This window comes from Colossoma macropomum, unplaced genomic scaffold, assembly GCF_904425465.1.
Source record: "Colossoma macropomum unplaced genomic scaffold, Colossoma_macropomum, whole genome shotgun sequence".
NCBI lineage: Eukaryota > Metazoa > Chordata > Actinopteri > Characiformes > Serrasalmidae > Colossoma > Colossoma macropomum.
Window position 1 is genome coordinate 2,610,521 of NW_023494800.1, and position 65,307 is coordinate 2,675,827.

The window sequence follows — 65,307 nt, forward strand, 5'->3', positions numbered from 1 at the left end:
GATGTTTATTTTTTTTAACAGCGCATCTCCAGCAGGAAACCTTTCTGCAAAAGTGGAACAGTTTCCTGTAAAATGTCTCTCAACCTTTGACTTTTCATGAGGCTGAAGTCGTTTCTCATTCGCCAGCTTCTTGTTCAAATTTTCTCGTTCCACCTTAAATGGTCCCTGAGGCGCCAGAATGTAACACCATCACACCATTTAAGGTGGAACGGGAGAACCAGAACGAGACGCTGGCGAATGAGAAGCGACTTCAGCCTCGCGACTTTTCAGTGTTTGACAGTTTCTCATTGCAGATTAAGGAAACCAGCTGGAGTGATTAGAAAAGTCAGTTCATCTCCAAATTATCGATGTTCGTCTTAAATCTCTCTCTTTGCTGCTTCGTTAGCTACTAGCTAGACGAGACTGTTGTCTGCATGGCTTCGGTGCCACATGTTGCTGACCTCTGGTTTAGGAGCTAGCAGTTTAGAATATGTTCACACTAATGTCGGATGTAGATCACATTAAAAGATATTGTGAACAGCCTAAAAAAGGAATCAGATTTGGTGAGAAAATCAGATTTGGGACACTTGTTACCTGCCTAAGTGGCTCAGATCTGACTTGAAAAGATCCACTTTTTCTGTTCACACAGCTCTGAAAAATTCACTTCTGTGTCACATTAAGGCAAAAATTCAGATTTGTACCACAGTGTGAGCACAACAATTTTGATTTAGTTCAAATTAGGTTATGTTATCTTTATTGTTCACTATACACACTTAAAAAGAACATGAACACTTAAAGAACCCTTTGCATGATTAAAGCGTTCTTTGCATCGAAAAATGGTTCTTCAGATTGATGAAACCGGCTGAAACGGCTGAGCAGGAAACTGTGTTTATCTAGAATAAAGAGCCAGACGGACTCAGAGGAAACTGTGGTTATCTAGAATAAAGAGCCAGACAGACTCGGAGGACACTGTGTTTATCTAGAATAAAGAGCCAGACGGACTCAGAGGAAACTGTGGTTATCTAGAATAAAGAGCCAGACAGACTCGGAGGACACTGTGTTTATCTAGAATAAAGAGCCAGACGGACTCAGAGGAAACTGTGGTTATCTAGAATAAAGAGCCAGACAGACTCGGAGGACACTGTGTTTATCTAGAATAAAGAGCCAGACAGACTCGGAGGACACTGTGTTTATCTAGAATAAAGAGCCAGACAGACTCGGAGGAAACTGTGTTTATCTAGAATAAAGAGCCAGCTGAGTGCCGTGACTGTTATAGAGTCTGACAGCGGCTGGGAGGAAGGACCTGCGGTATCTCTCCTTCACGCACCGCGGGTGCTGCAGCCGGGCACTGAAGGAGCTGCTCAGTGCTGTCAGAGAGCGGTGCATGGGGTGGGACAGGTTCTTCAGCATGTTTGTTAGCTTAGTCCTCATTCTCCTGTCCCCCACCACCTCCACTCAAGAGGACATCCCAGGACAGAGCTGGACTTCCTGATGATCTTATTCAGTCTCTTCCTGTCAGCAATGGAGATGCTGCTACCCCAGCACACCACTCCATAAAAAATGGCTGATGCCACCACAGCGTCGAAGAAGGTCCTGAGAAGTGCCCCCTGCACGCCAAAGGACCTGAGTCTCCTCAGGAGATGTAGCCTGCTCTGGCCTTTCCTGTAGAGGGGAGCTGTGTTGTCAGTCCAGTCCAGCTTGTTGTTGAGGTGAACACCCAGGTACTTATAGGACTTCACAATCTCAATGTCCATTCCCTGGATGTTCACAGGCACCGGAGGAGAATGTTTGGACTTGCGGAAGTCCACCACCAGCTCCTTGGTTTTTCCTGCGTTAATCTGCAGGCAGTTCCTCTGGCACCATTCCACAAAGTCCTGCGTCAGTTCTCTGTACTCCCTGTCATCTCCGTCTGTGATGAGGCCGACGATAGCAGAGTCGTCAGAGAACTTTTGCAGGTGACAACTGGCAGAGCTGTACTTGAAGTCCGCAGTGTAGAGGGTGAAGAGAAAGGGAGCGAGGACAGTTCCCTGTGGAGCCCCCGTGCTGCAGACCACCGTGTCCGACTGACAGCCCTGGGTCCTCACATATTGCGATCAGTTAGTGAGGTAGTCCAGGATCCAGGTGGTGAGGTGATGGTCCAGGCCCGTGCACTCCAGCTTGTCCTTCAGCAGTGTGGGTTTGATGGTATTGAAAGCACTGGAGAAATCAAAAAACATGATTCTCACAGTGCTCCCAGCATTCTCCAGGTGAGTGTAGTGAGTTTAAGTGCAGTGAGAATTCACCTTTGATTTCTCCTTAAATGCACATCATCACTGTCACGACAAAAACTCGAGTCTCCAATAAAGTAACTTTACAGGAGAAGAAAAACCTTCTTAGCTTTGAATCGAAGTTCATGGAACCGGATTTCTTTCCTACACTCTCGCAGATGGTTCTTCAAGGGTTCTTTAGTAAAGAAAATGGTTCTATATAGAACCATGAACACAGGTAGAACCCTTCGTATGATCGTGAAATGGTTCTTCAGATTGATGGATTGTTGTTGTATATAATTCTATATAGCACAAAAAGGCTTCTTCTATTGTTACAGTGTCGAGTTTGTAACAACAGAGGAACCCTTTCTGGTGCTATATAGAACTATATACAACACATCTCCATCAATTTGAAGAACCATTTCACCATTAAAGCATGAAATAGTTCTATATACTATATACTCATGGTTCTAAACCATTCCCTTTACTAAAGAACCCTTGAAGAACCACCTTTTTTAAGAGTGTAGTAAGTTTTGGAGTATTTCTTTTGTTCCGTTCATCATGAAATTCTGACACGGTGAAAAATGGAGTTTCAAATTCTGCAAAAAAGAGACAAAAATATATTTAAAAACACATTTAAAATTTAAAAATACATGTAAGAACACAAACACACTTAAAAACATGCAGAACAATCAGTGCAGCTCAGAAATCAGGCAGCAGCACAGAACTGATGTAGACTGAGAGTAAAACGCGCTTTAGTGATCAGAATAGAGCAAAATATAAAATTACTTCATTAATTTTCTTTTGAAAAATAAATATGTCAGTCAGGTCTCAGGCAGGTTTAAGGAGGTGCTGTATTTTTATGGAAATGTGTATGAAAATGTTGTATATTATATCAGAATAGAGATTTTCTCTGGTGAATCAGCACAGCTACAGTTACTGACATGCAAATCAGTGACTTCACAATGATTAGATTACGATTCTTTTGCAGGTGCATCAGTGTGAAATCTCACCACGATTCAGACTGATCTGATTATTCTGATACAGAATCGTGTGTAAAAATACACTGAATATACAAATATGACTGGAAGAGTAAAATAAAAACCATACATCCATCCATCATCTAAACCGCTTATCCTTCTGGGTCGCGGTGGGGTGCTGGAGCCTATCCCAGCTGTCATTGGGCAGAAGGCAGGATACACCCTGGACAGGTCGCCAGTCCATCGCAGGGCAGACAGACAGACAGACATACACATTCACTCACACCTAGGGGCAATTTAGCACGTCCAATTGGCCTGACTGCATGTTTTTGGACTGTGGGAGGAAACCAGAGTACCCAGAGGAAACCCACACAGACACGGGGAGAACAGGCAAACTCCACACAGAAATGACCCTGGTCACCCGGCCAGGAATTGAACCCAGGCCATTCTTGCTGTGAGGCGACAGCGCTACCCACTGTGCCACCGTGCCGCCCCATACATCACGTTTATTTTAAAATTCTAGACTGAAATTAGACTGAGCGCTTTATTTAGGCCGGATCACATTTTCAAAACTGTTATATGAGTCGAGGGTAAAACTTCACATTTGTTTAATTCTTATGGTGATGTTGTGTTTTATTATTAATCATATTATGGTGTTTCTTTTCCTTCTTTTTATTTTACTGTATGGTGAATGGTGACTTTAGCCTGATAATGATGCTATATAAATAATAATTACTTAATTAGTTGCATCTTTTTCTTTTTATTATTATCAGGCTGTGTATTTAGTGTACTGTAGGTCTATAGAGCACGAACAGCAGGTAAAGCATGCTTATCATTGAAGTAAACTATTTTGTGCCACCTAGTGGCCAACTGGTGTATTTTTCAGCCTGATTCACTCTGCTGTAATGTTAATCTAATCTCACTAAAGGCTGATGCATGGTGAGGGTACCGGTTGCTAGCCTTGAAGTGTTGCCAGATTGTATAAACACTTTCCAGCCAAATACTTCAACCAAACCTGCATGAATACATGAAAAAATTGTTATATCTGCATATATCTGCATTTATATCTCTGTTCCATGTTCTATCTTAAATATAATGAGTGTTATCAAAGCTTTAATTGCCTATTTCAGTCATTAAACTGTGCTGGTCTGGTTGCTCCATCTGACTGACTGGTTGCGCCGCCTGACTTTTCAGACTAATTTCAAATTAAACTGGCATCTACTTAGACACCCGTAGCAACCTTTGTCCTTTAACTTGAGTTTATACTTAATTTTTTTACATGAATAAACATTGTAATGATAATTCCACATCTTTCTGTTCTCAGGTTCTTCTTTATGACAATACCCTGGCCCTTCTTTTGTAAACGCATGTCAAAATAAAAGTCCTTTTGTTTTTGTTTGCTTGTTTGTTTGTTTTTTTTGGTTGTTTTTCAGTGAGTTGAGCTCTTTTAAAGTTATTATGCCACATCATTTTTATTTAAAGTTTTCAAACATAAAATCATGCCAAACTATTTTATTAAGAATTCTGTATGACTAAATTCCTTTGATAGTTTACCTAATCAACATATATGGTTGCACCACCTGACATTTTTAGACTTTTGAAGGCAAAAAGAAGCTAAAATGAATTTTACATGGATGCACTGAAAGTTGTTTCACATAAAAGATGGACTGAATGTACTGGGCAGTGTTTGCATATTACATCAAACTGTCTTATTCCAAAAAAATGAGAGAAATTCAGTTTTCCATGATACAGGCCCCCTTAAGACTTTCTCCTCTCTCCTCAAAATTTTGGAGATATGAGGTTTTGTTACGCTTTCAGATCAAAATATCTCTAAAATGATGAAAAAGTAGGAAACCTGGGTGTGATCTTCGACTCTGAGCTCTGTTTTATCTGCGTGTAAACACAGTCACTAAAGCAGCTTTTTATCATGTGAGAAAATCACTAAAGTTCAGCCTTTTCTATCTCAGAGCGACGCAGAGAAACCTGTTCATGCATTTATTACAGCAGAGTTGATCACCGTAATGAGCTTCTTACTGAACTTCCTGAGAAAACCATACATCCTTTACAACTCAGCATCATACAATGCATCAGCATCCTAATAAAAACAACACAGAGAGATCAGATGACTCCCACTTTAAAAGAGCTGCACTGGCTGTCTGTATCACTCAGGGTAGATTTTAAAGCTCTGCTACTAGTTTTTAGGACTCTAAATGACCTTAAAGCTCCTGAATTTCTGTCTGTTTATGATCTTAGATCTGCAGATTCTGACCTTCAGTAAAACACAGAAAACGTGGAGAGACTCTTTCAGTTATTCTGCTTCTAAACTGTGGAGCTCAGTTCAGCTTTTATTAGACAGTCGAGCTCAGAGCTCACTTTTAATAAACATCTGAAACTCAGCGCTTCATTAAAACTCTGTGTCTCGTGGTGTTTATCTTTTAATTTGATCTGTGATTTTCTTATATGATTCTAAATTAATACTTATAATTTCTTGTATTATAAGTATATTCCCACTTCCATATTCAAAGTTTACCCGAGCAAATAGAAACACTTTAATTACTTCCTTTTTCACTGGGGTATAAATATGAGGTGACACACAAACCAAAGTGTGAAATACAGGGGGTCCTGGGGGGTCTGGGACCCAAATAACCTCTTGGATCCTCTGAATGTCTCAAAATCAAAATTCTGCGGGTCCCTGAAAATAAATCTATTATGACTATATGTTGTCAATTAGAGGGAAAATAGACACTCAAATATAAATTCAGTGAAGCTCATTGTTTAGCTGCTTCCCCCACAATCAGCTTCTGTCTTTGGTTTTTCTTAACTAACTAGAGCTGCAGCACTGCTCTGCCTCAGGGTGGCACTGTAGCAAAGTGGTTCATGCAGTTCCTTCATATCCTAGAAACTGAAACTGAGCACAGAATACCTCTGAAAAACTTCTAAATATGCCGTATCTTATCTGTAAATCTGAAACCTCACCCAGTTTGGTGTAAAGAGTGACTGTTCATCATTTCTGACACAGAAGACAGAAGAGGAGATGAGGAAGATCTGTAAGAGATGGTGAGTGAGTTAGCAGCCAGCCAAGGCTAGAGTAGCCAGCCAACATGGGACCACCCGAATACTAGGTGGTATTTCACACACTGACACAAACCCAGACCCCTCAGTCAAAAGAGCAGAGAAAACAGCAGTGATGTGCAATAAAAGGCTGCTGAGCTGCACAAATCAGGAAAGAACTACAAGAAAATAGATAAACAGCCAAAATCAGGGCAATAATTAAGAAGCTTAGAACAACTGGAGATGTTAAGGATCTGCAGGGAAGAGGACGTATGTCTATACTGACCCCACACACAGTGAGGAGGATGGTTTGAGTGGACAAAGAATCTCCAAGAATCACAGACAGGGAACCGGAGACTTTAGTTAGGTCTCGGGGTCACAATGTCTCCCAAACTACAATCAGATGCCACCTACAGAACCAGAAGTTCTTTGAGAGGGTTTCCAGAAGAAATCCTCTGTTGTCAAGGACCAACAAATAATGAGACGCCCATAGTTTGATGGACATTACTGGAACTTTCAATGGGACAGTGTTCTGTGGTCAGATGAGACCAAAATAGAGCTTGTTGGCAACAAACATTAGAGATGAGTTTAGCATAGACGCAAAGACAGCCATGCAGAAAGGTTCCTCACCCCCACAGTGAAGTATGGTGGTGGATCTGTGACACTGTGGGGCTGTTTTCTCTTCTAAAAGCCCTGGATAATTTATTTTGATGCATGGTATCACAGACTCCATCAAGTACCAGCAGAAATAAAATCAATACCTAACTACCTCAGCCTGGAGGCTCAAACTGGGCCATAGTTTGGATCTTCCAGCAGGACAATGATGCAAAACACACCTTAAAATCAACACTAAAGTGGTTTGCTGACCACAGAATTAACATTTTGCCATGGCCACCCCAGCACCCTAACCTGAGCCTCTTAGAAAACCTGCGGGATGATCTGAAGAGGAGAGTCCACAGTGTGGAGCTCAGAATCTGATGGATCTGGAGAGGTTCTGTATGGAGGAACGGGCTCAGATTGAATGTCATGTGTTCTCCAGTCTCATTAAATGTTATAGGAGAGACTCAGAGCTGTTATCTTTGCAAAGGGAGGCTGCACAAAGTAATAAACGAAGGGGTGCCAATAATTGTGGCACGCACAGATTTGAGAAAAATATTTATTTCCTGAAAAGTGTTTTTTCAATCTTTGTATGTCAAATAAAACTTAGAGTTTGGTTAATATTTTTAACAAAAAATCAAAAGGGTCAGAAATAAATGTTTTTACACCCAGCTTCGCTCATGTTTACCAGGGGTGCCAGTATTTGTGGAGGGCATTGTACATGTACAGGCTGCAATGTGCCTTTTGAAAAAAAAAAAACAAAAAACCATAAAATGTAAAATATGCCCAGTGCAAAAAATATGGCACATTTTATATCACGTTTCAGAAATAAACAGAAACTGTGCACTAAAATTTGCAGCGAAATGTCAGATTGAAATGTGTCTCTGTAGAAGATGTGTCACCTATTTTCACTTAGAAAGTCAACAAAACATGCAATTTGACTGGGGGTGCTCAAACTTTTGCTTGTGACTGTATATATACACACGGTACTGGTGCAAAGGTGTTAGACACCAGAGAAAATCATATTAAAAATCTGTTGATTTGGGCAGTAAACGCTCAGAAAAACACTGACATTAGAATAAATACAAATAATATTAATATAATAAGTGGTAAATTAGGAATTCTTGTTACTTTTTATTGTATTCATGTTTATTCATTTCAAATGTGATTTCACAGGCAAAAACACACTTACTGTCCAGATAAATATCTTTACACACACACATTCGGTTCGATTCCCGGCCGGGTGACCAGGGTCATCTCTGTGTGGAGTTTGCCTGTTCTCCCCGTGTCTGTGTGGGTTTCCTCCGGGTACTCCGGTTTCCTCCCACAGTCCAAAGACATGCAGTCAGGCTGATTGGACATGCTGAATTGCCCCTAGATGTGAGTGTGTGTGTGACTGTGTATGTCTGTCTGTCTGCCCTGTGATAGACTGGTGACCTGTCCAGGGTGTACCCTGCCTTCTGCCCAATGACAGCTGGGATAGGCTCCAGCACCCCACTGTGACCCAGAAGGATAAGTGGTTTAGATGATGTATGTATGTATGTATATATATATATATATATATATATATATATATATATATATATATACAGTGGGGTCCAAAGGTCTCAGACTACATTGAACATCTTGGATATTTGTCACTAAACCTGCGAATAAACAACATGAAGAAGTAAAATAAGTAAAGTAAAAGGTTCTGCAGTATTACTAGAGCACTGTTCACGCTTGAGCAAGTTTGTGAGATTTTTTGAGGTTTACTTCGTACAAACCGGTCAGATTGCATTTTATTCTTATCTCTTCCAGTGAAGCTCGTGCTCAGGCTCCTCTCAGGAAGTTCTAATCTGCTCATCAGAAGCAGTAGAACACAAGCTAGAAAAACATGCACTTTCATTAAATAAAAAAGGGGGACACCACCAAATAATCCTAGACTCTGTTGGTATTACCCAAAATGTAACAGGGCCTACGCACTACTGTACTCACACTTTAGATCTAGTTCTGACACTTGGACTTGACATAGACAGGCTTAGTATCCTACCGCAAACCTCAGTAATCTCTGATCATTACTTAATTTCTTATGAGCTACGTCTTAGCCATAATATATGTACGTCCCCTCGCTATTCTACAAAGCGCTCAATAAAACCAGAACTTTCACTGTTACGCAGACGATACGCAATTATACATATCAGCCAAGCCTGATGACAAATACAGGTTAAAGAAAATAGAGGACTGTGTAAAAGATGTGAAAGGCTGGATGTTGTGTAACTTCCTCCTTCTAAACAGTAACAAAACAGAGGTTCTCCTTCTGGGTCCAAAAGTGGCAAGAAATAAATTATCAGATTTAACTTTAAATCTCGCTGACTTTCCAGTTATACCAGGTTCAGCAGCAAAAAATCTTGGCATCATAATTGATCCAGATTTATCATTTGATCAACACATAGGCAGCATCACTAGGACAGCTTTTTTACACCTTCACAATATCGCCAGAATAAGAAATGCCATATCGCTGCGTGATGCAGAAACATTAGTACATGCCTTTATTACTTCAAGGCTAGACTATTGTAACGCACTACTGTCAGGATGCACCAGCAGGAATTTAAGTAAACTTCAACTAGTTCAAAATGCTGCAGCCAGGGTTCTCACTAAAACTAGAAAGTTTGGTCATATCAGTCCAGTTCTATCATCACTCCATTGGCTGCCTGTTAAATTCCGTATCGATTACAAAATTCTTTTATTGTATAAAGCCCTACGTGGGCTCCTGAGTACCTGCAAGACCTTATTTCCCATTACGAGCCACACGATTACTCAGATCACAGAGTGCTGGCTTTTTAATAGTTCCCAGAATTCAGAAGGCTTCATCTGGGGGAAGAGCCTTTTCTTATAAAGCCCCCTTGGATAAAGGCAGCAGATCCAGGGGTCCATGGACACAGGGAATTATAGTAAACTGAGACGCTGGTGCTGTTGTCCCGCCGCTTGCACGCGATCACTCAGGTTTGTGGACGGTGGAGCGGAGGGATACCAGATTGTTTCAGGGTGCTCCCGTGTCTGTGTGCCCTTTTGGTTCTCTCCTTTTAGTTAAGCTGTTATAGTCAGATTTGCCGGAGTCGTTAGCCACACTCTGGAAATGTTCACATTCCCTGTTTTACATACACTCAAACAGAACAAAACTAATTCCATCTCCCTTCCTTTTTCCGAGTAAACGACTGCCCACCTGCCGGACGGACACTGATGGATGATTGTCTGTGGAGCTCTCCTGCTATCTGCTTCAGACCAGTTGCCCACGCCCCAGTCGCCGCCACTTGCCCAGCTACCGCCACTTGACTTGGACTAGCTGCCCACCCTACACTGAAGTTTTCATGGACTCCTAACTACTACTACTATTACTACTATTAATATTAGTAGTATAATAATTTTGTAGGAGGTTTGACCAGAGGAGGATGGGTCCCCCCATGTGAGCCTTGGTTCCTCCCAAGGTTTCTTCCCCAGCTCTGAGGGGGTTTTTCCTTGCCACTGTCGCCCCTGGCTTGCTCACCTGGAGGATTTACATTTCATGTTAAAACTTTGTCTTTAATGGATTTCTGTGAAGCTGCTTTGTGACATCAGTTGTAAAAAGCGCTATACAAATAAATTTGAATTTGAATTTGAATTACTAAATTCTGAAGTTTATACTAAATTTTAAAGATTCAACTTTTCACTCAAGTTTTTTATGCTGATAATTTATAATAAAATGTATTAAATAAGAGTGGAATCCAAAACAGAAGCATTTTAACTAGTGGTCTTAGACCTTTAGACCCCATTATTTATATATATATATATATATATATATATATATGTCTGTGTGTGTTCTTTCATTCATGCATTCACTCACTCATTTTATCAGTTGTTTAACAAAAGTTAAAATAAGGCTGGCTGATTAATTGAATTTTATTTTCAGTTACGATTTTGGCTCCCAACCATTATGAAGGCATAATCAAGATAAAACGATTATTGTGCCATATTATTAAAACTATATTTAAAATTCAAGGAAATCTAATGTTAAAAAGACAAGTTTTTAGAAGCTCAGTAAATGCATGACGTTTCCAAAGTCAGTGAGTAATCATGTTAAATAATCGTTATCTTAATATCAACCAAAAGAATATGATTTTTGCCACAACTGAGCAGCCCTAAGAGAAAAATAAAATGATTTTTCCCTACAACATCACCAGTTCATATAAATAAAGATGTCATATTAACACCATCTACAGACTAGTCCCCATAAAAACATCACTTTAGGTTAATTTACTGCTATTTCTGTTTTATTTCTCCTGTTGTCTGTGTGTATTTCTCAGTAGAAGCTGAGAGTGAGCGCTCCCCTACTGTGCCTGTTACTAAAGGTGTTCCACAAGGCTCAGTTTTAGGTCCACTACTCTTTATCATATACATGCTGCTACTCGGCCATATAATACGCCACCAATTTTCATCCTTACGCAGACAACACTCTGTGTCAGCGTCAGCCCTGCTCAGTCTCACCACCACCTACTTTATCTGACCATATTCACGACTTAAAGTCACGGATGAGTAAAAACGTTTTGAAACTGAACGCTTGCAAAACTCAGTTGCGTTTAATAGCCTCAAAGGCACTGATATCTAGTTAATCTGTCCTTGCATCAGCATTGCTGGGATTCTGGTAACAGCTTCTCCCCACGTCAGCAATATCAGAGTTATCTTTTTATGTATATATATATGTGTGTGTGAGTGTGTGTATATATGGACCCCATGGTCTGGCTCCTCATTACCTAGTTGAGCTTCCACATCCATATATCCCACCCCACACCTTAAGATCGCATAATTTAGGCCTTCTTTATGTTCCAAGGTTTAAATTGACCCCTATGGGTGGTCGATGATTTAGTGTAGCAGCTCCCAAATGATGGAATACTCCCCCCATCTATTCGTGATCCCTCCTCTCTGTCTTCATTTAAGTCTATGTTAAAGACTTACTTGTCTTCACTGTGTTTCATCTGTACTGCACTACTACTTCTAACTAATTAGGTACTTTCTGTTTAATGTGTTCATGTTGTTTGTAAAGCGTCCTTGAAAGGTGCTACATAAATAAGAGTGATGATGACGATGGTGCTGGTGGTGTCAGTGAACAGGGAGGGGATCAGGCTGGTGCTGGTGGTGTCAGTGAACAGGGAGGGGATCAGGCTGGTGCTGGTGGTGTCAGTGAACAGGGAGGGGCTGAGGCTGGTGCTGGTGGTGTCAGTGAACAGGGAGGGGCTGAGGCTGGTGCTGGTGGTGTCAGTGAACAGGGAGGGCATCAGGCTGGTGCTCGTGGTGTCGGTGATCAGGGAGGGGCTGAGGCTGGTGCTGGTGGTGTCAGTGAACAGGGAGGGGATCAGGCTGGTGCTCGTGGTGTCGGTGATCAGGGAGGGGCTGAGGCTGGTGCTGGTGGTGTCAGTGAACAGGGAGGGGCTGAGGCTGGTGCTGGTGGTGTCAGTGAACAGGGAGGGGATCAGGCTGGTGCTGGTGGTGTCAGTGAACAGGGAGGGGATCAGGCTGGTGCTGGTGGTGTCAGTGAACAGGGAGGGGCTGAAGGACGGTATTCTGCAGGTTTGGGCAGGTTTCTGTGCTGCACCTCTGTTATGCAATACTGAGCAGCTCACAGGCCTCTATTGTAAGAGCCTGAGTTAAAGCCATTCAGTTCACAGTACGTAAAAAAACACGACACCACCGTGCCTAAAGCACTCATGTCCTTTGGTCTGCAAGTTCTCTGAGCACAAATCTGAAGATTTTCAATCAAACCATATGACTAAAAATTGAGTTTATTTATTTAAAAATTGTTAGAAACGTATGTACATAAAAGGGGGATGGGTGGACCAGTGGTACGGGGAGGGAGGGAGGGGGTTGGAGTGGAAAAGTAGATTGTGGAGACTCAGACGTCTTTACAGTGGTGGTGATAGGAATTTCCAGTAATAACTTCTTTAGAACGGAGCATTTCACACCAATTCTGTCGTACTGCATCATGTTGTTTTGTGTTGTATCATATTATGTTAGATTATATCACATTGGATCATGTTGTTTCTCATGGTATCATTTGGTATCATATTGTATCCAAACTTATTCTAATGTATTATATTGTACTGTTTTGTATGATATTATATTGGATTGTATCATATTGTATTGTATTGTAACATATTATGTCATAATTTTTCAGATTGTTTCATATTGTATTGTAATTTATCATATTATATCATAAGGTATCATGTTGTTTTGTATCATATCATTTTGTATCATAAAGTGTAATGTATCAGATTACATATCATTATGTATAGTTTCTTATTGTATGGTATGGTATCATACTGTAGCATAATGCATTGTAATGTATAATACATTATGTATCATAACGTATCATAATGCATTGTAATGTATAATATCATATCATATTGTATGATAACATATTGTAACGTATATCAAAACATATCATAACATATTGCAAAGTATAATATTATATCATATTGTGTCATATTGTACCCTAATGTATTGTAATATATAATATTATATCATATTGTATCAAAGCATATTATAACCTATTGCAATGTATATCATATCATATTGTATCATAGTGTATCATAATGTATTATAATGTATAATATCAGATCATATTGTATCATATCGTATAGAGCTGGGCGATATGGCCAAAAACGTTATCACGATAAACAAAATTCATATCGTTCGATATCGATACATATCGCGATAAATGTCAAATCATGATTTCTTTCACGTTTGAAGGCTGATTTTGCTCCTGGGTGGTTAACTGTGGTTTTAAACTATCACTTATGGTCCGATCATGACAAACACTCGGCAAACAGTGGAACATTTCACTAATCTGTCTTGGGACAGTGGGAGAAAGTTTCTGAGCTGTTTTTATCAGCTGGAAAAGCACAGCTGCAGCTTTTGTAATAGTCATGATTTAAGAAAGAAAACAGATTATTTTTAGCTGTCTGGTGACGAGCGCTCGGCTACCCCGCTACAAACGCTAAACAAGTGGCCAACAACAGTGCTAAACTCTTTAGTTTCTCAACAACGTCAACTCGTCTCGGTAGGTCACTGCTGTCACTCCCACCACATCCATGTCAGAGCAGATCACAGTATTCAGACACCAGCTAGACGACTGGGTTTCTCTATGCTATCGTAGTAGTTTGAGGGGAGAACCGCAGTGTATCTGACGCTCGCTGTGTAAAAGCATTATCTGCAGTGTGAATCTCTCACACCAGTCACAGAGTCCTCCTTTTAGGCATGTTTAAACTAAAAGCGGTGATTTTATGTCTTGTTTGATCTACCGTATCATCAATTCACTGTGTTTTGCCGGAGCGCTGCTTCAATTAGCCAGCAGCTAAAAACAGCTAGCCTGAAAAGACAGCGCTCTCCCGCTCTCCAATGCCTCACAGCTTCCTCAGTTTACTTTCAAACATGAACCACTTCTTTCTTTCACTTTCGTTGCTCGAGAATGCACTAATACTAAAATATGGCGGTTTGGCGCTGTAACACGGCGCTGCAGACGTGATTTAACACCGCTAAAGTTGTTAGGATGCACGGAAAGAGGTGAGTTCGCTGTAGGTCAGTATAGTTACACCACTGACCTCGTCACTCACACTCGGTCACAGGAGAACAGATCGCCGGTCACTCCACTCAAACAGGGACCGTATAACTCCGTGTTTCAGCCGTTGCTAAAATATATTTGGCGACCTTTTTTTACTCGTGGCCTCCTCCCTCTCTAATCAAGTCGAAAAATTCAGAAGTGCGCCCTCTCCTGGCGACCGCGGAGTAGTGTCGCTTTCCTTGCAGTAGAAAACGCCACCAGGGCTTTCGCTAAAACATAGAAGTGTGAGAATGGTGTATTATATCGAACATTTATCAAACCTATCTTATCGCTCTATCGAGGAAAAGATATATCGCGATACTTATTGTTATCGTTTTATCGCCCAGCCCTAATATCGTATCAGAACATATTTTAATGTATAATATCATTTTGTATCATAATGTATTGTGATGTTTAATATCATATCATATTGCATCATATTGTATAATAGTTTATAATACTATATTATACTGTATCATAATGTATTGTAATGTATAATATTATATTACATTGTATCATAATGTATTGTAATGTATAATGTTATATCATATTATATAATTTTGTATCATAATGTAATGTATAATATTGTATCACATTGTCTCGTGTTGTTTTATAATGTATAACATATTATAATGGATCATATTGTGTCATATGATTGCTGTATCGTAGATAGCTTGTTAGCACCGGGCTAGCACGTTATCTCAGGGCTAGCACATTAGCTCATGGCTGCACTGACACCACTCGTCTGCAGTTCTCTGTCAGTCAGAACTGGAGTGCACAGTTAAAATAGTCAGTGCTGCGTTTGTTAAACTGAGATATTTCCTGTTTTTTTTCTCTCATCATGTTGGTTTGATTTTGATCTTGTTAGATTACAAAGTTCAGCTTTGGTTTAATGTTTACATGCTGGTAAGAAAAGCAGACGGAACAGATGAGGATAAACTCACTGAGCCGTTCTGAAGTCTCTGATATTGTACTGCCGAGCGCTCTAGTGAAGCGAAAATGGAAACATTAACTCATGAACACGTAATACATTAACATCAGGCTCATTTTCAGGCGCTCCTAATTTCTGCTGTATGAATCAAGTCATGAACTGTGTGAATCGTACAGTGTATTTGGCTGTATGTTGTATTTATCTGTGTTATTTGTTTACTGATTGTATTATCTACAGTCCATATATCAGATCGATTCCTTTTATCTGTACATGAAACTGCATTTGAGCCTAAAAAGTGACTGTGATTCTGACTGAGATGAGCTGAAGACTGAATATGAGTGATTTGTAGTTGACACTGTAAGTTAGTCGCTATCATATTTGACATATTTATTAAGTGAACGTTAGAAACCTTCACCTGTGTATGATGTGCAGCCCGTACTGGACTTTTAAACTTTGTGTTCTACACTAAACACACACACTTTAACCTCAGAACCGACTTTAAAGGAACAGTTTAGTCAAAAAAGCTGATCTTGCCAACAGTGAATGAAAGCAAACAGCCACCAAGAGGCATATTTAATATTACACTTAAAGAGAAGCATTATCTACACTCTGAAAAGGGATTTAAGGGTTCTTTAGAAAAGACAATGGTTCTATATAGAACCGTGAACACTCAAAGAACCCTTTGCATGCTTAAATGGTTCTTTGTATGGTGAAACAGTTCTTCAGACTGATGGTTCTAGCACCAAAAAGGGTTCTGCTACTGTTACAATGGCAAGCCTGTAACAGTAGAATAACTCTTTTTGGTGTTATATAGAACCATTTTCAAAAAGGTTCTAAATAGAACCGTATACAAGTGTACCTGCGCTTATATTTCACTTTGAATCAGCTCATCTGTTATTTTCACTTTTCTCTCTTTGAATTTTACTAAACGTTGAGCCGCTTCGTCGACGTCTGTGTTTTTTTTTTTATTATAATTCCTGTTATGCAAATAGCATCATGCTCATTTGGGTTACTACTAGCTTCCATTCACTGTTAGACACAACAAAAAACACAGTGAAGGGCCCATATCATGGAAAACTGAATTGTCCCCATTTGTTTAAAAAACAGAAGTATGTAAACGCTGTAAAAGTTTCAGTCCAATAATCCAGACCATATACGGAAACTATGCCCATGTTTGGAAACTATGCTGCAAAAACAGCCTGTTTACTTATTTTGTGACATCACAGAAACCAACACATTTACATATATACACCAATTCAGCCTTCAGCTGTTGGAACCCACACAAACATTGTAAGTGGGTGAAAAAATTATAATAAAATACAAAAAATGTAGTATATGGGCCCTTTAAAGGCATTCCTCTAAACTCCTCCTTCTGTGACAGCCAGGCTGATGGAGTTATAAAAGCCACCAAGAAACAAAAGCAAGCTTCAGCTTCTGCTCACATCTGGACGAAAACGCACAGAAGACACCGTAAGCCACTTACTGTTAATCTGCTAATTGTAATGTCTGTATTTTCTCAACAAATCACTGTATTATTGCTCTTCTCATTGCTCTGCAGGCTGCATGTCTTTACATGATGGCCTTGCAGGGTAAAGTGGCTGTGGTGACTGGTGCTGCTCAGGGTTTGGGGAAAGGATTTGCTGAGATTCTCTTGCAAAATGGAGCCAAAGTGAGTAAAAAACAGTGACTTTTTCTAATATTCAGCGCCCATAACTCTCATACACATCCCATGATCTCACCCAGTGACTTACAGATGTGCTCCTGATGTAGGTAGCTTTGCTGGACATCAATGAAAAGGCTGGTAAAGAGCTGGAGACGCAGCTTAATGAAGCATATGGCGCAGACAGGACCCATTTTTATGCAGCAGATGTTTCCTCAGACCAGCAGTTTAAAGGTAGGAGGTTCTTGAAGGTTTTAATCATCTCCCTAAACCCGCTTCTGACTGTAGCTGTGAACTGAAGAAGATCTGAGCTGAGGTTAGCGTCGTATTCGCCAGCTTCTCACTGGAATTATCCGTTCCACCTTAAATGGCGCAGCAGTTACGCTTTTCTCCGTTACATCACAATGTAAGTGCCGCGCCATTTAAGGTGGAACGGAAAGTTCCAATGCGAAGCTGGCGAGTAGCGTCGAAATGCAGGTTTGTTCTATGAAAGCTGGTTTAAGTCTGGATATTAAGCTGAATATGGAGCTTTTCTCCTCTATCTTATAAACTGAACATGTGAAGCACAGAAAACACGCCAAAAGTTTCTTCCAGTGAGTTTTGGTGAAGATTGTGGAATTTCCTGCGCCTCACTGAGTAAGGGAGCGTCTAAAAAGTGCAAAAAGTGGACGTTTGTTTGCTTCCCTACTGAAAAAACAGCTATGCTGGTTTATGCTGGTCTAGTGCTGATCTGGTGCTGATTTAGCCGCTCACCCAGCATGGTCATGCTGGTGGACCAGCATTTCTAAAACACGACATATGACAGTTTTGCTGGTGGCCAGCCAGGATAGCGTGTGCTGGTTTTTCTAGCAGGGTTATTACAAGCAAATACTGTGAATTTGAAAGCAAAATTTAAGCTTTCCATGCTTGAGAGAGTAAGGGAGCGTCTAAAAACGCACAACGTGAACATCTTTGTGTAGGTTTGTTTAGCAAAATGCAAGCAAACATCTCAATATGTGGACTAAAAGGTGGGTTAGGCCTACATAAATGTAGTAAGTTTGGTTTTTTACAGTTTTGCAACATAAGGCTGGGATACAGGAAATCAGAGCCCGTTTCAGTTCTCTTTTTAACTCACTCTCACCCACTTTGACTCACAACTCATATAAATTACACAACTGGCCACATGCAGAAGAGGTGACCGTAAGAAGTGGACTATTCAGTGGGAACACACACGCCTCAGTGAGCTAATCAGCTAGCCATGCAAACTTTGCAATGCAAAATGTTGTCAAGATATGTGAGCATAGCGTACATAATGTGTGGGAGTAACTGCTTTGTCTGGAACACTTTTCTTTTCGTTATTGATAGCTGTGTAGCCTTTAGTGGAGCATTTTAAAATAGTTTATTGCCATGGCTTTTAAAGGGAAATGTGTCAGGTCACAGTGATTTCCCTATACTTCAGCTAATAAAGTAATGGAAGAGGCCTTAAGATGGTGCCGGGAGAATGCTTAAACTTAAACATGGCAGTTTTCTGCAACTTTTAATGCACAATTTCTATTTATGTTCTGAACATATTGGGAAAAAAACCTTTTGCACGTTTTATGTTTTTTTGTTTTTTTTATTTATGTATGTTAAATTCAGCAAATAAACAGAAATTGTGCAGAAGTGTGTTCTCTGTAGAGGATGTATTTAGGGACATTGTCATCACGGGCTGTTGCAATAGGGAAATTTAATGACCATTAATAATAACAACAACAATAATATTCATAATAATAATGATATTACTGTTATGCATATATATATATATATATATATATATATATATATATATATATATATATATATATCTGCATACTGACGTGGTGGTGGTGTGTTAGCGTGTGTTGTGCTGGTCTGAGTGGATCAGACACAGCAGTGTTGCTGGAGTTTTTAAACACCTCAGTGTCACAGCTGGACTGAGAATAGTCCACCAACCAAAAATATCCAGCCAACAGTGTCCTGTGACCACTGATGAAGGACTAGAGCAGAGGTCACTAATTGGCGGACCGCAGTCCGACTCCGGACCCAGATGCTGTCCTATGCGGACCTGGACCATAACTGATAAACTATGGAGAATTATTTAATTTCGACAGGTGGTCCTATTTTAATCAGTGTAGCTTTTCTAGCCTTTATGGTACGGCTTTAGCGGCCCAGGAGACTCGCGGACCAATCGCTCTTTATAGTGGACAAATAACTGTAGAACTACAAAGTGCACCTATATAGTAAGTGGAGCTGATAAAATGGACAATGAGCGTAGAAACAAAGAGGTGGTCATAATGTTATACCTGATTTATATATAAAACAGTTGACTTTGTGCATTTTTAGACAGTCCCTTAATTTCCGAAGTGCTGTCCTCTATAGAGACAGATGTGTAGCTGCTGGTATGTGGTGGCGAAGGAAGTGGTGTAACTCTGCCAGGCGCTGACGCATTTCCTCTCTGCAGTTTTAAATGACAGTGTCTCAATACAGGACTAAATGTACTCTTCTGGGAAGGCTTTACACTAGATGTTGAAACATTGCTGTGAGGATTTGATTGAGCATTAGTGAGGTCAGGTACTGATGTTGGATGGTCAGTTCTGGATCACTCCAACTCATCCCAAAGGTATTGGATGGAGCTCCATCACTCCAGAGAACACAGCTCCACTGCCCAATACTGGGGGGCTTTATACCCCTCTAGCCCACACTTGAGCAGCTACTCCAAAGTGTCCCATTCTATTGCTCAGTGCGCCTCACAGCAAGAAGGGCCTGGGTTCAATTCCCAGCCGGGCGGCCAGGGTCCTTTCTGTGTGGGTTTCCTCCAGGTGCTCCGGTTTCCTCCCACAGGCCAAAGACATGCAGTCAGGCCAGAGTGTATCCTGTCCAGAGTGTATCCTGCCCTCTGCCCTACCTTCTGACAGCTAGGATAGGCTCCACCACCGGCCCCCAACGACCCAGAAGGATAAGTGGTTTAGAAAATGTGTGTGTGTGTGTGTGTGTGTGTGATATGCTAAGGTAATGGAAACACATGTATGTGCTTGTTTAACAATCCTCTTAATTTTTCTGTCTTAATCTAAATTTTTTTCCTCTTCTGTAGTGCGTTTGTTTTCCTTGCAGCCTGCAGCTTCGGAAGTTGTGTAAAGGGTGTCAGAAGCTACAGTTACATTACACCAGGCTTTATGACATGTTACTACACTCAGTTACGTAACAAGGGTTTGCCTAATAATCTAATAATAATCTAACTAATAATCACATCTGAGTCTGGCAAGTCTTGACAACTGAAGGAATTTCAAAGAGGTTGCTTTTTTAAATCTCTCCACTATGAATGGATTTAAAGACCAAAATTCGTCTCAAAACGATCATAAAACAGTGTCTCAGTCATCAGGCAGTGAATTCATAACCATTTCACGTAGTAACTTTCTGTGAGGGAGCTTTTAGAGGTGGACATCTGGTTCCTATCACCACCACTGTGAACAGTTCTGACTCAGTAAGTTTATCTAGAACGGAGCGTTTCACACCAAACCACTCTGAATGACATCGTAACCACTTAATCATGCAGACATTTTATGAAAATCAGCAGATCTCTCGTTATGAGACTGATGTTAAGTTTACTCCACCTGTTTCTAGATACAGTTTTCTCACGCTTCAAGAAATTACGCTTGAAGGAAGTAAAATTATCTGCCAATACAGGCAAATCGTTTCAGTTGATAAGATCACTACGTAAGTTAAAATGTCTGCATGTACAAAAATATCCAGACAGTCCTTCTAATGAGTGAATCCAGCTGCTCGTTGCTGTATAACCTCCATAGAAAAGCACTGATCAGCAGAATGAGACAGAGCAGCTGCCCATGACTCTAAGGTCACTGTGTCCAATGCTAAGCGTGGGCTAGAGGGGTATAAAGCCCCCCAGCATTGGGCTGGGGAGCAGTGGAACTGGGTTCTCTGGAGTGATGGAGCTCCAACCAATACCTTTGGGATGAGCTGGAGTGATCCAGAACTGACCATCCAACATCAGTACCTGACCTCCCTAATGCTGAATCAAATCCTCACAGCAATGTTCAACATCTAGAGCCTTTCCAGAAGAGTTGAGGCTGTTCCTGCAGCACAAACTCACTATTAACACACCCTCATTTCAGAAGAAACGCTGCTGCAGACGTTTCTTTTTTGATTTTTTTTTGTTGTTTTTTTTGCAGTGAGATAATGTCTTACTATAGAAGTGAGCAGATCCAGTCCGATTAGTTTTATACATCGTGCCTACAGGAGCCCGGCCCTAACTGCTGGCTCAAGTTTCCGTGGTTATTTGACTGCAGTAGAGAATGACTGAGAGGCATTAGTCAGTGTTGTTGATGGATATTAAAACTTTTGCTTTGCATGATTCAAATGTGTCAAACTGGCACACGTGAATAAAATACGCCGCAACAACACAGTTCCTGCCCAAGTAAACTGGTATCAGCAATTGTGTAGATGTAATATTGTAGTATTATTGTGCTGCCGACTGACACGTCCTGTACACTCAAAGCACTGTTCAGTGTAGCAGGTGTAACCAAGCTGGAGTTTTGTAACTGTGAGAGGAATGTATGAAATAATCTGCTTTAGATGCTGATGTATCTGATGATTATACCAGCTGCAGTAACCAGGATGTTAGTTAATCAAAGCTGAATGCAAAATGTTTGTTCCGTTTCACTGGAAAAACAAGAAGAGACCGTTGTTGTTGTGTTTCTGGGAGAGCAAGACTTTATTAATACAAACAATATTAATGACACATTATATTTGGACATTTTTCCCATCCTGGAATAGCAAAAGCAGAGCAAATTAGTTATATCACCAATGCTCTTACTTATGACTGTACTGTATATTGCTACACTGTTTTATGCTGCTACTTTTTATGTATTAAATAGTAAGATAAGATATCTTTACTGTCACTGTACAAGTCCAGTGAGATGTCATTTGGAGCAAGCCTGTGGATGCTTGAAACTGGTAAAATTGTAAAAGTGTAAAAGTATAAACACAGGCTATAATATACAAAATCTCAAATTAAAATGTAATGAAGTAAATATATACACAGAATAAAAGAATAAAGCGTCCTGTACTGAGAGCCATGTTGAAGGGATGTTGCACAGAACAGTTATTGCAATTCAAGGCATGGAAGAGTAAATAAAGCTTATGTAAGGCTGTTTATGTAATGCAACATAATACTGACCTGCAGTTTCCTTATTTGCATTGCATCGTTGTATTTCAGCACCTACGGATTTCATTTGCCTTCCATACTTTACTTATATTCTTACATAAACTGTGGCCATAAATCTAAACATATGTCAATGTTATTGACAACTCTGCCTACCTATCTAGTCAATTTTTAGGATTTGTTGTCCTTAACTGTGAAAGTTCATAGCCAGTGTGCCCAGTTTGAAATCCGGTCATAGTCCAGAAGACAAGGCCATTGATCAGGTACAGCACTAATGTAGTTAATGATTTGAAGACTACATGCATGTCACAGTGTCATGCTTGTGTGATTTATGATATATATACAGTGAAAGGCAATATTTTGTAACTCATGGTGAGTATATCTATAAAAGTGTGTGGTGTCCCACAGGGCTCTGTGTTTGGGCCACTTTTGTTCTTTTTGTGTATGTTGCGATAAAAAAGAATTTAAAACACAGTATTTTCATAATGAAGCGTGAGGTCTAATGCACTACTGTTGTCGTTCTCTCTTTTCGTTACAGATGCATTCCAGAAAGTCCTCTCAAAGTTTGGCCAAGTGGATATATTCTGCAATAATGCAGGAATCATCAATGAAAAGCACTGGGAGAAAACAGTGTCCATAAATTTAGTAAGACTGCTTCTCTAACTTATTCTATTACTGACTAATATTATAATAATATAAATATTAATATGTCTAAAGTAGGTTGTTCTTTAAACTCTGAAAAGTGATTACAGGGCCCAAATCACGGAAAACTCAATTTTTTCTTCCTTCTTATAATACAACCCTGTTTCCAAGAGAATTTAATTCAATCCAATATTTAATTGAAAATAGTACAGAAACAACATATCAAATGTTGAAACTGAGAAATTTTATTGTTTTTATTGTTGGATGGGGGCCTGTTTACCACTGTTTTTCATCACCTCTTTTAACAACACTGTAAGCGTTTGGGAACTGAGGAGAAACTGCTGTAGTTTTGAAAGTGAAATGTTTTTCTGTTCTTGCTTTATACAGGATTTCAGCTGCTCAACAGTTCAGAGTCACCTTTGTTGTGTTTTTCATTTCATAATGTGCCAAATGTTTTTAGTGGGTGTCAGGTCTGGACTGCAGGCAGTCCTGTTTAGGCCCCGGACTCTTTTAATACGGAGCAATGCTGCTGTAATACATGCAGAATGTGGTTTGACATCGTCTTACTGAAATAATCAAGGCCTTCCCTGAAAAAGACGTCGTCTGGATGGCAGCATATGTTGTTCCAAAACCTGTATATATCATTCAGCATTAATGGTGCCTTCACAGATGTGTAAGTCACCCATGCCATGTGCACTAATGCCCCCCAATACCATTACAGATGTTGGCTTTTGATCTGTACACTGATGACAAGCCAAATGGTCCCTTTCCCCTTTAGCGCGAAGGATGTGGCGTCCATGATTTCCAAAAAGAATTTTACATTTTTATTCTTTGGCCCACAGAACACTTTTCCACATCACCTCAGTCCATCTTAAATGAGCTCAGGCCCAGAGAAGGCAGCAGCGTTTCTGGATCCTGTTTATATATGGTGTCTACTTTGTATGGTAGAGTTTTAACTTGCATTTGTGGATGCAGCGACAAACTGTGTTCACAGTGGTTTTCAGAAGTGTTTCTGAGCCCATGCAGTGATTTCCACTACAGAATCATGTCTGTTTTTAATGCAGTGCTGCCTGAGGGCCCAAAGATCACAGCCAGCAAATACTGGTTTTTGGCCTTGTCCCTTACATACAGAGATTTCTCCAGATTCTCTGAGTCTTATAATGTTATTATGTACCGTAGATGATGAAAAGCAAAAGTTCTTTGCTATTTTACTTTGAGAAACGTTATTCTTGAATTGTTCCTCTATTTGCCCACACAGTCTTTCAGAGAGTGAACCTCTCCTCCTCATCTTTACTTCTGAAAGACTCCGCCTCTCTGAGATGTTCTTTTTATACTCAGTTATGTTACTGACCTGTTGCCAATCAACCTAATTAGTTGTGAGATGTTCCACCAGGTGTTTTTTTTTAAGCATTACACAACTTTACCAGTTTTTTGTTGCCCCTGTCCCAACTTTTGGAAACATGTTGCTGGTATCAAAATCAAAATGGACATCTATTTTTCAGAAAACAATAGAAATTCTCAGTTTCAGCATTTGATACTGTGGGGTGTTTGCAGAGAGGGACAGCATGAGCTCAGAGAAGTTCAGTTCAGGGCGCTTCTGGGCTGATTTTCTTAAATCTCTCAACATTGTTGTTGTTGTTGTTGTTGTTAATCAGAATGGGGTGGTGAGGGGAACGTATCTGGCTTTGGACCACATGAAGAAGGAGAACGGAGGACAGGGCGGAGTCATCGTTAACACTGCATCATTAGCAGGTACACAAATGAAGTTAAATTATTCAGGAAACTTTCGGAATCAGAGAAGGAGACAGAAAAAAGAACAAAGCCTGATTTAAAACTGAACTATAAACATTTTGTTTCATTGAAAACACTAAAACAGTTACTCTAACATAATACATCAGTAATGCATTTTATTAGCATCACTTTCCTCTGTATTTCCTAATGTGAGCAGATTTTGCATAAACTGGAACAAATGCAAATAATTAATTATTATGCATGAGTCTACAGGAGACAGATTCCATTCTGAAGCTTGAATCTAGATTTACTTTTAGATTTTTATTTGCTATTTAATTGATATCCAAAAAAATCAGTTAATGAAAGAAATTAATGTGTTTGAATAAAAGTCCCTTTGGACTGGGCTAAATCTCTCTGCTGGACTGGGCTAAATCACTGCTGGACTGGGCTAAATCTCTCTGCTGGACTGGGCTAAATCACTGCTGGACTGGGCTAAATCTCTCTGCTGGACTGGGCTAAATCTCTCTGCTGGACTGGGCTAAATCTCTCTGCACTGTAAAAAAAACACCTCCGTTTGCTTGGATCTGTTTAGCTTGCAGTGTTTTTAAAGCGAGACTGCAGGTGAGCAGAGTCCTTTTCTGAAACACTTTGTAAAACAGTCCATATCACAGCAAATCTTTAGTGAATTGACTAAACATACCGGAAAAAAAAAACATTTATTTTTGTGATTACAGTTCAAAAGAAAAATGTTTGGTATGACCAAAATTTCTGCCTGCCTTAAATTAAAAATGAATAACTAACCGTGACTGTTTGCAGTGTGATGTATTGAGATTCTGATTACATGTTGAATTGATTTTAGCTTTTAATCCTATTTTCCAATATTATAGATTTTACCCATAATTAACAATTCACACCTGTAAAAATGACATATTTACTAGTAACAATTAATTTCTTACAAGTACATTTTAATTTTTATGAATTTTTGTCAATATTTAAATTTAATCTTGGAATTTTAATTTTCATATGCGCAAATCAAATTCTTGATAACAATATGTAAATATTAACTAATTGAAATTTCATTTTCACATGTGTAAATTGAATTCCTGAACAAAAGAATAGGAAATAAATGCTAAAATATTTGCCATAGTAGTTAGAATTTCAACATTTTAATTTAATTTTTACTTAAAAAAAAACAAATGTTAAATTTTAATTTATTCTCGTAAAAATTGTTACTGTAATTATAATGAACCGGGAAATGAAATTAAATTAAAAGTTGAATTTTACATTCAATTTTAATTTAAATGTAGTAAAAACAAAAAGGTCTTGATAAAGTTTCTCCTTCTTTTAAAATCCGTAGCTCTGTTTCTGAGCATTTTGCTTTTCTTTGTTTCTGTTTTTTTTCATTTCTTTCATTGTGCCCATTTTGGCAGCCAACCAGAGCTTCACTTGGCAGGTCTTTAATATGTATGACCTCATTTGCATGTGAATTCTGATTGGCTCTTGCATTAAAGCAGCATTAAAAAGCCACAGGCTAATCACAGCCGCAGTGGCTTTAAGAGTAGCTCTTATTCACTGTGCTGCATGTTTTGCGTGACTTAGCGCTGTAACTGCTGAGGTTTATGAATCTAGTCCAGAGTGTTTTTAAAAGAACTTTAAGCACAAAATTTCTGTGTTAAGAAATTGAGAGCAAAAAGAATAGAAACCAGAATAAACCGACTACAACCTCAGGTGTCACTGTCAGTTTTATTTACTTTAATAAGACGTTCACAGTGTAGCTGCGTTCTAACCCTGTGCTCATGCTTTTCTCTTCTAGGTTTGGGTCCACTGCCCCCATCTCCGATCTACACTGCCACCAAGTACGGAGTGGTGGGCTTCAGCCGAGCTTTAGCTGTACGTCCTCTTCCCTTCTTATCTTCTGCTATTGTACTGTTGACCTGTTAGTCCCTCTGAGGATTTGTAGGACCCTGGAATTCACCTTTTTGTCCTTCTTTTGTTCTTTCTCATCTCTCATTTATTTACAAGAGCAGGTTCTCCAGTTCCCTCTTTAGTTTCAGGCTAAAAGCCTCTTTCAGATGCTTGGAAGACTGCATGACTGCATTAGTCCTTCATGTGTATGAAGCTTGTATTGCAGCTAAATTAAACAATAACTAAAAAAGACAAAATGGTAAAATGGGTTGTGTGTCTGGGGAGGCTCAACATACAGCTTCCAACTGCAAATTTAAGTGTATATATATATATATATATATATATATATATATATATATATATATATATATATAGTCTGGGGCTAATTATAACAATAACATTATCACAGTATAATAATTCTTCTGTTAAATATAAGATTACCTGATTTAACTGAACACTATAAATATTTATTAAACATTCTGTATTTTTTCTGCTAATAATCATAATTATTATTAGAAGTTGTTGTGGTTTGCTGCGGCAGAAGAATTACTAAAACATTTATTAAAATGTGCTTTAACAAGTGTATATGTTATTAAAATTTTCCTGCATTTTTTACTGCTCCCCCCCGAAGGGAAGACCACGTGGCTTGTTGCCCCCAATTAATTTATGCCTGAGACCCCTGATCTAGGACATACGTCCAAAAAACATTATTTTCCTTATGGTGTGCCACAGGGCTCTGTTCTTGGGCCAGTTTTGTTCTCAGTGTGTTTTGCTGCCATAGTTTGAATGTTCATATGTTTAACTTCATGACCTGTGTAAATGATATGCAGGGCATCATAGTTTTATTGCCTGTTATTACTGCTTCAAATCAGACTATTATCTAGAACGTGATTCTAGTCTTTCAAATCGTAGGATTTCTCCTTTTTCTCGTTACGTTTCTGACACTGGAAAGCATCCAGAGAGAGCAGTGGACTGTAGCTCACCCAGCTTTTGTGTCTGTGTGTCTCCAGGCGGCTTCAGAATGGGCGAAGTATGGCGTCAGGGTTAACGTGCTGTGTCCCACCTTCGTACGAACGCCCCTAATCGACAGCTTCAATTTGGAAGAGCAAACCGGACAGTTTATCGGATTATCGGATTTTACGCGCTCATTAATGGAGAAGTTTCCTGCGCTGGAGTGAGTTACTGTCTGATTTATAGTGTTTTCTCTCCACTTTAAAGGGATAAAAAAAAATCTAGTTTTCAGTTTTAACATCAAACACTGAACACTGACACTGTTCTAGAATGTTCTCCTCCCATTTACACTGTTCTAGAATGTTCTCCTCTCATTCATACTGTTCTAAAATGTTCTCCTCCCATTCACTCTACTCTAAAATGTTCTCCTCTCAATCACACTGTTCTAAAATGTTCTCCTTTCAATCACACTGTTCTAAAATGTTCTCCTCCCATTCACTCTATTCTAAAATGTTCTCCTCTCAATCACACTGTTCTAAAATGTTCTCCTCTCAATCACACTGTTCTAAAATGTTCTCCTCCCATTCACTCTATTCAAAAAGTTCTCCTCTCAATCACTCTATTCTAAAATGTTCTCCTCTCAATCACACTGTTCTAAAATGTTCTCCTCCCATTCACTCTATTCTAAAATGTTCTCCTCTCAATCACACTGTTCTAAAATGTTCTCCTCTCAATCACACTGTTCTAAAATGTTCTTCTCTTATTCAAACTGTTCTAAAATGTTCTCTTCACACTGTTCTAAAATATTCAGCTCTCATTCACACTGTTCTAGAATGTTCTCCTCTCATTCACACTGTTCTAAAACATTCTCCTCCCATTCAGACTGTTCTAAAATGTTCTCCTCCCCTTATTATTATTATTATTGTTGTTGTTGTTGTTGTTGTTGTTGTTGTTCTGCAGTTGAAGGTTTGGGTGTTTGTGTTAACAGAGTGGAGGAGGTGGCTAAAGCGCTGCTGCTGCTGGTGAAGGATGAGAGTCTGAACGGAGCGTGTCTGGCTGTGGCGAACGATGGAGCCGGTCTTGTTTCTTTTCCAAAAGAAATCTCCAAAACTCCAGTATCTCTCTAACACCCCCCACTAAACCCCCCACTAAACCCCCCTCAAACCCCCCTTAACCCCCCCCCCAAACCCCTCTCCACTTACTCTCGTTATAATCCCTCACCCCAGTCCTCCGCTGCCGGTGGAATGAAGCTCTGTGCCTTTCAGCATTAATCACTGAAAAACTTAACCTGTCCTCAAATTGTGTAACAATCAGAAAAATGTGTGAAATAAATATGTACCTGTTATTTTTTGTTCTGTTTATTCTCCTTTATGTGCTCTCAGCTGGGAGTCCTCACAGAAACTCTGCATACATTCACTCTTGTGCCTGTTTTTGGGCTTTTACAGGCTGCTGTGGTTCATCAGCAGCATGTATTTCATATATTAAAAGTCCAAACTCTCCCACTCTGCCTTAGTAGAGCCCACAGCATCAATAACAACATACAGATACATGAGCTGCAGTTCATTTGTTGTGAAATTTATCACTTATCAGCAAACAAATGGCTATATATATATATATATATATATATATATTAGGGTGTGTTAGTGTGTGTTGTGCTGGTATGAGTGGATCAGACACAGCAGTGCTGCTGGAGTTTTTAAACACTGTGTCCACTCACTGTCCACTCTGTTAGACACACATGCGTTGTTGGTCCACCTTGTAGATGTAAAGTCAGAGATGATAGCTCATCTGCTGCTGCACAGTTTGTGTTGGTCATCCTCTAGTCCTTCATCAGTGGTCACAGGACGCTGCCCACAGGACGCTGTTGGCTGGATATTTTTGGTTGGTGGACTATTCTCAGTCCAGCAGTGACACTGAGGTGTTTAAAAACTCCAGCAGCACTGCTGTGTCTGATCCACTCAGACCAGCACAACACACACTAACACACCACCACCATGTCAGTGTCACTGCAGTGCTGAGAATGATCCACCACCCTGCTCTGTGAGGGTCCATGGGGGTCTTGACCACTGAAGAACAGGTAAAAGGGGGCTAACAAAGTATGCAGAGAAACAGATGGACTACAGTCTGTAACTGTAGAACTACAAAGTGCACCTATATAGTAAGTGGAGCTGATAAAATGGACAATGAGTGTAGAAACAAGGAGGTGGTCATAATGTTATGCCTGATTGGTGTATGTATGTATACAGGGTTGGTCAGAATACTTTGAAACAGTAGTGATGACTGAAACCTGAATACACTGTGCTAAATGTATTGTAACATACTGTAATGTTATATATTCCATTGTTTTACATATATAGTAACATATTCAGAATGCGTTTAGAATACATCATGATGAAGCACATTGGACTGTTTACCTTAAACTGTTTCCCACTTCACACTGCTCGATGATATTACTGGTCGGCAGTTTTCTTCATGTAATTCTTCTGCTGATAAATTTGATGAGAAATTCGCTGATCATTTAAATAAAGTTCCAAAAATTCTCAACATTTTTTTTTCTCTCTCATCACCTGCATCAGTCCACGGCCGCTCCCACAATCCCCTGAGCAGGAGTCCAGTACAACACCGATGCTGAACTTTTCACCTACAAACATGTTCACTACAGCGGGGATTATTCATTTAATCATCCCTCAAAAGAGCTTAGAAACGCTGAGATTAATAACTGATCACATTGATTTATCAGTCTACTCAGGCTTTAGCAGAGCTCAGTAACACAGATTAATAACTGATCACATTGATTTATCAGTCTACTCAGGCTTTAGCAGAGCTCAGTAACACTGAGATTAATAACTGATCACATTGATTTATCAGTCTACTCAGGCTTTAGCAGAGCTCAGTAACACTGAGATTAATAACTGATCACATTGATTTATCAGTCTACTCAGGCTTTAGCAGAGCTCAGTAACACTGAGATTAATAACTGATCATCACATTGATTTATCAGTCTACTCAGGCTTTAGCAGGTGTGTCAGTGTTTGTAAAGGAGTTAATTAAGGTCCTCTTTAAAATTAATCTAGCACACATGTTTCATGCTGTGTGCTGATTTTAAAATAGCTGAGAAACAAGCATTGAAGGTGTTTCACCTGAAGATTGTATGTTGGTATGTGTTTTAAATACAGTGGGTAATTATCCTAAAAGTGTTGTCTTAAAAAATTGAATATCGCCTTTAGAAAATGGAACTAGGACTGAACACAGATATTTACAGATACACCTTCATAAAATGAAAACGGTTCGGCAGATGGCGATCCAATTTTAGAAATCAGGAAATGTTCCATGTTCCATGGCCTAACAGGTTCCCCCTTCCCCCACAGACCGCATCTAAAATTGGATCAGCGTCTGCCAAACAATTCTCATTTTATATGGGTGTTTCCTTAATTTTAAGACACCCATAAATATATATCAATCAATCAATCAGTCAATCAACTTTATTTAAACCTGGAATCCAGCGGGTGGTGAAAACTACCCATCACAGGTGCCCAGTTACCATCTGTTGAGAACATTTACCATAAGCGCTGCCTGGTCAGGAACATCATCAAGGATGTTTCTCATCCTGACCACGGACTTTTTACCCTTCTCCCATCTGGCAGGCATTACAGGAGCCTCCGCTCCCAAACCAGCAGCCTCAGGAAGAGCTATTTCCCTGAGGCTTTAACCCTGCTGACCTCCACAGCGTCACTTTAACCGCATCTTTGCACTCAGTGCGCTATTACTGTACTTTATATCCTGGTATTACTGCACTATTCATATTTGCACAGTCTATTACTGCACTATTCATATTTGCACAGTCTATTACTGCACTATTCTTATTTGCACAGTCTATTACTGCACTATTCATATTTGCACAGTCTATTACTGCACTATTCATATTGTGTCTATTACTCTACAGGTTTACTCTGCATACTTATCTTTTACATTGTGCACCTCACTGTACGCCCTCCACTCTCTCTGTATATATGAATATTATATTTATACCTGCATATCTATATATTTTTTACCACTATATACAGTCCTTCTGCACTTTATATGTGAATAATACTGTATTTTGCACTTCTGGTTAGCTGCTAACTGCATTTCATTGGCTCTTTATTTGAACTCTGCACAATGACAATACAGTTTAATCTAATCTCATCTAATCTAATCTAATCTAATCTAATACACTGAGGGAGACCCTCATTTACAATGTAGCCGAGCAATACAGAAATCAGGAACTGAGAAGTTGGATAGCAAAAATAATTCAAATGTTATAATAAAATGATAAAAAATCATAATAGTAAACTTTAATAAGAAGGTACCAATGCAACATTAAAATCAATAAACCATTAAAATTACAATATAGTAACTTAACTAGTAACAGATCAGATAAGGATAAAATAAATAAAAACATATATTAATGAAATAAAAGAAAGAGGAGACGTAAGACAGTAAATTGACAACAACAACATTTATTTGTACAGCAATTTTTACAACTAGTGTTGTCTCAAAGCAGATTAACAGAAAAGCAGTTTATGGAAGGATCAAAAGAATAAAAAATAAAATAAAAAGAAAACAATAAGGAGTCAATGTGTAATAACAGAAATAAAAAGAATACTAATAAAGGAAATAACAGGAATAAAAAGAATGATAAAAAGTAAAGAAGTAAAAAGTAAAACAATAACTAAGACACAGCTAAAACGTACCAAAAATCATATTAAAAGTTAAGTAAAATCAAATAAAGCAGTGTCAGGCTGTGTGGAGGTGGTTAGAGACTCCAGAGAGCGAAGCTGTAGAGTTTTCTGTAAGTCCAGCTCAGTAAAGCTCTCAGCACCTGAAGGGTGATCCAGTCACTAGAACGAGTCTGATAAACTGCATTACTTACACAGAGCATAGTAAGAGTGTATATATATATATATATATATATCTATATATATATATATATATATATATATATATATATATACTCACTGAGCATGTCCATTTTATCAGCTTCACTTACTATATAGACTACAGATTATTATAGACTGTAGTCTGTCTGTGTACAATGTGTACAATGATCTTTGATACATATGGAATTAATATTATTATATATTGAATGAACTTTAATAGTTATGGAATCAATATTGATATATAATGAAAAGTGACATTTCTAAAAACTGATATGTTGCTGAGGTTTCCACATGCCTCTGTCACTGCTGGGTTGAGAGTGGTGCCCCACCCAAAAATATAAAGTGTCCAGTATGCAGACACATTGATCTCTTGGATAGATGGACTTGAGAGTGGCTGATAAATGATGTGTAGCTACAGATGGACATATATATATATATATATATATATATATATATATATATATATATATATATATATATAATGGGTGTGTACATGCATATATGTATATAATGTCTATTCATGCAATGTTTAAATATGTGTGTGTGTGTGTGTGTGTGTGTGTGTGTGTGTGTGCGTGTGTGTACATGCATCTCTTTCAGTAAAGGTGGCTGAAATGTGCTCTGAATTCACGTGATTCAAATGTGCACACATTCATTTCCACATGAATAAAATATATCAACACATTTTCTTTTGGTAACAGCTGTGTTGACGTAATCCATATTTATTAATGATGTACACATTTCAACCGCGACCCAGAAGGATAACCGGTTTAGATGATGGATGGATGGATGGATGGATGTACACATTTGAATTAAGTATAGATTTAGTAACGTTACTGTGATCGGTGTGTTCAGCACCAGATCTTCCTGCAGCTGCATAAATGGCGCCCTCGTGTGGTCCATTGGTGGAACAGCAGCTTTCTGCTCTATCAGAGTTCAGCTGCTGGACTCCCAACTGCCTCCAAACAGAAATGACAAATGAACTTGCAGGAGCTCATCTGGGTCACGATCAGCGTAATATTCAACTACCTCCCTGCAGAATGTACACACGTAAAAAAAGACGGTTCTTCAAGGGTTCTTTAGTAAAGAAAATGGTTCTATATAGCACCGCAAAGGGATCTTCTACTGTTAAAGGTTTGATATTGTAACTATAGAGGAACCCTTTTGGTGTTATATAGAATCATTTTCAAAAAGGTGCTATATAGAACCATATACATTACATTTTCCATCAATCTGAAGAACCATTTCAATCAATCAATTGATCAGTCAATCAATGTACATTGAAGGAGACCCTCATTTACAAAGACAATGCAGAGAACAGGGATTAAGAAGTTACACAGTGAAAACATTACAAGTGCTAAAAAGTAATAATAATCATAGTAGTTAATAAAAAATAAATCAATAAACCATTAAAATGACAACAATATAGGACCTTAACTAAAAATATAATTAATGAAGTAAGACATAAGAGATGTAAAACCATAGGTTAATAATGCAAAGAACCTATATATATATATATATATATATATATATATATACCGATCAGGAATAACATTTTGACCACCTCCTTGTTTCTATGCTCATTGTCCATTTTATCAGCTCCACTTACTATATAGGTGCACTTTGTAGTTCTACAGTTACAGACTGTAGTCCATCTGTTTCTCTGCATACTTTGTTAGCCCCCTTTTACCCTGTTCTTCAGTGGTCAGCACCCCCATGGACCCTCACAGAGCAGGTACTACTCAGGTGGTGGATCATTCTCAGCACTGACGTGGTGGTGGTGTGTTAGTGTGTGTTGCGCTGGTCTGAGTGGATCAGACACAGCAGTGCTGCTGGAGTTTTTAAACACCTCAGTGTCGCTGCTGGACTGAGAATAGTCCACCAACCAAAAATATCCAGCCAACAGCGTCCTGTGACCACTGATGAAGGACTAGAGGATGACCAACACAAACTGTGCAGCAGCAGATGAGCTATCATCTCTGACTTTACATCTACAAGGTGGACTGACAAGATAGGAGTGTCTAATAGAGTGGACAGTGAGTGGACACAGTGTTTAAAAACTCCAGCAGCACTGCTGTGTCTGATCCACTCAGACCAGCACAACACATACTAACACACCACCACATCAGTGTTACTGCAGTGCTGAGAATGATCCACCACCCAAATAGTCATAATGTTATGCCTGATTGGTATATATATATAGATTCATATAGGACATTACACTGTATTTACTAATCAATATAAATATATTTAATACACTGATATATATATATATATATATATATATATATATATATATATATATATATATATATAAACAAACATGACAATATTTTAGACTTATTTTGGTCCCTTTGAAAAACTCAAGAATCAAATGAAATCTTTACTTTCAGAACAAAATTGTGGTTGATTTTCATTTTTTTACATAATTTGAAAATGTCAGCTGATGTTTACACTGTGTCAAAATTTCATGACAAGCTGACCAATAAAAATGGTCCAAAATGACATAGAATGAAATGTTGTTACATAGACTTACATTGTAAATTGAGAAGGTTTTTTGCTTCTCCTGTAAAGTTTCATTTTTGGATATATGAGGTTTTGTTCTGACGTTAGCAATAAACAAACAGAGAAGGCATGAAATTCAGTGCAGGACGGCTGAGTTCTGTGATGTCTTTAATCCTCCATGTACAGAATAATGAGCTGTACTGGGACGTTCACTGTGAATATCAAAGTATTCCAGTGTTACACGCACTTTAAGTGTATTTATGGATGTATTGAGTAAGCGCAGCATTATTAGCCAAACAGTCTTCTCTCCAAAACGCTTAAAAGAAGAATAACACTCTCCAGAGAGAAGTGGCGGCCTAAGTGTCATTTTCTTCAAATTACTCCCAATAAAAACGGCCATTTGTTCTGCTCTGATGTGAGATTTTTTGTGAATGACCCAAAGCTAGCCGCTTTAGCCGGCCTTCCACTGTACGCTGCGGAGCAGCTTGTTTTTAATGGGATTATAATGACATTTATGGCCTGCAGGAATTGATGTGTGCTGGTTTTATGAGGTGTGAGTGAAGGGGTGGGGTTATGGAGGCTGCAGGAATGTTAATTGGTGGACTTTGTGGGCAGTGCCTTTGTTCTGCCCTCACAAACTCCAGTATGTGAATTTGTGTGCCTGTAACACGCAACAAGCAGAACCTTAAATAGAAAGCCTGAGAACATACTCTACTGTCTAGTTTAGACTAAAACTTCAGAATCACTGTTTAAAAGTTAAGAATCACCATTTAAAAGTTAAGAATCACAGTTTAAAAGTTCAGAATCACCGTTTAAAGTTCAGAATCACTGCTTAAAAGTTCAGAATCACTGCTTAAAAATTCAGAATCACTTTAAAAGGTTGGAATCACTGTTTAGAAGTTCAGAATCACTTTTTAAAATTCAGAATCACTGTTTAGAAGTTCAGAATCACTTTTTAAAATTCAGAATCACTACTTAAAAGTTCAGAATCACTGTTTAAAAGTTCAGAATCACTTTTTAAAATTCAGAATCACTGTTTAGAAGTTCAGAATCACTGTTTATAAGTTCAATATCACTGTTTAAAAGTTCAGAATCATCGTTTAAAACTTCAGAATCATCGTTTAAAACTTCAGAATCACTATTTAAAAAGTTGATGATCATTCAAAGTTTCAAATTTAATTCAAAAGATGAGAATCACCATATAAAAGTTTAGAATTGCCACTCAAAAGTTGAAAATACATTCAAAATTAAGAATCACTAATCAAAAGTGCAGAATCACTATTCAACAGTTTAGAATAGAAGGTGTGAGTCTGAGTCAGGCGTCTGGGGTGCAAGACAAGCCTTGAGTCTCTGAAGTGCAAGACCGAGTCAAGTCACAGGGGTTTGTGCCTCAGTTGTGTTTCTGGGGTGCGAGTCTGAGTCGAGGCTGTGGGTCTCTCTGGAGACCCAAACAAAACTGATAAGTGATACAAAGTTGGAAATGTTTTGTTCATTCACCACATTTGGTTGACTCTCCTAATATAATACAATTTTTATTCTCAGGCTGAAATGTAAAGAAGGTGAGTCCGATGCAGAAACATGAACTCGAGTCACATGTTGACTGATTCGCGACTCGAGTCTCTGCACGCAATGAATGTACACAAACGTTCCTGTGGGTGTGTGAAAGTTTAGTGCTGCTGTAAATGTCAGGTATGTTGGTTCGTGCAGGAGGTGACAGCACCTGTAAAAGTCTGAGACCTTCAGAGGTCATAAAGCTGAACGGAGAATCTACAGGAGGATCCTCAGACGTTCCTCAGCCAGCTTCACCTTCCACACCAGCGTAAATGTTTAACACAGTCCTAAACACAGATAAATCACACGGAGAACATACAGCGTTCTGCACCCTGAGCTGATCTGCTGGCTGTATTTACCTGCTCTAAAGCGTCCATCTTACATTTCACACTAATATCACGACTGAGAACAAACATAGTTCACACAGGCTGTATACTAAATCCATTTGAGGTGACCACATCATAAGTCAATTTTTAAGATTGTAAGACAAAATGTAACGATAATAAGTCATTATTTTAGGTACTGAGTCAAAATTTAGAGAAAATAAGTCATTATTTTGAGAAACTAAGTCAAATTTTTAAAAAGGCATTATTTTGAAATAAAAAATTAAGCAAAAATGCCATTTTGAGATGCAAAGTAATAATTTACAGAACAAAAGTACTTATTTTGAGATACTAACGAGAATTTTGAGAAAATAAGTCATTAATTTTAAAAAACTGTCAAGACAAAAGTCAAAATTTAGAGAAAATAAGTCATTATTTTGAGAAACAAAGTTACATTTTAGAAAAACGGCATTATTTTGAAATCAGAATTTAGAGAATGTCATTTTGAGATGCAGAGTAATAATTTACAGAACATATAGTACTTATTTTGAGGTACAAGTCAGAATTTTGTGGAAATATGTCATTATTTCAAGACACTAAAACAAAATTTCGAGATACTAAATCGAAATCTTGACATACTGCTACCAGAAAAGAGGAAGATAAAAAAGGAAATAAAGTTGGAAAGGAAATGTTTTATTCATTTACCAGACAATGTTTTCTCCTCTACCTGTGAGACTTTCATAAAAACCTTCAAACCACAGTAGCCTTCAAAAAGAAGTCCTCAGAAGCCCAAATCTCATATGCCCAGTCCAAAAGTCTATTTTTTGATGTTTTGTTCAGTTTTCCAAGAATTAAAGAAATTATCTGAATAAAATGATAAATAAGGTGCTGTAATTATCGACTTAATTCTTCTTGTCAATTTATCTACTTTAACATTTGGTCTCCACTTTTAAAATATGATGAATTCTGGATGTTATTTTTATTAGAACGTCATTCTTGGTGTTCTTTCTCAGTCAGTTTAGGATCTTTCGTCATTTTGGACCAAACTAACATTTCTGCATTTTATTCACAGCATCATTCTGATTATCTGAAAGCTGTGAAGTTATTAATCATGAGCAGATTCCAATCATTTATCTGCAGATAGATACATTTTATATTATTGAAAACACTGATTCTACCCTTCTATACAGCAGTGCACGCTCTGTGATGTTCACTGAAGCGCTCAGTAACATCACATCAAATCTGTGAGGCTTCGACTCCAATGAGAGGGTTTTCAGCTTGACCCGCTTACGTGGTTGATATTGATACCACATCTGCAAATCATCAGTTTAGTTTTATGTCGTCAAATCAGTTCTGCTATGAATTTAAGGTAATTGAACAAGCAAAGTCTGCTGAGGTCTGCATCTCAAAGCAGCCACTCTGGACGTTTGCATGAAGTCTGCATTGTTTGCCATAAGATCCAGAACAAGGGTCAGCACCCTGAATGTTAAGAAGAGCCATTTTGTTCTTTCAGCAAAAATCAAACCACTTTGGGAGCCACAATATTTTATATCTATTTTACCATCTTGGCTGTAAATATGTCTCAGTATGTGCTGATGTAACAGTATAGGCTAAAAAATATAAAATAAACAAAAACACAGACTTACTTTGCTCTGCTTTAAGCTTTAGCTCAGCTATAGCCGCTTTTCTCACATCTCCAGCAGGAACCTTTTCCACGAATGTAGAACAGTTTCTTGTAAAATGTCTCTCAACGTTTGACTTTTTATGAGGCTGAATTCGCTTCTCATTCGAAGACTTCTTGTTTGATTTTTCTGTTCCACCTTAAATGGTGCCTGGGGTGCCAGAATGTAACTGCTACACCATTTAAGGTGGAACGGGAAAATTCGAACGAGAAGCTGGCGAATGAGAAACTGACTTCAGCTTTGCGACTTTTTAGTGTTTCAGTTTCTCAGTGCAGATTAAACGTATCAGGAAACCAGCTGGAGTGATTATAAACACTAATCAGTCCATTCATCTCCAAATTATCAATGTTCGTCTTAAATCTCTCTCTTTGCTGTTTCGTTAGCTACTAGCTAGGCGAGACTGTTGTCTGCGTTACTATGGTGACCAGCAGTCTGCGCTGATCTTCAGGGTTAAAGGGTGAATTAGCAGTTCTACATTAACTCCAGAGTTTAAGACCATTTATTGTTGAACGATCAGCAGAGCTTTATTTTACTGTAAAGGAGGATTATTTTATTTTTACCTACAAATCTGATTCTGCTGTGGAGCCACAACAGGGCAGTAAAAGAGCCGCATGTTGCTGACCGCTGCTCTAGATAAATGGAACAAATAAGAGTCCTACACCTATGTAGACTTTCTCAGCAATGCGTGTGTTAATTCTGCAGGTCTGGAGATTTAGAGTGGACAATACAGAGTTTGATTAGCTGGGTTTGTTTTTGTTTTGATGAGTTCGAGGAGATCTGTCCCTTCTGCTCACTTAAAGGAGGAAAACAATGAAAAAAGACTCAATATTTCCATCAAGACAAACAAAATCAGGGAGGAAATTGCGGAGATGCTCTGTCCACACAGTCAGCAGATTGATCGGCCTTAAAATTCACCCACTCTGGAAGCTCTGTGGACAGCAGTGAAGAATGTGCGGGCAGTGGATTTCCTTTAAATCATTAAATAGACTTTACAGAAGTGAAATAAAGCAGTACAGAAAGGCTTTAGGCAGCCATCAAAGTGGTTCATAACGGTTCCTATGGGCAGTAAGTGTGTCTTTGCCAATATAAACACTGCATAACATTCGAATAAATACAAATAAACATGAATACAGTAAAAGGTAAGTTTTAATAGTTACTAAAGTGTGGGTTGGAAGAATACAGTTAAAAGAGCGTAGGTCTGGTTCCTGATTTCTCACATGGATTTGTAGCCCTTTTCCTTTAAATAATAAATAACTGCCCAGATAAATGACTTTACTTATCATTTTCTCAGATGCTGAAGACTTTGGAACAGAGTAAATAATACTTACACCCTGATTAGCCCAAATGCTGCATCAAACACTGTGAAACACCCATCAAAAATGTTTAAAAAGTAAACTGACAGAACTGACCACCATTTCTAGCTTCACCCAAACAGAAACATCTTCTCTTATCCAACATGGAGAAAAGCAGACGACATTATCTTGGTGTAGTTTGGAGGAAGGTGCTGGCGTTTGGTGGAGCCACTGTTCTGTCCAGCTTTTATCCTTATCAGCCGTCCAGAGTTAGTCTGGATCTCTGGCTGATCTGGAGATAAACTTCCTCACACAGCAGCTCAACTTCAGATACCACCATAAACACCATGAACACTGACCATCAAACGTGTGAGGACACACAGCCATGGAGAATATTAATACAGATGACTGTGTTTACTGGCATGGAATAATTTAATATATTAAAAAGAAAAATGTGCAACTTTCCAAAAGCGGCAAAACTTAAAGAACCACTGATAAAAAGCCCTAAATTTGGAGCGACAGACACGCCTCCTTTGGAGCAAAAGAGTTTCAATAGTTTGAAAAAGAAAACTGTGAAGTCATTATTTAGACAAAAACTGCTGGTCATATCAATAAAGACATTTATGTGTTTTAAAGTATTCGGACGTGGCTGTTTTGCAGGTATTCTTTCTTAGTTAACTGACAACTTACAGTGAAAGTCAACTGTGTAGTTAGTGCAGGTAAGGCGGGGGTGGCACATTTATCAGAGCCTGTTGTAAATCCATTTTTCACTTTTTGACCTAGTTTGAAAATATCTCTCAAACAGTGAACATCACACAAGCCTGAGTGTGGATCGACTTCCCTATCCCACTTTCTGAGTGCAGTATTCTTGAAATAGTATAATTTTGGACAGTGTCCTGGGTCATTCTACAGAAACGTCCACATTTGTGTCCCTAGCGTTTACAGATATATTACACTTAAAAACATGTTAGGATTACAATTTATTTATATTTTAAAATAAAACGATTATTTTAACAGTTACACCTTCTTGAGCCTCAATTCAGCAGTATTGGTTCTTAAATCAATCATATAGAATTCCAAGCACCACAGAAGAGCTCGTCCTCACAGTCATGTGTAAAGGCTGAGGCCATATTTTGAAGAAAAAAACACGTTTTTCTGCAATTTTAACTACAATAATCTACACATGACTATGGAATATATAAATTTATGACATAAAGAAAACAAATGCCAAATAAATATTCTAAAATATATAAATGAAAGTCCCCAGGAGTCGTGTCACTGGTGTTACCGCGTAACAAAAAATCTCTTATTTTGAAATAAAAGTCACACTGATGACATCACTCAACTTCCTTTCACCTGTTTTCTGAGGATCTATGAAGAAAAGCTCATGGTGAGTCCACTGTGTCTTTCAGTTATCAGAGATTTTCTCATTTAGCTCATGATTTCATATGAAGCTTTTAGCTGAAGTCACTGGTGTGACAGACTTTATTCTGAGGTAATTGAGAAAAAATAGAATCCAAATGGATTAAATTACATATTTTAGTGGATATTCCATGATTGACAACATGTGGTTTGATGCTCTGTAGCAGTTATTCTGTAAAATGCATTTTCATTAAAAATGTCTCTTGTGTTTCCTTTATTATGTGTAACACCAGTGAGGATCAGTAACACCAGTGACTCCTATGGAGAGATAGAAAAGTGGACGTTTCTGTAGAATGACCCTCCTTCTTAAACTGCTGCTCTGTAATCGTACTGAATGCAGTCCAGCAGAGATGTTGGCCGCCCCAAAATGGCAGCGCCGTTGACGTGTGTGGCTGTACCCAATGTGGCACCTATGTACGTATGTCTATGGGTGAGCAGAGCTGGCAGCATGCTAGCTAAGCTAATGCTAACCAGTTACTCTCTCCCGGTTAGCAGCGCCATTTAGAAACTGGTGTTAGATTGGAGCTTTGATGTTTGTTGAATGGTGGGTACGTTGTCGGGTTTGAAATAACGCAGCTACATCATTATGTCATCCCACTGACTGGTTCTGTGGCCCTAAGCATGGTTAGCTAACCATGCCAGAAAAAGGTGCCGAGCTCGGTTATTAAGTGTTTCGTGTCAAACCAAGACTGAAAAGCCACTGGAACAGGTACCATCTGTGCTCAGAACCATTCGGCCCTGCAGTGGAAAAGAGGCCAAAGCATTTTAGTCCATAGGCAGAGCCTTATTTTAGCCACGCCCCTGCAGTTTAAAGCAGGAAGTGAGGTTGCATCCCTGTCCCTCATGGCCACATAGTGAGCAGTTAGATCCCATTGTTCTGAAGTAAATGAAAATCAGTGTGGAACATTAAATTCTCCAGGGTATATTTTGGTTTGTCCATCTGAATTTTCATGACCAAATCGTAAGGCAAATTATTCAGTAACTGCATGAAATAATTGTAAACTTTTATTTTATTTATTTATTTATTTGTAAAAGCTCCCCTCAAATTAACAGAACATGTGTTTTATGATCACACATATTGCTATATGCTTACAATTTACTGCTGAAAGCCAAAAATCTTAGACGCTGTTTGTATTATCTTATAAAAATAATTTTTACAGAGCAGATCACTGAAGAGACGCCATCTCTTTATAGTTTATAGCCCAGATTTGTGGAAAAATGGGTCGACTTTCAGTAGAAAAAAAACTGTGAGTTCAGCTTCTTTTATTATAAGGGTTTAAAATGACATCACCCATCTATTTGACTGGAAAGAAGACAGTTACAGCCTCATATGACCCCCACTTATGAAATATGAAAGTTATGAAGAATATGACGAAGTGCGTTTTGGAACCACCGGTGGTCTCAAGTAGTTGAAGAGGTTAAGAATTGTCATTACCAAAACACATATTTTCTCCAATTAAGCGAACTTTTTTGTGTTTTATGAAATACGATAGTTTTATGTGTTTACAGCTGTTCTCAGCTATGTTTTTTAGTCATGTACTGGCCAGTGTTTTTGAGTTCTGCTCAAAATGAGCTAAAATTGTCACTAAACCATCCATGACTAGGCTTAATTCCTGTCTCAGAGACTGACCATAAAGATTTCAAGGTTTCTTTCAAAAGGAGATTTAAATAGCATTTCATTTAATTTACTTTTGTTGTGTGTTTTTCCCTGAAAGCTGCTTTGGGACAATGACTTGTTAAAAATCCTACATAAATAAACCTGCAAAAGCTGATCAACTGATAAAGCTTTGAATGCCAGCACTGCCTGTCCTTCATATTCTGACCATGGTACCTAACCCCAAGCTGCTCTAGAGGTGTTGTGTACCCCTTTCACCTCTAGCCCAAACTAATTAGACATGCTTTGCAGAAAACCCTGACTGTTCCAGGGCCTTCCTGTGAATAAATGGGGTTAAAAAAAAAAGCAGTTAGAAAAGCTACACAGCTGAAGTTATTAGGATGTCATTAGGATTAGACCAATACAAACGTTGGAACAATGGCTATTTAAAGGCAGCGGGCCACATGTGCCATGGTGTGGCTGAGCAGGCTGAGACAGATTTACGACCGTCCCTTTAATGAGGCAACATCCCATTCGGAGAGCTTTTCCACTTTAGAGGAAGCAGGAAGTTGTAGTTTTTCCGAGAGAGGGGGAAAAATATAATGTGAGTGGAAAGCAAACGTTAACAAAACATAACACTTCTCGATAATATTAATGCCCCCTATGTAAGGAATATAGACTGTTTTTCTTGGGGCGGTCAACATGCAATTTGGGTTTTCAAAAGCAAATCAAATTTGGACTTCCTGTGGGGCTTTTATGAGCTTGTAAACATGGCTGAAACATGGAGTCGGGAAAGTTTCCTCTCGACGTGCAAACCTCGCCGAACACTGAGTCGCATTGTGCTGGGAAATAAAGCGTGCAGTAACACTCAGTAAGTCGAGGGGCTCTCAGCGTGGCCACCTCGTGATGAAAACATGCTAAAGAAGCCCAGTGTTCCCGGCGGATGGGAACTGCCCCGCCGATTCCTGTATCTGCTGCAGAAGGTGATGAGGAAATAAGCCCAAAATGAAATTGAATTTCCTTAAACGTGATGTAATCTGCTGCTCCGGGTCATGCTGGGATGTTATAATGTCCACCGGGCCATCATTAATCCAGCGGTCAGAGGGCTGATGACAGGGTTTCCACCTTGGCCCAGCTGCCTGGAGCCGCCGGCTGATTTAGGAGCGCCCTGCCGAGCTGCGTAAACCATGTGCAGCAGGAAAGCTTAAGCAAGACATAAAAACAGGGGCTGAGCTCCAGTATATAGACTTCTATAGGGAGCTAACAAGCTAACATTCTAAGTAATTCTACATAGAAAGGTTATCATTCTAGAACACTAACTCTGTGTACTAGCTACACATTCTAGGCCTAGTCAGCAGTCTAGAAGTTTTAGGTGGTCAAAATGCAGCACATGTGCTAAATATTCCAGTTAGAAATCTAGAATACATAAGCAAGCCATAAAATCAGGGGCTCAGCTCCAATATGCTCTCAGCTAGCATGTAGAAAGCTAACTAGAACACTTGGCTAGTCCATATAATTCTACATATAAAAATTCAATTCCAAAAAAGTTGGGATGCTGTGTAAAATGTAGAGAAATGTAAATAAAAACAGAATGCAATGATTTGCAAATCTCATAGACCCATATTTTATTCATAATAGAACACAGAACACATATCAGATGTTGAAAGTGAGACATTTTACCATTTCAGGAAAAATATTAATTCGTTTAGAACTTGATGGCAGCAACGCATCTCAGAAAAGTTGGGTCGGGACAACAAAAGGCTGGAAAAGTAAGTGGTACTAATTAAAAACAGCTGGAGGAGCAATTTACAACTGACTCACATGACTGGATATAAAAAGAGCATTTTAGAGAGGCAGAGACTCGCAGAAGCAAACATGGGCAGAGGTTCACCAATCTGTGAAAAACTGTGTCTAAAAACTGTGGAACAATTTCAGAAAAATCTGGAGAAATCCCTGTATGCAAGGGACAAGGTCAGTATTGGATGCTCGTGATATTCAGGCCCTGAGGTGGCACTGCATTAAAAACAGGCATGATTGTCGTGGAAATCACTGCATGGATTCAGGAACACTTCCAGAAATCACTGTCTGTGAACACAGATCGCCATGCAAAGAAGAAGCTGCATGTCAACACGATCCAGAAACGCCACCGTCTTCTCTGGGCCAAAGCTCATTTAAAATGGACTGAGGCAAAATGGAAAACTGTTCTGTGGTCAGATGAATCAAAATTTGACCTTCTTTTTGGAAATCACGGACGCTGTGTCCTGCAGACTCAAGAGGAGAGGGACCATCCAGCTTGTTATCAGAGCACAGTTCAAAAGCCTGCATCTCTGATGGTCTGGAGTTGCATTAGTGCCTATGGCGTGGGCAGCTTACACATCTGGAAAGGCTCTATCAATGCTGAACAGTATATAGAGGTTTTAGAACAACATATTCTCCCATCCAGACAGCGTCTCTTTCAGGGAAGGCCTTGACTATTTCAGCAAGACAATGCTAAACCACACACTGCATCATCTTCGCAGAAGCTCATCTGCTGCTGCACAGTGTGTGTTGGTCATCCTCTAGTCCTTCATCAGTGGTCACAGGACGCTGCCCACAGGATGCTGTTGGCTGAATATTTTTGGTTGGTGGACTATTCTCAGTCCAGCAGTGACACTGAGGTGTTTAAAAACTCCATCAGCACTGCTGTGTCTGATCCACTCAGACCAGCACAACACACACTAACACACCACCACCACGTCAGTGTCACTGCAGTGCTGAGAATGACCCACCACCCAAATAGTACCTGCTCTGTGAGGGTCCACGGGGGTCCTGACCACTGAAGAACAGGGTAAAAGGGGGCTAACAAAGTATGCAGAGAAACAGATGGACTACAGTCTGTAACTGTAGAACTACAAAGTGCACCTATATAGTAAGTGGAGCTGATAAAATGGACAATGAGCGTAGAAACAAGGAGGTGGTCAGAATGTTATGCCTGACCGGTGTACATTCATCCTATTTTCTTTCTTGCATAAGATTATTATGTACACTTTTACAGCACTGTGATCTATTGTTTGTGCTCACTCATCTCAGTGTAAATCTACAGTGTCGGTCTACAGAGTAAACTGTGAAGCTGTGCTCGGTTTTATTAGAGAGTGTCTGCTGTTCCCGTACACACTGAATAAATCAGCCTGACTCTCCTACGGCAGCTATAAACACATCCAGCATTCCAGAGGGAACCTTATCTTTATTAGTGCAGATAGAACAAAACAGACACAGAGACTGAAACGCGGGTTACACTCAAACAGACGTGGAGAGAAACAAACTCGCAGTATTTTTTTCTTCTAATTAAACACAACAACAACTTTAAAACTAAAGTTTAAAAAGTATTAAAACATCTTTAAAACTGTCTGGATATATTTTTTCATATTTTATGCATGAAAGCATCACATATATGTACTTTAAATGAAATTGCATTAAGACAACTGAGCTATTTTAAAATTTTCTTTTTCTCCATGAAAAGTTTTTAAAGTTTAAAGAACCGCCACGTAATAGAAAGGTTCTATACTAATTATTGTTTTGTTTTCTAGAACCGCACATCCTAGAGAGGAACCATGTACTATTAAGAGGGAAATGACATGATTTAATGTGCTTTAAATCTTTTCTTTCTTCACTTTGAACAATAAATTATTATTACCAGCTGCATGCTTATGATACGTTTTAATATAATTAATATAATTAATATCATTAATATCGTTAATATGTGGTTCTACACTGAAAGGCCCTGATTTGGTGTTTAAGTGGAGGATTTTCTTTGATGGTTTAATGTGTTGTGCTGGTGTTTAGTGCTGGTGGATGTTTCAGTTTTAATGGTATGATTTTGCTGCTGTATTAAAAGGGGAACTCCACCGATTTTCAAAAATTCCTCCATAACTCAGTGTGTGAGATGTAGTCAGAGAGATTCAGAGTGGTTTGGTGTGAAATGGTTCAGATGTCTTTACAGTGGTGGTGATAGGAACCAGGGGTCGCCATGACTACAACACAAATATAGACATTTTATTTACTATCCAGAACCACCAGTGAGCCTACACGAGTCTTCTGAGTTTATATGGAATGATGATGATGGAAAATAGTGGAAACCTGCATATTATGTATCCCTCCACCATGAATGGGTTTTAAGGACAAAATCTTCTCAAAACTATCATAAAACAGTGTCTCAGTCATCAGGCAGTGAATTCATAACCATTTCATGTAGGAACTTTCTGTGAGGGAGCTTTTAGAGGTGGACGTCTGGTTCCTATCACCACCACTGTGAACAGTTCTGACTCTGTAAGTTTCTCTAGAACAGAGTGTTTCACACCAAACCACTCTGAACGACACTGTTTACATCTTAACCATTCAATTCTGCAGGAATTTTGAAAAAATGGGTGGAGTTCCCCTTTAAGTCATTTGCTAAATCTAAAGTATGATGGGTAAATATGTCGATGCCACCGATCCTGGCATTTCTTTTTGAGAATTGAGATGGATAGTAAGAGTTTTCTTTAAGCTGTGAACTGAATTTTGATCTTTTTACGGAGCTGAATGTGTTTTAGAAGCTGAAAAAGTGAAATTTCATATTCATATTCATATCAAAGACCAGCTTTGCTGTATTTATGGCATCTAAAACGTTAAAATGTTACTGTTACTGTTAGAACACTGTAAAATATTAAAGCCAGAAAGACTCACTGTCTTTGTAAGAAATGCTGTGTATCAAGATTTCTCATCAAAATTCTTAATAGAAAGACTATTTAGGAAACAAAAGTTTTTAAGGGCGTTTTCACACTTGGGCCGTTTCAGCGTCTGAAGTGGACTCAGTCTGAGTCATGGTTTCTTTTGCATATATGAACACGGCAAACGAACTCAGACCCCCCTAAACGGCCCCAAAAACGAACCGAACTGAGACCACCTCTCGAGTTCGGTTCGTTTGTAGTTTGTTTTGTGGTTCGATTAATTTGTGCATTGTGAAAACAAAACGGCCCCAGTCCGCTTTAGCTTTGCTTTATGGTGAAGACCTCGATGCTCGCCGTACACACAGCCACAGTCTTCACTTTAGCAGGTAAAACAGACCAGGTTTATAAGGTTCTGCTCAGGATAAAGTTCTAATGGAGCTGTGGTCTGAACAAGAAGTGGTCTGAGATCTCAATGGACCAGAAAGAAGACTGAGTCCTCTTTAGAGTTCACTTACATTGTGAACACAAAAAGAACTGAGATCACTTGCAGTTGGTTCCCTTCCAGGTTCACTTTAACAGAACTCGGTTCGGTTCTTTTAAAACGAACTATATGTGAAAACACTGTAAAAGTGTGGAACTCTCTTAGCATTATGGGTTCTCTACAGGACCAAAAAAGGATTCCATGACCTGTATCAATATCAGAAGCCTTTTTGGTGCTGTGCAGAAGCATTTTTAAGGGTTCCTTAAAGGACCACTTGCAACAGGTTTTTCATAATAGAAAAGAACCATTTAACTACATTTTTTAAAAAAGATGGTTCTTTCGTGAAGGAAATGGTTTTATATAGAACCATTAGCACTAAAATAACCCTTTGTATGATTAAAGGGTTCTTTGCATGGTGAAATGGTTCTTCTGATTGATGAAGAATGTGCTCTATATGGTTCTATACAAAACCTTTTTGAAAAGGGTCCTGCTATTGTTCCAAGCTTGACATGGTACAGTAGAAGATCCCTTTTTGGTGCTATATAGAACCCTTTTCAACACATTCTCCATCAATCTGAAGAACCATTTCACCATGCAAAGAACCCTTTAATCATACAAAGGGTTATTTTAGTGCTCATGGTTCTACATAAATCTTGAAGAACCATCTTTCTGTATGCAAAGAACCAATGGTTCTTTGACTCGTGTTTTCATATACACTCTTGAAAATAAAGGTGCTAATAAGAGTTCTTGGCCTAATGCGATAGAATAACTACTTTTGGTTCCATAAAGAACAATTCAATAAATAGTTCTTTAGAGAAACAATTTTGTGAGTGAGATTTATAAGTGTAAGTGAACCTCCACTTAATGTAAAGGTTCTAAGAAGAACCCCTCAAATTGGCAAAGACATCTCATTTACAAAAAGCATTATCTAAAAAAAAACATTAATTGAAAGGTTCTTTAAGGAACCAACAGTGGTTCTTCTATGGCAATGTGCAAAGAACCTTTTTGACACCTTTATTTTTAAGGGTGTATATAGAACCACAATGACTGAAAGAACCATTTCAACGCATAAACAGTTCTTTGTTTTAAGTGGAAAAGTATATATTTTTAAAGAACTTTTAAAAAAGGATCATAGGACCTTGTTTGGTACTATACAGAACCCATTTTACTACCAGTGTACCACACTCTTAAGAATGAAGGTGGCATAGAAGACTTTTGGTTCTCTAAAGAACTTTTCTCATATGCAAAGTGGTTCTTCTACTTCATCGCTCAAAGAACAATTTTTTAAAGCATGTATAACCATGTCCTTTGCTAAAGAACCCTTGAAGAACCACTTTTTTAACAGTGTGGAGTCGGTACCATCCATCCTCACTGCTGAGTGGAGCTCATTGTTTGTTTCCAATTACAGCAGAAGGAGCTTTAAACTCCTCCCACTGGGCGTCTATATAAACCCCACTGCAGAGGAGATCAGATCAGTGGAGCTTCAGAACCTCAACCCTCCTAGAACCGGGCTCTACTGCGCGCACTGAGGCTGATGTCAGCAGTGGCGTGTTGGAAGATGTTATCTAGCTGCTTGTGTTCTGTAAAGTAGCCCAGCTTCTCTCCTTGAAGGAACGTATTCTTCTCCAGATGAACCTCATTGGGACCTACCAGCATCCCCCCTTCCCGTTTATTCCCCGCTGCCATCAGGATACCCCATATTTCCCAGGCTGGGGGACGAGTCCTGGCCCTGCCCCCCCTGTCCCGGGGCAGGAGGGTCAGGTTTGCGCCCCGGGCCGCAGAAAAGAGCGCAGACGGACGGAAAGCATGAACTCGGCCTTCGCCCAGCTCAGAGGCTGCATCCCCAACGTCCCCTCAGATACCAAACTGTCCAAAATCAAAACCCTCCGCCTCGCCACCAGCTACATCGCCTACCTCATGGACGTCCTGGCCAAAGAGTCCGGGGGTCAGGAGGCCTTCAGGGCTGAGATTAAGAAATACGACGGCAGGACGCTGAAGAGGAAGCGGGACACGGTGAGTAGAGAACAGTGTTGAAGATACTGAGCACTGAGAACTGCAGTGGAACTTCTCAGAACATCCAGCGTCTGTCTGCATAGGAACTGTGCGGCTGACACTGACTTCTTGTTGCCATTTTCCGTTCCACCTTAAATGGTGCAGCTGTTTAATTTAAGGTGGAATGGAAAATTGCAACAAGAAGGAGTTTCAGGAGCTGAACCAACACAACAGAATCAAGTTAAACCCCAAAAAGGGGATCAAGAACCAAATATTAATGACTAAAACTGAACCGAGAAAAAACTAGACTACGTTACTCACTGAGATACATCAACATAACGCTGTTGTCCAAACTGGTAACTTTACAGGAGAAGGAAAAAACCTGCTTTACTTTTAATGTAAGTCAATGGAACCAGAGTTTTTACAAGTCATTTTGGGTCGTTTCTTTTAGTCCATTCATCATGAAATTTACAGACAATGTAAAGGACAACAGGTATTTTCAAATTATGTCAAAAACTGAAAAACGACAAAAATGGAGATACAAGGGTTTCTTCTGACAACAGTAATAAGCATATTGACATTTGCAAGTACAAATCCATCACAATTTAACTTGGAACTGCTAAAAATAAATGGCATTTTAGTTCCCTAAATAACCTTTAGGTAGACTTTTCAATCAAGAAAAACTTCTGTAAATGAGGTGTGAGAGCCGGATAAGCCTTTTTAAAGCCCCACACAACATAAAGGTTCTATTCCAGTTAAAGCTTTTTTCCTAGAACCATATGTCTAAGCCAAGAACCATCCAGGAACCTTCTCTTCTCGGTCCAAAACGTTCATAAAACAGTGTCTCAGTCATCAGGCAGTGAATTCATAACCATTTCATGTAGTAACTTTCTGTGAGGAGCTTTTAGAGGTGGACGCCTGGTTCCTATCACCACCACTGTGAACAAGGCAAGGCACGTTTGTTTACATAGCACATTTCATACACTGCTGTCATTCACAGTGCTTTACAAATGAGAAAACACAGAGTCGTTTACAAAACTAAAGAATAACAATTAAAAACATGATTAAAACAAAAGATTTAAAAGAGAAAATCATTCAATTAAAAATCAAATTAGAAAGTAGACAATTCTGACTTTCTGAATTTCTGAATAAATCAGTTTATAATTGTTTATAATGTTGTAGATATAGTTGTTATATTGTTTGATGAAGGTTCTGTTAAGGGGGCGTGTGCAGATATGAAATCTGAGTTAGTTGTTCAAGCTCACACTGAAAAAAGTGGCTCGTCAGATCAACCAAAACATGTGGTAACAAGTAAATTAACTAGTTTTACTCAACCTAAATAAATACTTTGAACAAACAATTTAATTAAAGTAATTTTTGAGTTGAATAAAATTAGTTCAATTGCTTCTTTTACTAAATGAAATATTTTTTGGGTTGATCTGATGAGCCACAGTGCAGAGATCGATTTAATTGAAACTTTATCGAAATAAATACGTTTATTCGAGTAATATTGTATAAATATTTTAAGGACAGATTCTTTGTACTTTTGGTCAAATGAGACTCCTGACTTTAAACAAAACAACAGAAAACACAAATTTGATCACAAGTATGAAAATAAAATGTAATCAATGGCTTTTTTAGTCATTCTAAATGTAGCTGTTGGACATAACTGTGTTTAATGGGTCTTTATTTAAATCAAATTCTTTCATTAAAATGCTGTAAAGCGAAATATCAGTTCAGATGGACATGAGCAACGTTAGTCCTCGGTCTTCTTCCTTTCCCACAACATTAATTAAACATTTTTTATTTAGTTTTGATTCTCAGACGCAGATTAAAACGTAAACTGACACTAAAAAAGGATCCTCAGTTCTGGAAGTGTTCTAACGTTTCCTATTAGATCCCTGTTCTGTAGTTCAGATCTGTAATCTGAGTTTGTGTTGGTCTCATTTACAGCTGGACTCAATACTGAGGTTATTAGGATAAATATATCGCTGCTGTTGGAAGAAAACCCCATCTCTCTCATTTTTCAGTTTTTGACATAATTTGAAAATACCTGTTACTCTTTACATTGTGTGTAAATTTCATGATGAATGGACCAAAAGAAACGGCCCAAAATGACTTATTCTGGTTCCATTGACTTACATTAAAAGTAAAGTATGTTTTTTCCTTCTCCTGTAAATTTACCATTTTGGAGGTTTTATATTATTTTAAAATATATTATTTACAGTGTTTTTTATAAAGAGCACTTTTGTGGTTTTATGAAAACGCAGCACAGAAATGATCCAGTGTCAGTTCTGTGTGCAATAATTAATAAACCTGAAGTTTAATATGAACATTTAAGAACAACCAGTGTCAAGTTTTGGAATGAATAAACCTAAAAAAAAGACTTTTTTCTGGGTAAAAATAAATGAAACTCAAATCAGAAGCTGACTGAGATCACTGGAGGAGCTGCGTGAACCGGATATTTCATTTAAAATTAAAGTCTGAACTTTTTTTCCATTTTCCCTGCTGTTCCCACTCTCCCACTTTGTCTATTTCCCAGCTTCCCTAGAGGATAAATTGTCTTTAATAAACGTAAACACTTGGCTGTGCGAAGTTTGTAGTTCTGTGTGAAATTTTCCATCATCCCATTTTCCTGTTCTGCCATTTTCTGTTTTCAGTTTTCCCCACTCCCATTTCACATCTTAATATTCCCAGTCATTCCATTTCCAATTTCTCCTCCGTTTGTTTTTCCACAATTCTCCATTTCCATTATCCCATTCCTCTTTCCCAGTTGTCCTATTCCACCATTCACATATCATTCCCATTTTTCCCTCATCCCATTTTCCTGTTCTGCCATTTTCTCATTTTTCTGTTTTTCCACTCCCCTTTCCCATTTCACATCATAATATTCCCAGTCATTCCCCTTTTTCCATTCTACTGCTTTCCTCATTCTCTTCTACTTTTCCATTTCTCCTTTTGCCACGCCTAAATTCACCATTTCTTTTCACCCATCCGTCTCTTTCCCAGTTGCCCTATTCCATTTTGTCACATTTCTGTTTAACATTCTCTCCTTTTCCACTTCACATTTCCACTGGTTTATTTTTTTTTCCATCGTTCTATTCTTTCACACCTCTTTTCACATTATTCCTTTCCACCATTCCCATTTTCTATTTTTTCATTCCCCTATTTCGCTCTCCATCTTTCAATTTTCCAACCTGTCCTTTTTTCTCTCCTGCTTCCCATAATCCTTTTTTCATTTTCTATTTTTTCTCGCATCTTTTCTATTTCCCATCCCACGATTCATTCCTACATTCCCTGTTTTCCAATTGTTAGACACTTTTAAAAAAAGATGGTTCTTCAAGGGTTCTTTAGTAAAGACAATGTTTCTTTATAGAACCACGAACACTCAAAGAACCATTTGCATAGACAGTGTGTTGTACATGGTTCTATATAGCACCAAAAAGGGTTCTAATATTTTGATGATGTCAAACGTAATAATAGAAGAACACTTGTTGGAGCTACACGGAACCTCCATAAGTCTGAAGAACCATTTCACTATGCAAAGAACCCTTAAATCATACAAAGGGTTCTTTGAGTGCTCATGGTTCTATATAGAGCCACTGTCTCTACTAAAGAACCCTTAAAGACTGTACATTTTCCATGTTCTCATTCTTTTCTATGTGTACGTTCCTCATTCCTCGTTTTTCCGTTCTCCCGCTTTTCTCCGTCCTCTAACTCCCTCTTTTCCCCTCGTGTCTCTCTCAGGCTGCAGGTCTGGACTGCTCGGTGAAGCTGAAGTTCGGCTCCAGGTCCGGTTGGCCTCAGCAGGTCTGGGCCCTCGAGCTCGACCCGTGATGTCATCTGTCCCGTCTGACTCGTGTTGAGAGCGACGAGCAGCGAAGCTTCAAAAATCCAGACTTTTTATTTAAGAGAGAAACAGATCTTACATAATAATATTAATAATAATAATAATAATGCTGATTGATTTTACCGTGGGTTGGAATTACCGCGCTGCTTCTGGACTCTGGAATAAAACAATGGAATTAATTCATTTCTACCTCATCAACTGACCGGAGGAGACAAACTAAAGCCAGGCTGGACACCAGGGGTCACTTACCACAGATTATAACCATTTATCACAATTTTAATAAATTATTTCTGCAAAATGGTGAATTTTTAGTTGCTGATCTTCTTTATTTCTGAATATTTGACAAATTCTGGACGTATTTATATTAAACTTGATCACCTTTGAGAAAAACATCTGTTTCTGTTTATTCTTTATTATTTCTTCTCTAGTTGTTTAAACCTGAGGTGGTTAATATGTTAACACTGAGTGTGTTTACATGCGCTCAATAATCCGATCATAATCAGATTTCTGAAGGTATCTGATTATTTAAATGCTCATGTAAACACACCATACTCCAATCTAGAAATCCGATTAAGAAATCTGATAAAGAGGCTGGATTTTAGCTCAGTAATCAGATTTGTCAGTGCTTGTAAACTCTTACTCTGATTTCTTTTGGATTTCTCAGTCTGCGCATGTGCGAAAACAGGCCGTGGTACCGGAAATAAGCGAGCAGCGTCGCCGCGAGACGCAGCAAAACACTTTTGGAGCGACGCTGAAATCGACTACATGCTTGACGAAACGAAGGATTTAAATATCGCTGTTGTCGGAAGAAAACCTCGTATCTCCAAAATGGTAACTTTACAGGAGAAGGAAAAAACATACTTTACTTTTAATGTAAGTCAATGGAACCAGACGTTTTTCCAAGTCATTTTGAGCCGTTTCTTTTGGTCCATTCATCATGAAATTTACACACAATGTAAAGAGTAACAAGTATTTTCAAATTATGTCATAAACTGAAAAACTGAGATACGAGTTTTCTTCCAACAGCAGCGACATTCTTCATCTTCTAGATGATGTATGTTCATATTTTCAGGTAAAGTGGTGCGATGTTTAAAAAAAACAAAACTGTGAGTTTATTGGCTGGTTGTAAAGCAGAAATCTGATTACTATCTGACTCATGTAGACCTGGAGTTTCCCTAATACCTGATTATCCAAGTGCATGTAAACGTGTTGATCGTAATCAGGTGCAAACAGATTAGAGCTTCATTACTTTTCCAATAAGCACTAAAACAGTTTAGACTGATATGCACTTAAGTCTGACAGTCAAGTCCACAAACTAAAACCACTTTTAATAATTATATCCTGATCTAAAAGAGTCTGATTATAAACTGTTCCTGCAAAATAACAGAATCTAGACTCACTCAAGAGCACAAAGGTGGAAGAGTTCTGCGCTTTCAGAACACGTCATGAACCTGACGTAGACTTTCTTAGGATCTTTCTCAAGAACAGCCTTAGGAAGATGTTGGTGAATGAGAGCCAAAGTTCTCTGGTCAGACTAAGCAAAAACAGAACTTATTTCCATTTACAGGAGAAGGAGCTCTAAACTCCTCCCACTGGGCGTCTATATAAACCCCACTGCAGAGGAGAACAGATCAGCGGAGCTTAAACCCTCCTAGAACCGGGCTCCAGAGCACTGCTAGTACTGTAGGCTGATGTCACCAGTGACGTGTTGGGAAAATGTTAGCTTCACTCTTAAAAAAGATGGTTCTTCAAGGGTTCTTAAGTAAAGAAAATGGTTCTATATAAAACCATGGACACTTAAAGAACCCTTTGCATGATTAAAGGGTGCTTTGCATCATGAAAGCATTCTTCAGATTGATGGAGAACATGTTGCAGATGTTTCTATACAGAACTTCTTGTTGTCTCTTAGTACCCTCTTCCAAAAAGTACTATATAGAACTAAGAACACTCAAAGAACCCTTTGCATGATTAAAGGGTGCTTTGCATCATGAAAGCGTTCTTCAGATTGATGGAGAACGTGTTGCAGATGTTTCTATACAGAACTTTTGTGTAGCACCAAAAAGGGTTCTGCTATTGTTACGATGTCAAGCTTGTACCGATAGCAGAACCCTTTTTGGTGCTATACAGAACCATATACAACACATTCTCCATCAATCTGAAGAACGATTTCACTATGCAAAGAACCATTTAAGCAGGCAAATGATTCTATATAGAACTCATGGTTCTAAACGGAACCATTCTCTTTACAAAAGAACCCTTGAAGAACCACGTCTCTTGTATAGGCTCCTGATTATAAGAATAATAAAAAAAAGACACAGATTTGAAATAGGGTTCTCAATAGCACCAAAAAGGGTTCTGCTTTTGTTACGTTGTCAAGCTTGTACCGATAGCAGAACCCTTTTTGGTGCTATACAGAACCATATACAACACATTCTCCATCAATCTGAAGAACCAAAATCTGAAAAAAAAACATTGCACGCAAATGATTCGATATGGAACTCATGGTTCTAAACAGAACCATACTCTTTACAAAAGGACCCTTGAAGAACCCTTTAAGAGTGTGGGCTCCTGATTATAAGAATAATAAAAAAGACACAGATTAGAAAAAGGGTTCTGTGTGGCACCAAAAAGGGTTCTGCTATTGGTACAATCTTGACATCGTAACAGCAGCAGAACCCTTTTATACAACACATTCTCCATCAATCTGAAGAACCATTTCACCATACAAAGAACCATTTAAGCATGCAAATGATTCTACGTGGAACTCATGGTTCTAAGCAGAACCTTCTCTTTACTAAAGAACCCTTGAAGTACCATCTTTTTAAAGACTGTAGGCTTCTGATTTCTTTTTCTTTAAAATAATAAGAATAATAAAAAGACAGATAAAAAAAAAGGAATAACCGTAACTCATGAGCAGCCCCTAGTGGCCGCCTGGAGTATCACAGGTACACAATGAGCTGGAATTGAAGGAAAGCTTGCGGGTGTTTTGATGTATAATGTTTATTAAAAGCAATATGCAGTCATCTTTATTTATTTATCTAATACAACAGTTAGATCAATGAAGTACAGCCAATGTCTAATCAAACAGAACAATAAAAGCGCTGTAACTGAGAGAGAACCCTACATGATACAAACTGAAAGACCGAGAGAGACGCTATGGAAATAAAATAAAATAAAAAAAAAATCTGAAACCTGTGAGCATGTTACACAACGGAGGACGACCCGGACAGGGCACATCAAAACTGCAGAGGGGAGGGAGAGAGAGAGAGACAGGGAGGGAGAGAGAGAGAGACAGGGAGGGAGAGAGAGAGAGAGAGAGAGAGAGAGACAGGGAGAGACGCCACACCAGTTTAATAAAGATCTTTAAGGGGGAAAAAAGAATAAATCAACAAATAAACAGTCGAGAGTTCTGTGTGGCAGAGTGGAGTCAATTAGAGCTTCAGCAATTCAGCCTCTTAACACACACACACACACACGCACACACACACACACACACGCACACGCACACACACACACACGTCCATCAGCAGTTAGTGCAGCATCTCCTGATCCACTCTACTGACACACCTGAGTTCACCTGCTTTAACACACCTCAGGACAGCCCCCCCATGGAGAGGAGAAAACCCCTCACCCCACCTTTCCCTCCTTCCGACAGCAAAACTTGACCTAGTATCCTAAAAATGACCATTTTTGACTTTGTGTCAAAAATAATGTGTTTATTTATTTTTTCCTAAAATCAAAATAACTTGTGTTCAGTAAATGTTTACTCAGCATCATTAAGACTCCATTTAATTAAATAATGAATATTACAAAAAAGTAATTATGTTGAAATAATGAAAATTTTCCCTGTAAATTTTGTCCTACACTCTGAAAAAAGACGGTTCTTCGGTAAAGAAAATGGATCTATATAGAACCATAGACATTCAAGGAAGCCTTTGCATGATTAAAGGGTTCTTTGCATCATGAAAGGGTTCCTCAGATCGATGGAGAATGTATTGTACATGGTTCTATATTGCACCTTTTTGAAAAGGGTTCTGTACAGCACCAAAAAGAGCTCCTCTACTGTTACAAGCTTGACGTCATAACAATACAAGAACCCTTTCTGGTGCTATATAGAACCATTTTCAAAAAGGTGCAATACAGAACCATATACAGCACGTTCTCCATAAATTTGAGGAACCCTTTAAGCATGCAGACGGTTCTTTGAATGTTCATGGTTGTATATATATAGGCTTAAAGAAATGACATATTTTAAAAATTTGTATTATGACAAAATAAAGAGCTTTTAAATTTCAGGAATGTGATTATGTTGAAATAATGTGACAGAATCTGGAAATAAAGAGTTACTTTTTTCAAGATTTTGACCTGAAATAATTACGGTAACACTTCACTGTAGGGTACAGTTCATTAGGCTACATGACATAAGCTTGTCATGACAACCGACATAACCCTACATAAACGTTTATAAATGCTTGTTCCAATTCCAATCATCTGTCTTAAAGTCTACTTTAGCCAACTTTGATAAAAATTGGCAAATGTAACCTTTATAGCGAATGACACCTATTGGAATAAGCTTTTATAAACATTTATGTAGGGTTATGTCAGTTGTCATGACAAGCTTATGTAGGTGTCATATAGCCTAATGAACTGTACCCTACGGTGAAGGGTTACCATAATTACTTTTCTCAAAATTGTGATGTATTATCTGGAGTTTTGAGTTAATAAGACAAAATTTTGACATACAACACTGAAATAATGAGTTTTAATAAAGTAAATAATTTACTTATTGATTTTATTGAATCATTTACTTAAATTGACTTAAATTCTCTAATTTTTGACTTTATAATCCCAAAAATAATTCTTAATATTTACCAACTCCTTATTTCAACATAGTAAGCCATTCTTTTGTATTACCAGGTCAAAATGATGACGGTTATTATTTAAAAGTCATTATTTATTGATAATAAATCAAAATTCTGACATACTGCTGTCAAAAACAGAAAAAGGAGAAAAAACAGGTGATTTTTTCTCCTCTACGTGCTGAAAATGAGCTTCCACACTCAACACATCTCACCCAGGACAACATGACTAGCCTACCAGATCAATAATACACTTATTATATTACAAATAATAATACACTGATTTAATTACATTACTATGTTATCATAATGAACCTAATGTATCATTAGGCAGTTATAATATACACTACATGTCCAAAAGTGACCAGACAGACCTTATAAGATGCACCCACTGCTGAAACAGCTTTAATCTCCATAGAGAAGCACTGATCCAATAGAATAGACGATCTGGAGCAGCTGCCCTTGAGCCTAAGGTCACTGTGTCCAACGCCAAGCATGGGCTAGAGGGGTATAAAGCCCCCCAGCATCGGGCTGTGGAGCAGTGGAACTGTGTTCTCTGGAGTGATGGAGCTCCATCCAATACCTTTAGGATGAGTTGGAGTGGTCCAGAACTGACCATCCAACATCAGTACCTGACCTCACTAATGCTCAATCAAATCCTCACAGCAATGTTCAACATCTAGTGTAAAGCCTTCCCAGAAGAGTAGAGGCTGTTCCTGCAGCACAGACTCTCTATTAACACCTTCATTTCAGAAGAAACGCTGCTGCAAACGTTTGGACACACAGTGTATATTATAATGAGTTAATTTCATTCATATTGCTGTCATTAATATTCGTTTAATATTATTATAATAACGAGATTAACTGAATCAGATGTGTTGAAACAAGAAAACCACACAAAATGTGTAGAAGGTTTGGATCTGCATCACAAGCTTCTAACCCTGTGAAGAACCTCAGAAGCTACTTACTGAAGATGCTTAAAGGGGAACTCCACCCATTTTCCTAAAATTCCAGCATAATTAGACGGTTTAGATGTAAACAGAGTCGTTCAGAGTGGTTTGGTGTGAAACGCTCTGTTCTAGATAAACTTACCGAGTCAGAACTGTTCACAGTGGTGGTGATAGGAACCAGACGTCCACCTCTTAAAGCTCCCTCACAGAAAGTTCCTACATGAAATGGTTATGAATTCACTGCCTGATGACTGAGACACTGTTTTATGATAGTTTAGAGAACTTAAACTCCACTCATGGTGGAGGGATACATGCAGGGCGCTGTGAGGCAAAATAGTCCCCAAAGAAAACTTATTATTTCAGATTTTCCACTATTTTCCCATCATCAACATTCCTTATAGACTCAGAAGACTCGTGTAGGTTCACTGGTGGTTCTGGATAGTAAATAAAATGTCTATATTTGTGTTGTAGTCATGGCGACCCCTGGTTCCCATCACCACCACTGTAAAGAGATCTGAACCATTTCACACCAAACCACTCTGAATCAGTCTGTTTACAACTCACACACTGAATTATGGGGGATTTTTGAGAAAATAATAATAATTATAAAGCATACGGTGCTGCTTTTCTCCAGGTAGCAGTCTTGATAAGCAGTTCTCAGTAAAGTTCAGGATATTTTATATCAGAATTTGGTAAAAACATTTATTCTTAAAAGCCCTATAGTTGTGTGCAAAAGTTTCGGCACCCCGGTCAAATGACATGTTGACTTTATTGTAAATTATTATTGTAAATTATGGTAAATAATTTAACTCTTACAGGGACAGAACCTCTATATGGCATTATTTCTGCTAATTAAAGCACACAGCTTCTATTTATTTGCTGAATGTTTATTATTGGATAAATAATAATAAACCACAAATGCTGCACATGTAACAATTAAGTTTTCCAAGTTTTGTCATTTGACCAGAAACGCCCAAACATTTGCATACAACTAAAGATCAGTGACCTTGCTGTGTAGCGGCGTGGTGCACACTTACAAAGAAGGTTCTTTAAGGGTTCCTTAGAAAGAAAATGGTTCTATATAGAACCACAGACACTCAAAAGAACCATCTACATCATTAAACTGTTCTTTACATCGTGAAAGCGTTCTTCAGATTGATGGAGAATGTGCTGTATATGGTTCTACATAGCACCTTTTTTAAAATGGTTCTATACAGCACCAAAAAGGGTTCTTCTATTGTGATGATGTCAAGCTTGTAACAGTAGAGGAACTCACTTTCTGGTGCTGTACTTTTCTATATAGACCCATCTACAGCACATTTTCCATCAATCTGAGGAACCCTTTCATGATGCAAAGAACCCTTTAATCATGCAAAGGGTTCTTTGAGTGTCCACGGTTCTATATACAACCTTTTACCAAAGAACCAATTAGCATAACCAATAGCAGAACCTTTCTGGCGGTATATAGAACCCTTTTCAAAAAGGTGCTATATCTTCTTCTGTTACAAGCTTGTATCATAATAACAGTAGAACTCTCTTCCATAAGGTTCTATATAGAACCATCTACAACTCATTCTCCATCAATCTGAAGAACAATTTCACCATCCAACTATGAAAGGGTTCAGATTAATAGAGAATATGTTGTATATGGTTCTACATAGCACCTTTTTGAAACGGGTTCTATATGGCACCAAAAAAGGGTTTTTCTCTTGTGATGGTGTCAAGCTTGTACCAATAGCAGAACCTTTTTGGTGCTATATAGAACCATGTACAGCACATTCTCCATCGATCTGAAGAACCATTTCACCATGCAAAGAACCATTTAATCATACAAAGGGTTCTTTTAGTGTTTGTGGTTCTATACCGAACCATGTGTTTACTAAAGAACTCCTGAAGAACCATCCTTTTAAGTGTGTAAGAGGTAACTGTACAGGCTTATGATGTTCTGACCTCATTAAAGGGACTAAATATTGTTGTTTTATTGTCAAATTAATACCAAAAAGTACAATAAAGATTTTTTTTGTTCTCAAACATCACTAAAGGGAATCCACGCCAAAGAAAATACTAAAGTGGTTGGCTATGAACGAAAGCTAACCAGCAAAGACCAGTTATCAGTTTAAAGTTTGAAGACCCCCAGTCGAATGACATTTTGTGTTGATTTGTGTTGACATTTGATGGTGAAAATAAGTGAACACATCTTGTACAGTGACCACACTGCATTTCAATGTTATGTCAGTGTTTATTTGCTGAATTTAACACATTTAGAGAAATTATTTTTGCATAGGCCACCTTATTTGCTATGTTTCCCCCCAGATACGTTAAAATCAGCAAATAAACAGTGATGGTGCCTTAAAGGCTACGTTCACACAGCAGGTAAAAGTGGCCCAAATCTGATCTTTTTCTCCGTGTGTGACACAGACGTGTGTCTGTGTGTCTGTCTGAACAGATAAACACACTGAATCTGACATTTTCACTTCCGATTTGAGACGCTTTTATATGTGGTACTGAAATCCGTTCTGCAGCAATGCGACTCGGTTCGGAATTCATGCGCCTTTTATGTCAGTCCAACTCGACATTCGTCAATTTCGCCCTGCAGAGACTCATAAACACTCAGGCTGATGTTTCTGTACCAAAACATTAGAAGAGACTCATCAAACTCCTCTGTGTTCGAAGAGGTTTCGAACGAAATGGCCGAACGCGGCCGGAGGAGACCGAGGCTGCAGCGCCAAAACAGTTTAAAGAATCCGAGGACGCGAACCAAAGAAGTGACCGCGCCCTTTTTACGCTGAGCTCCAACACATTCTGGGTGATGAGCCCAGCTGTCAGTCAGTGAAGCTTCATGATGGCTCCTGTGATGCTGGTGAAGATGAAGCTGATCCTCCGGGAGCAACTGGCGTTCGCTGGCGGTCGTGATTGTTTAGCTCTGGATGAGCCGTGAAGCAGCGTGACGCTCTGTTCTTTAGAGCATGTGGGTCAGTTTAGGAGCTGATCTGTTCAGACTGATGTCGCATACAGATCAGATTTAAAAGACATTGTGAACCACTTTTACCTGCTGTGTAAACGTAGCCAAAATGTGCAGAAAGTCAACAAAATGTAATTTGAACAGGGGTGCACAAACTTTTGACACTGATGGCTACTTAGAAATAACTGTTATTTAACAAGATCTTATCTGCATCAGCCAAGACGTTCATTTAGCACCGTTAGCATCATAAGTTCACGTTTAAGAGGGCAAAATTTATAATGAAACCATGTTTAATTAGAAGGTTTCAGCTGCGAATGTGTCAGAAAAAGAAAACAGTGGTTTGGTTAGTGCTGAAGTTAGCGAGCAGTGAGGAAGTGCCTTGGTTCGGGTCGCTGCAACAGAAACAACTTATACAGGAACACGGCTGCATTTTTCTCCTTCCGCCTCGTAATCTAGGCCCTGTGATTATATCGTTATGTACAGGTGATTCAGACTGAAATGAGACTCTGGTGCAGGAATGGTGTTTTAGTATGAAATGAAAAGACTAAAAACACACAATATAAACCTTTCAGACAAAAACTCAGCAGTTTACAACTTAAACGACTTAAACACGAGAAAAATGAATGAATACAGGACAGGAAATGATAAACAAGAGAAAAAAAAAATCAAATTCTAAGCGAGGTGTTGCTAACAAAATCTAACGAGACCGGCTAATCGTTTGCTGTGAAGCAGATGCGTGGGCGCTTTTATGACGGGTCAGTGCGTTACTGGAGCGTTCGGCCGGACCGCAGCACAGCTGGGCGCGGCTAACGTACGTCATTACGGTCAATAACATGCACTTTTTACCGATCCACGCTGGATAGAAACTATATTGGAGAAAAATACCCACCAACCGCAGCTTTGTGGAACCATTTCGCTGATTATTTTTTCTTCATAATTTACGGTTTTGGCACAGAAGCTGAACTTATTAAACAGTCACTTGGAAACGTGAATCATTCCCAAAGCGCTTTGCGGCAGATAAACGCTCTCCCACAGATGTGACGTGTGTTCGTTACTCTTGCTTGTGTTAACGTATACGAGTATATTCACATTAAACTCTTTACCCTGCGAGTGTCTGAGCAGTCACTAGAAAAGACAGCGTGGCCACTGGGGGGCGCTACCAAGGAGGAGGGGCTTTATTCCAGCTGTTTGCTCCCGTCCGATTTCTGGTCCAGTCGGCTCTTGCTGCTCTTCACCATATAAATAAAATATGTCAGAGTTTCCTTCTCGTTCACCGGAATGTTCCGGAAGTGGCGGCTCACGGTCTGAATAAAGGAAACAAAAGAAGAAAAAGAATATTAATCACAGAAGAGGTCAGGATATTGTACATCAGGGGTCAGCATGCAGCTCTTTTACTGTCCTGTTGTGGCTCCACAGCTGAATCAGATTTGTAGGTAATAATAAAATAATCCTCCTTTACAGTAAAATAAAGCTCTGCTGATCGTTCAACACAGTTTAACAATTAATGGTCTTAAACTCTGGAGTTAATGTAGAACTGCTAATTCACCCTTTAACCCTGAAGAGCAGCGCAGACTGCTGGTCACCATAGCAACGCAGACAACAATAAAAATATTTTTAGCCTGTACTAGTACATTAACACATACTGAGACATATAACCCCATTTCCAAAAAATGTGGGACACTGTGCAAAATGCAATGTTGTGCAAATCATTTAAACCCTATATTTCATTGAAAATAGTACAAAGACAACAAATCAAACACTAAAACTGAGAAATTTTACTGTTTTTTGAAAAAGCTTTGCCCATTTTGAATTTGATGCCAACAATACATTCCAAAAATGGTGGGACGGGGGCAACAAAAGGCTGGTAAAGTTGTGTAATGCTAAAAAAAACACCTGGTGGTTGATTGACAACAGGTCAGTAACATGACTGGGTATAAAAGAGCATCTCAGAGAGGCGGAGTCTTTCAGAAGTAAAGATGAGGAGGGTTCACCACTCTGCGAAAGACTGCACGATCAAATAGTGCAACAATTCAAGAATAACGGTTCTCAACATAAAATAGCAAAGAACTTTTGCTTTTCATCATCTACGGTACAAAATATCATTAAAAGACTCAGAGAATCTGAAGAAATCTCTGTATGTAAGGAACAAGGCCCGTGCTGTCCGTGATCTTTGGGCCCTCAGGCGGCACTGCATTAAAAACAGACATGATTCTGTAGTGGAAATCACTGCATGGGCTCAGAAACACTTCTGAAAACCACTGTCTGTGAAAACATCTCGACGCTGCATCCACAAATGCAAGTTAAAGCTCTAAAACACAAAGAAGAAACCAAATATAAACAGGATCCAGAAATGCTGCCACCTTCTCTGGGCCTGAGCTCATTTAAAATGGACTGAGGGGAAGTGGAAAAGTGTCCTGTGGTCAGACGAATCAACATTTGAAATTCTTTTTGGAAATCATGGACACTGTGTCCTCCAGGCTAAAGACCACTCAGCTTGTTATCAGTGCACAGTTCAAAAGCCAGTATTCATGCTGGTAAAGGGGGGCATTAGTGCACATAGTATGGGTGACCTGCACATCTGTGAAGGCACCATTAATGCTGAATAATACATACATGTTTTTGCAACATATGCTGCCATCCAGATGACGTCTTTTTCAGAAAAGGCCTTGATTATTTCAGCAAGACAATGTAAAACCACATTCTGCATGTGTTACAGCAGCATGGCTCCGTATTAAAAGAGTCCGGGTGCTAAACTGACCTGCCTGCAGTCCAGACCTGT

The 65,307-nt window shown here is 38.8% G+C and overlaps 3 protein-coding genes across 3 annotated transcripts in view; 2 read left to right on the plus strand and 1 right to left on the minus strand.

Annotated features, from left to right (window-relative positions):
* The first annotated feature begins 16,715 nt into the window (after positions 1-16,715).
* Positions 16,716-28,806, plus strand: zgc:56585 (uncharacterized protein LOC393297 homolog). The gene is made up of 8 exons (XM_036587868.1): positions 16,716-16,866; positions 16,955-17,065; positions 17,167-17,290; positions 22,771-22,877; positions 24,530-24,626; positions 26,419-26,495; positions 27,521-27,684; positions 28,450-28,806. The coding sequence occupies exons 2-8, from the start codon at positions 16,970-16,972 to the stop codon at positions 28,586-28,588; spliced, it is 804 nt and encodes a 267-aa protein (XP_036443761.1). The 5' UTR covers positions 16,716-16,866; positions 16,955-16,969; the 3' UTR covers positions 28,589-28,806.
* Positions 28,807-49,410: 20,604 nt separating this feature from the next.
* Positions 49,411-54,003, plus strand: LOC118820285 (heart- and neural crest derivatives-expressed protein 1-like). The gene is made up of 2 exons (XM_036588569.1): positions 49,411-49,928; positions 53,655-54,003. The coding sequence occupies exons 1-2, from the start codon at positions 49,545-49,547 to the stop codon at positions 53,742-53,744; spliced, it is 474 nt and encodes a 157-aa protein (XP_036444462.1). The 5' UTR covers positions 49,411-49,544; the 3' UTR covers positions 53,745-54,003.
* A 7,517-nt stretch (positions 54,004-61,520) lies between these two features.
* Positions 61,521-65,307, minus strand: part of sap30l (sap30-like) — a 12,461-nt gene continuing 8,674 nt past the window's right edge. Inside the window, exon 4 of the mRNA XM_036588810.1 lies at positions 61,521-63,832. Within this exon, the coding sequence (XP_036444703.1) occupies positions 63,704-63,832 (129 nt within the window). The 3' untranslated portion in view covers positions 61,521-63,703. The remainder of the gene's footprint in view (positions 63,833-65,307) is intronic.

Coding starts and splice junctions, on each gene's coding strand:
- zgc:56585 (XM_036587868.1), top strand. CDS start 16,970: ATGATGGCCTTGCAGGGTAAAGTGGCTGTGGTGACTGGTGCTGCTCAG. Junction 17,291..22,770: donor CTCAGACCAGCAGTTTAAAG/GTAGGAGGTTCT, acceptor TTTTCGTTACAG/ATGCATTCCAGAAAGTCCTC. Junction 27,685..28,449: donor GAGAAGTTTCCTGCGCTGGA/GTGAGTTACTGT, acceptor TTGTGTTAACAG/AGTGGAGGAGGTGGCTAAAG.
- LOC118820285 (XM_036588569.1), top strand. CDS start 49,545: ATGAACCTCATTGGGACCTACCAGCATCCCCCCTTCCCGTTTATTCCC. Junction 49,929..53,654: donor TGAAGAGGAAGCGGGACACG/GTGAGTAGAGAA, acceptor TGTCTCTCTCAG/GCTGCAGGTCTGGACTGCTC.